A 72,089-nucleotide genomic window follows, 5' to 3' on the forward strand; every position below is an offset into this window, starting at 1 on the left:
AGACTGGAGATAATGTAGGCTGGTCTGATAAATCCTTCATTCTGCTGAGGTACACAGATGGTGAGAATGTGGCATCAACAGAATAAATTCATTGACCTCGAAAGTCCAGGCTGGGAGTTGTGGTATAATGGTGCGTGCAACGTTTTCTTTGCCAGACTTTGGATCCTTTTATACAAATCAATCATGGTTTGAATACCACAGCTTGTCTGAGCATGTTTCATTGACCATGTGAAGAACTCTATTGCCCCAATCTACCATCGTCTAATGGCTGTTTCCTGCATGATAATGCAAATGTTTCCAGAATCTTGTAGAATCAATGTCGTGAAGAACTGAGGCTGTTTTAATATTCGATTTCTAAGAAAGTACTCATAGAGTTTATGCCATAGGTTTGATTTAGATGTAATTGCCTGTGTCCCCTGACTAATTGAACAATTCATTACATTCATTGGTTACGTTGTCTTAACTTATATTTAGCAGCATGTCGCTGTAATTATCTGCCTGTTTTGTTTGTAGTGAGAGAGAAGAAGATTGGGAAAAGAGACGGAAAGAGAAAGGGATTGTGATGGACTATAACTTTATGGCCTGTGTTTATACAACACTTTGTAGTGGGTGTGAAGCAGCTTAATTATATGGACTGCCAGTCAGAGTCAAGTGGAATGAATAGTAATGAAAACAGCAAAAAGGTTTTGTCAAACCATTCAAAACAAATAGAACATTTTTTAATAACAATAACAAAAACACAACTCAAATCTCTTTATTCAAAGTTAATTCACCCAACATTAACAATAAACAAGGTGTGTGTGTGTGTGTGGTTTTGTGTGTGTGTGTGTGTGTGTGTGGTTTAGTCTGGATTCTCCACTAAACACAAATTAGAAACTTCGAAGGCAACAACAGCGTTTGTGTCGCAGTTCGGACACAAGTTTTCACTTCTTTAAGATTAAGGGACTCTTGTCACCAGGGTCACGATGATAATCTCCCAGTTAAGGTTGTGGAAAGGTCACATTTGGTGAGTTGAAGACCCAGACAGAATGTAATAAGGTTCAGGAAATGAGGTTAGGGTCAAGTTGAATGGTCAGGGGGGGGGCTATCTGAGGGGACGGGCGGAGATCAGCAAAGTCAGGAAAGAAGATGAGTTTAATATGCATGGAAAAGCCTTGGCTCCTGTAGCTGGAGGCAGAGGACGACTCAGAGGAGAGCAGAATGACAGCAGTCACAGCACAGTCCATATTGAACAATCCTGTACCTTACAATTTATGTCTGGGGATGTAAGCAGTAGAGACTATATAGTGAGACAGAGGGGGAGGGGGTGAGGCAGTTCGGGTGGCGGATTGGAATTGGGTGAGGCTGTATATTGGAGAACTTCTGGAGGACTTGAAACTACTTTCCAAACAGCTATTCACATGACAAATCTGTCTCCCACGTTGCACTATATAGGGAAGCGAGCCATTGTTGCATGATAAGAAAAGTAAATTGGGAAATTCTTCCAGAGCCCTGGGCAAGTTGTTTGTCAGTCTGACTGGTGTAGTGTCACATCCTGTAGGTGGGACCAGCGTCTGTCTGTCCAGAGACCTGAGGAAACGAGTGCCTACACAACAACACATCATCCAAACAGCAAACAAATCTCATGTTTCCTGAAACTTAGAAGACAAGTGTATAGACAAAGTGAGTAATTTCCATTTTCTGTCTCAAGGAAGATCAGCTTTTTTATTTGGCCCACTTTCCATTCCTTCATGGTAAGTGGTTTAGAATGGAACATCTGTTTGTTTGAACAGGAGGGCACTGGCATCAATTATAAAGTTTTTTTTTATTCATCCTCTTTTCCAGTTTTTTCTTTACCCAGTGCCCCTCGGTGCAAGCACTGGTCTCGATGCTTTTAATGTCTATTTGACATGCCCTCCACCAGCGCCTCACTGAATCCACTCCTTATGGGCCCCCTGTTGTCATTCGCTGCGAGTCATTTTTCTTTCATACCCGATCACGTCCATCTTTGACATAAATGAATATATTTCCATTTTTTAATCCTGACTTTTCTTATTGCTCCAGCGCTTTTGAATATCAGATGGGAGTGCTGCTGTTTCTGTGTGAGGTCCTGGACAGTACAAAGAGTCACCATCACTGAAGAACATGATCAGTGTGGAGTGCAGGCTCCAGTCAACTTTGCTCAACTCGCTGTGGTGTCAAGTTAGAAAAATCACTGCTTAAAAGCGGAAAAAAACACCCTTTCCTTTCATTGAAATGATTATTTAATCTGTTAAATGACACTATAGACCTGAAGAAGATCAGTGAAGCTGAAGTTTACTTCAACACGTTTTTGAACTGCATTGATCAAACACCTCTACCTGTCTGCAGCCGGGAGCATGCTGATGGCAAGTCTGACGTCTGATGTCTGCTGATGCATGTTTCATGTTGTAATTGCAGGAGCGGTGCAGAATACACAAGGAGCATTATGTATAACACAAAATGCACACTAGCATAATCTCAAACAGAAGGAATAACAAAAGTAAACTTCACAGATCGGGCATCTGGAGTCCATGCAGCTCAAATTATCTATTTCATTTTCTTTCTACAGGTTTTGGCTTGTTTCAATCCCTGTTGCAAATATATAACGAGCAGATGTTACACTTCATGCCCGAGTATTCTCCCGTCTAGCGCCTCGGAGAATTGGAACATTTTAAAGTCTTGTCTTTTATTTTATCGGTGTCTGTATTATCAGTTTTGTTAAAAGGCACAGAAGCGGCTCAAGGACGTGGGAGGCAGCTCGGTCCGTGTCACGCTCCGGCTGATCCACATCGCAGCACTCAATCTTTGGCAACAACTGGAGACACACAAACAGGCTTATTTATTTATTATTATTTATCCATTCATCAGGGAGTTCTAATCCACTGGCTTTATCTGTGTAATGCTGTACTTCCATCAGCGCTCAATCATCCACTTGTGCTCTATATTCATGTCATGACCCTTTGACGGTCAACGATCTGCTGCTGCTGGCTGAGCACAGACAAGGGCAGAATGTGTTTGTACGGAAGCCAAACACGTCCGCGCTAAATGGGCTTGTTGGACGATGTTGAACAGAGTGAAAAGAGCCATTTCCCTCGATGATGAGTTCATTATTAAGTGTTGTTCTGTAATGTTTCTTGGCCGTCGAATAATGCAATCGGCTTCTCAATAAACTGAGACTTGTTTTCCGCTCGCCGTATGGAAATCTGTGGCTGTGGGAGGGTTTTTCCATCTTGCTAATCACACTGACTCAGTTTTTCTAGCTCCTGCAGAGAAGAGATAGGTCAAGAAATTGTGCAAGTTGAGAATAAATTCGACGAGTCCAGTCTCTTGAATGGCTTCCCATGGGGCATCGAGATTGGTTGACCCGCTCCGAGAGGAGAAGGGACAAGCTGCTTAAGTTGTTGGCCAGAGAAGAAAAAAAACCCCTGTCTGACTGGTTAACTAATTCAGAAACCAGGTCAGGCCAGCTGTCTGATTAGACCCTTGTGTGAGGCCATCCAGGGGCAGTGATGCACTGTCTGGGCCTCAGACAGCTGTGAACTGCAGCCAGTAACTAAAGCAGCCACATAACAATTGGCTCAGATTAGGAAACAAAATACTCTGCGGTCCAATGTCCAAAAGGATCAAAAATACAAACGCAGAACATCCAGGTTCTCTTCCCTCTGCTTCTCAGTTTTCTCTCCTGAAGGTGTTTACAGAAAGTTCACATGTTCAAAAGAGTCACCGACGTTTCCCCTTAATTGGTGCACAAGAAATCTGTGTCCTCATATAACACATCCTGTCTGGAGGCAGTGTTTTCCCCTTATATGGAAATGTTTACTCCCCAGTCTGTGGTTTATTCTCTGAGGCGCTCCTGAATACACTAATCTTTTTACACTAGCTTCACTTTGTAAAAGCATATTGTATCGTATGAGTCAACGAGGGTGGATCACAAGTTTGCAACAGAAGCAGGAACAGGAAGATTTGTGGATGGAGACAAAAGAGTTCTATTGTGTCTTTTTGCATCCGCCATTGTGGTGATGTCATTAAGCCTTATGTCAGGATAGTGGGTTATGTGGTTGGGACAAAGGGACAGATGAATATCAATCCAAAAAAACAGGACATATTTAGAGGACTTATGTAAGGATGTGTAAAATGTTGTTCAGATCCAAATGAAAATCTGGATGTTGTGAATTTAAATGTGGTTTCATGAGAGATATGTAATGTCAACAACAATGAAACTGTGAAACTGTTTATTTATGTAATGATTCGAACCATAATCTGTTTATAAACATGGACACCATCACAGCTCCTCTAAAGTGAAGCCAAATCATCTTGTCTGGCTACAGTCTTTGTCATTAGTCCTGCCTCCTTTATGTTAGTGAAGGGGAAATGGTCCATATAAAGAGGTTAAAGTATGCATAAAGTCACTTTAGGTAGTTCTTACCACCCTGATGTTTGTGTTCATTGGAGGCTTCAGAAATGAGGTGAAACGTCATGATTGACATCTGAGACTCAATATTGGTCGAGCATGTGTATCGGCAGGACCCCGATACAGCTGCTCCCCCACAGTCACTACTGAGCAGACCTGGGCTTCAGATAATATCAAAAGTACAAGATGGTATCTTAAAGGCAGGAAATTGAGACGCACCGTCCCAATTCATATACACACTATGAATCGTGTAAGATTCCGGTGATTTGATCCAACTCAAAGATTGTCAGACGCTCCCCCTCTCTCTGTTCAAGTGGTATCACTGACATTTCCTTGTTATCAGTGCAGCTGTAATGGCCAGATCCCAGATTAGTGTTTGGAAACATCCTTAATCCTTTCAGTCAGGCAACTGAGACGCCTTCTGGACGGCCTCTGCAGAGCAGATTTGGATCAGGAGAGCTGGGATGCTCAGCATGTGCTCACAGACTCACATGTATTCAGGGAATAGCCTGTTAACCCGGCCCAACCCAGTTTTGCTGCTCTGAGGCTGTGTGCCATCGCAGAGCGGCCTCACTAGAATGTGAACATTGAGGGAACTGGAGTCAAGTTCGAAATTGAAATGCGTCAAGAGTTCCTGGGTTCATCTGGGACACAGACAGAGTGAAGAGAAATCCATCTTCCATTTCACAGTTATTTTCTAATGCCGGCTATGTAGAAGTCGACATCGTCCCGTAGGTTCACGCCCCCCCACTGGCCGTCGACTGCCGGCTCGGTGAACAGGAAAATAATGATTGAATTGGTTTTTGTTTACCGATTTCCAACTTGCTGAATAACTGGCACAAACAAACTGAGTAGCAACAGCAATTATGTAGGTAAATATTAGCATTTAGCCTGTAAATAGGATTTTAAAATGCCAAGAAATGACACAGCTTTCAAAATAAGGGTCATAAATAAACATGAAAACGCGTGCAGTATATTTAAGTTGTATTTATAGTTATGTAATGGTTACATCGAGTAAAGTGAGTATGAACTGTTTAAATCTGTACCAGTTAATACATAAACTATAATTCAAAAGTTTAACCTCTCATTAAATATCGATTAATAACCTATAAATACCATTTAGATAGATTTAATGAGAGATCCAATGAGCCATAACACAAGCAATGTATCACCATTTTAACGCTATCATCATTAAATGCGATAAAAAGCCTTTACATTAGCATTGCCTTAGCTCCGACTCGGTCAGTAGCATTAAGATTATTTTGTGAACCTCTCACACTTCACTCAGGGGTTTTCTGAAGGAGCAAATCGGATCTGAAATCAACCGATTATCCTCCAGTGTGCAGCAGCACCAGGAAACGAAAGACTGATAACATGACGTCATGTGACCTTTTACTGACATTTTGACACAATAATGCATTTTTAAATTAAAGATTGTGATCTGCATAAAGTGCTGCAAAGAGCTCAGCCGGGTGCATCTGATTTGAGGAGCCTTGCAGAAATACTAAACACTCCTCAGAGTCACTGCTGTAAAAAACCTTATCTTGGTTTTTCAGTGGGAAAAGGGCAAAGAAGACAAAAGAGCCGAGGGAAACATTAAAGCCTCTTTCACCAGTTATGTGCTCGCTGCCTCATGGTCAAGATCAAGCTCATCGAATGTGTTTAACATCCACACACTCTCCTTTAGTTCACTGTAAAAGAATTATGGCGCTTTTCTGTTGAGTGTTTGACATCTTGTGACTTAAAGTGATAACATCTATGCGGCAGTGTGTGATTGATTGACAGCTTCCAGTGAAAGTGTGAAGAGATAGTAAACCTCAGTATCTGGAGACGACATTGAGCAACAGTTTGACTGATAGGAACATTTTGTGTGCCGATACAGAATCTTATCCAAGGACTGAGAGTGTGGTCTTTCAGTTTGAGAGTCGAACTTGTTGATTTCACTTTAAGATCTTGTCATGTTTTCACTTAAAACTCAAACAGCCCTCAGCTGATTCTTGGATTCTAACTTGTCCCGGCCTTGTTGTGGGTGGGTTAGCCTTTCCTCTGTGAGAGTCCCCTACGGGCAGCTACTCTGAGCGGGTTCATGCACTTCGCCCTCCATGGCTTTATTATAGCATCGGCTTTTCCACCGTGTGCTGGAGCTCGACCACAGGAAATCTCTCAAAGCAACAAAGTAGAGAGCAAGCTCACAGTTTGAGCACAAGCAGAGCAGAGGCTGTTTGAGTGCATGCATGTGGAAATCCTGCTCTCAAACTGAAAGAACCTGTTATTCAATAAAGAGCTTGATGACAATCAATGCACCAAAAAATCCCTGTGACCTTAGAATGATTCACTGGGGGCACAGAAATGTTAGCAATCAAACCATAAGTGATGCGTGGCTTATTTGACTTCACAGCTACTTAAACTTAGTGTGCAGCACATTATGGAAATCTGTCGTGTGGGATCTATGAGTCATATTTATGGTTTTGATTCAGCCGATCATTTCTTGTTTAAAGTAAAACGTGGACAACACACGAAGACACTGCTTTGTTTTGTTTTTTGTATCCAACACCCTTTTCTCCAACACTTTCTGAACCACTTGTCCTTTTCACTGTTTTTGGGCCACATGAGACCGGGGACCTTTGAGAAGTGGACGAAGGGAGTGTTGTGAAAACCTCTCGACCACCGTGCCAGTCTGTCGCCGACAAACGTGTTCGCACTTATAACCACACCTGCAATTCAGAGTCCCCATTTCGCCTGACCTGTGTGTCACTGGACTGTGAGATGGAAATGTTTCACCAGGTGGAAATCCTCCAGACACGCACACACACACACACACACACACACACACACACACACACACACACACACACACACACACACACAGACACACACACACACACACACACACACACACACACACACACACACACACACACACACACACACACACACACACCATACGTAGGTTGCTACCACATAAGCACCTGAGAGGAGTGACAGTGTTAATTGATGGATTTAGGGAACTTTATTCTTACTTAGAGTTGATGGATTTAATATATTATTATTATTTTCAATAGTAGTTGTAGCATTTGTAGATGAAGTGGTGGAAGTATTACCCTATTACTTATTGTTAGCATTATTATTATTATCCATCTATCTCTCTATCATTATTTACAATGCTTAAATACAAATATTGCACAACTCTTATTAAAATATCAGGATAAGAACGATGTCATCTTGTGTCTGTGTGCTGGTAACTTTTGGTTTGGTACATGTCCCATCTAATAACACGGAGGAGGCGGGGTTTATGACCCATACTGCAGCCAGCCACCTGGTGGTGTTACTATGTGAAGGGCTTGGAGATAATGTATGTTGGGGTTTGGAGAAAATCACAAACTTTATACCAGTGAGGACAACATGTAACTTTATTAGCAGATGGGAAATGTGTGATCAGTGTAGTATCAGAGGAAAAGAGCAAAACAGTCTGAAAAATGAAATTAAAAAATTTGAATACCTAATTTCTCCACCGCCCAACGTGCAGACAGACGTTCAGCTGCTTCAGCATCTGTGGATTTGAATTTCAGATGAGCATCGGCAGCATGTGTAGTCATTGCGCCCACAGAGCAACCAACAGAGGTCTCAGCAACTTCCTGCTGCAGTCTCCACGTTCGGTCCTCGACAAAGTGCAGAAACTGGGCTGCTGCTGCAAGTCGGACAGTAATTGGTTGTGTGTGTGTGAAGCGATGTGTCTGTGATTGCTTCTCTTGAACACGAGAGCAGCTTTTCAGCAGCAAGGACAAAAGCCGTCGTTCCGATGGAAACATGTGAACTGAGCTTTGCACCAAGAAAAAAACGTGTATTTCCGGCCGTTAAAATCTTAAAAACACCAAGATCCAAGCCATTTTTCAAATTAAGGGCGTCCACTAATTTTAATTAAGGCTCTAATTTACGGGTGTGAAGTAAAAGCTCATAATTCTTGAACAATTTGAACTTTTCATAGGTAGAGCAACAAGCTGTGACTCACTCACTCGTTCCAGACTCATGCTCTGCAGCTCAGCAATGTTCAAACCTGCATCCGTGACGTCAGATTTTTGCAGAAAAATATGATAAAAAAACGAATTAGTGGAATTTGCATAAATATGTACAGATTAATTCGATGTAAGTACTTTCTCAGCCATTTACTACATATCGAGTTTAAGCCAATTTTAAACCTAACGATATGAATTATTGATGTTTTTTTCAACTCGTTATCATGATTAAGGCCATGCCATACATGCATAATTTGTTTTCACGCATGCAGTATGAGTTCATTCATGTATTATTACAGTATGAATAAATTGCATGTCTTTTTCTAAAGGAGTCCATGAGTGAAAATGGAAAAACAAGATTACAGCTCATGTTTTCCAAATCTCTCCTTCTCTCCGTCTTATTGTCCACAAAACTAGAGACTGATAGAAAACAGTAAAGTTCACAAGTCAAACCTTATATAAAATAAAATACCTCTACATTATTGACCACGTTATATGTCATAGATTAAGTGAACCCATTAAAAATTCATGAAAAAGCAACCTCTAACATCTGCTTTAATGTGAGTCGTGGATTACTTTAATTTATCCATGAATTAGATGCAATTCGAATCCCCCATTACATCTTAAATGGTAATCAGAGTTATTAAGGGGTCGAACACATCCGCTCAGTTAAGCCTTGATATGAAAAGCAGCAACAGAAAGAGCAGATTGTGTTGAAGTTCAAGTCATTTGAATGAGAAGGGAACAGGTCTGTTATGGGAGGCTGTAAAAGTTAAAGTAGAATATACACTCACACAAAACCCAATTTTTTATTAGATTTTTATCGCGCAAAATTCCAGAAATGACCTTTCAAAAGTTCTATCTAAATCATGTTTTATGTGGAGATCGTACTTCTCGATCGTCTTTTCCCTCAACATCCCATCACAGCATCGATGTGTGCATTGAGTCTGATTATGGAGATAAGTCAAGAGCAGCATCTGGAGATCATCCTCCACAATTATTCATCATGAACAAGCAGTAATTTATCTTAACCACATCCCCAGCACTTAATCAAAGTCCTTGCCTCTAGTGGCGCTTCACATCCATCCACTTGTCCACGTCCTGCTGTCTGTGGGAATTTAATCTGCATTTATACATCTCCCGGATGTCGTCTTCTGTCCGGCGTGTATTTCATCTCACACACACACGCTGTTGATTGATGAAAGGAAGTGGTAGAATGTTTATTTATGACTATAAATTGATTTAAAGCACAGGGAGCACACATCTAAAAACACTTACTATTGATATTCATTTTTTTTTTTTAATTTTAAGTGCTGAGACCTTGATTAAAAAATAAATGTCATTTAAAGTTTCATGGATAAACAAGAGCAGGAGAAGAAAAAAAAAATTCTAATAAATGATTTATCTCTCCACCAGGACCTGGTGACATCGGCGCTCAGCACTTGGAAAAGCTCTCTGGCTCCAGCTCAACGTCTTTCTGAGTCTTAAGAGGAAACTTTCAGACAAAACACACTTAAAAATGTCCAGCGTCCTTGTCCCTGAAGAGGAATGTGTTGATGAAGGTGAATTGGGGCTTTAACAAAATATGTTAACCACAAAGTGAGGTGTTGTTTATGAAACACAGGGATGAGAAAGTGAGGAACAAAGTTGGAAAAGTTATTTTAATATTTGTAAATAAAGTTTGACAACGTGACAGCTCCCCAAAAAAGTTAAACCAAAGCGTCTTGATCCGCCCCTAGTGGTTGACTACAGTATAGGTCATGATCCTGCTTTCTCCATGTTTTAGGTTGGGACATGGGCCAAACTAAAGGTCAAAGAACTCGTCAAATGCGATGTTTTTGTCATTGTAGGTAGTTCTTATCATACTGATGTATGCTCAAGTTCCAATGTTTTATAATTAGTTTGGTTTTATTTGGTTATTTCATGCTCTAAAAATGGGGGGAAACATCAGACAGCTGAGACGGACTCGTGATGTATTTGACCTGATCAGCTCGTGTCTGTCCCCTTATCCCCAGACTCCGCCTCCAGATGTGCAAGATTGGTTGGTATCCTGAATACTTTAGCTTAGTTTTTGTGGGAGAAAGTGATGAGTGAGTCCATATCTATCTCCGCCCACACAAACCTTGTTTTACAAAATATCCTTCTTCTGCAAAAACGCTTAAACAAGCAAAGGCAAGTAGGTGGCAACAAATTCTACATCTCAGATCTGTCATTCTCAGAGTTTATTCTCCCGTCAATCAGTCTATAGCGACTATGTATGGGAGAGGCGGTGGACTAGTGGCAGAAACTTGGACTTGAGCAGGAAAGGTCTCTGGTTCGTCTCTGGTTCGACTCCACGGAGAAACAACAAAAAAACGAACCTGGATTGATCTGTCCAAAAATCCAAGAGGATTCTCCCTACCCTGTCTAGTGCCCCTGAGCAAGGTACCTTACTCCCCCAACATCTGCTCCCCGGGCACCTTACATGGCTGCTCACTGTGTGTCCTGCACCAGATGGGTTAAAAGCAGAGGTTGAATTTCCCTCCTTGCATGAGTGTGCTTGTGCATGTCTGTGCATGTGTTTGGGACAAATTAATGTATCTTAATCTATATTGTTGTTGATTTTGGAGCACGCTAAGTAAGCTGTGACGTCATATTAACCCAAACAAATCCGTTTACAGTACATACAGACACACAGAAACCAGTTATTTTGTGACTTAAAATTTGCGCGTTGAGAGGAAAATACTTGTTTGGCTAAACGTCCTGACTTTAACATCCAGTCTCAGATTTTTTAGACTGACACAAATGAGCAAAAAGCAGAAAGTGTGATTCCTCAGTTTTATTGTCCCGCACATCATGTTTCAGGAGAACTGTACACATAATGCATATCTTTTTTTTTTTTTTTTTTTTTTTACATTTGTTTTACATAGTTCATGTTGATGAGACTCTGCGTCACAGCCGAGCCTTTTAAAATGTTCAACTCCATTACATTCCACAGATTTCCCTTTGGTTCATTGTCCTCGGGTTCGTCCCCTGGGCATCGCGTCCTGCCCCCGTTTGTGAATTCTTGTCAATGAACATCGGTCATAAATAACATCAGACAAGCATGCACATTTTTTGCGCAGCCTGTGGAACAGAAGACAATTATCAAGACACATGTAGTCAACCGGCTAAAAGCCTGAGATGCAAGTTCAGTCGTCAAATTTCCAGCTTTGCTCACGTTCTATAAAAACATTTCCATTTTTTTATCTGGTGCCTCTTTACACCCCCCCCCCCAAAAATACATTACAATTTTTCTTCTTTTTTTTTACACAATAGCTGCTAAAGACATTAAGATACACACTCAGTTGCCACATTAAATGAAAAAATGCTGTTTGTGAACCGCACAACGTTGGTATGCGTGATGTGAAACAGCATCAAGTCAGCACGAACAGGAAAGATCTGCTGTGATATTTCCACCGCATTAATTCATTGCTCAAAGATTTGAGGCTGGCCGGGGGGGGGAACCGAGATCCCACCTGCGTCCAGTGAGCTGCGGCCAAATAAGAGGCGACAACGTGTAAATATTTATCAGGTGAAAAAGAGGATTTGTGCTTTTGCAAAACATTTAAGACGTTGTTTCGTTAATGATTTTAACCGTCAGAGTCTCAAATGTGCAGATTGGTTTCTTGTTTGTAAACAGTGTAGGCAGTGCACACGTAACTATGAAGTGTTTTGTGTGTGTGTGTGTGTGTGTGTGTGTGTGTGTGTGTGTGTGTGTGTGGCTTGTCATCGTATTTCCTATGACAGCGTACTTTACTGTAAGTGCATTCAGTTATGTTCCCAAGGCTTCTCCTCCTTATTTTCCTTTTAGAAACGATACCTGTACTTTGAATTGTGCCGGGCATGTAGCTCACAGTCACTTGGTGCTGCAGAGGATATTTATTTGACTTTTTATTCTGCCTTTGTTTTGACAGTTCTGAGACACAAGCAGTACAGCGTAACCGTGACTGCCATCCTTTAGAACAGCTCTGGTTCCTGAAGTAAATTTCCCATTCACCTTCTCCATTGACGTTTCAGTAAAATTCCTATGAAAAGAGACATTAAATCATTGACACACGCTGGTGAGCTATGAGATTAATAATGACCATAAAAATGTTAATTCAGAGCAAAAGAAATACATCAACTTGAAATACTGGATAAAATTGATTGGGGTTACTCTGTGGTAAAAATAATGTATCGCTCAACGATATGATCGCAGCTGACATAATTTTTTCGGCGAGCTCCACCAATCAGAGACGTGGTTATTGAGGATTGTGGATTATTGTATTACATCTTCTTGACATTGCCTTCCTCTTTAAACAAAGTTGATATCACATAGACTTGTAGTTTCCACAGGAGCATATGAAATTCTTTCACATCTCATAGCTTGAGGTAGATCTACCTTGGATGGTTAAACCATTACGGCTGATCTCTGAAAGCTCTATTGAGGAAAATGTATTGGATTTTCTGACTTCAGGAACAAAGCTGTTGAGCTCAAGGTTGAGGGAAAGAAAGACAAGTGTAACATCCAAATCAAACCAGTGATGCTACTTGTGTGTATGCACTTCAAACCATAAACTCATCTCCATGCTTTACCTGCTCAAGAGTTTTCAAAGTGTTTGCATATCAGACTGAAAACACTGATTAAATAAACAGGCTGTGTTGTATTTCAAATCAAACTTTACAAAGTTTACAGCCTTGATTAACATATTATGTTCTGTTATATTAACTTTTTATAATTTGAATGTCTCAGTGATCTAATCTGCATTCTCATGAGACAGAGCACCAGTGGGCACGGGACAAGAGAAGCTGTGATGTAATCTGCCTTTTGGACTGCGCTTCTGAATATTTCTGTTTTGATGACTCAAATCGCTGTTTGTGTTTTGGACGACAGGCTCAAAGGCAGAGGGAAAAATGGGTTATGCAAAATATCCCCCATTAGTGTGGACAGGCCGTCAATGGTTTGAGAATATCTGGTCATCTGGGGCCTGTAATTGCAAACTGCATCCATCAAAATAAGTTACTTGTGTTTGTTGAAGCTCCAGAATAGAAACTTTTTCAAATGTAAATAAAACTAAGGAGCTGCTGTAGTGTTACTACACAGATCAGGGAGAATATTTATTTAGAAATTAAACAGTTTTTCCTTATTCAGTGCAGCATTTTAAATAAGTAGAAGCACTTAGAAACTCTGGCTCTCATCCTCCAAAGAGAAAACAGTAACGACCTTCACTCATTACTGCCTCAGTCGTTCATTTTGAAGGCAGGCTTGTATTTACACTAGTAAAACAAATGTTGCTTTTGCGTCTCAGCCGGTGTAAACACATTCCAGCTCAGCAATCAAGCCACAGGGATGAATGTTGTGATTGTTTTGGAAAGTATGAAGCTCACTGCATTACCAGATCTGCACGGTAATAAGAACGTCTCAAACTATGCTTTGATTTATATTTTTTGCCAACATAAAGCTTACTTATAAGGTTTCTTTCATTTCAGTAAAATAAAAGGATTGCATTATCTGAGCAATTTGTAAGATGCTCAGTAATTGTAAGATTTGTGTGGCTAGATGATGTTATTGGACTGTGAGAAATTGCAAGTTTCAAAACCTGTGCGTAGCCAGGAGGTACATAATGGGAAATAGCACATGAATTAACTTCAGGAAAAATAATCTTTTTATCTGACGAGCAAGGTTTCGTATATTCGGTTGCACCGAGGAAAAGGTCGAGAGTTAAGGTTGTGCACAGAGAGCGAAGGGAACATAAATGAAAGTAGTTACACAATTTCGCTGTAGGGTCGCCCAGAAAGAAAAACACACAAAAAGAAGGAGAAGGTAATATTTGTTCTTCTGCTTCATCAATTGAGTCTCTTGCCTGAGGTTTGCATGTGAACTTGTGTCTGTTGCTGCAGAGACAAGTTTCAATAAACGATCGTCCACATGAATACATGAGAAACAAAAAGCAGTATGAATGCAAACCAGCTCTGCAGAATAAGATTCGTTTGTAATATATGTAAAAAATATGGCACTTGCCGTAATATTGAAAATTTGACACTGTTGTATGAACTATAAGGCAGTACTCCTGAATGAAAGAAAAATACCTTAAAGGACCCAAGGTGTCCCCCCCCTCCCGCTGCCCGCAGATAGCTTGTCAAAGTGAACGGACCCCCTGACCCCCCCTGACCCCCCTTAGGCTGTGCCCATTTCTTTGGTTTTGAATTGAAGTCTTTTCCTCCCGTCATGTGCATCTAAAACATTCTCCAGACATCTGAGCTTAACTTCTTTCTCCGTAACATAACAAAATCATTTTATTTCTCCTTCCCAGCAGTGACCTTGGCTTCCACCACTGGTCAAAGGACCTTCCCACACCTCTTCAAACCCCATCTCTTCAAATAAAAACCAAATTCCTCCCCCCCCTGCTCTCACACGCGTCCTGTTCCATCAATATTCATAGCACGAGTCGTTGCTTAACATTCTTCATCTGTGGCTTTGCACATTTTTCACCCTGTGCAAGAAATTTGCCACTTAAGTCAATTTAAAGAAGAGGAAAAAAAAACCCCGAAACCATTCAATTAACTATGAGGACCATGTTTGTGATTCTTTGATATTTAATTTCTGCTATTAATACACTCAACACTGAGAAGCAAAGTAAGTAAAGTATTTTTTAACGACGCGATGTACATGCCAATTTAGCGAGAGGTTTGTTTGAGATGCACTTTGCAGCGAGTGGGTTAAGCGTTGTCCTTTAATAAACTGTTAATCGTGTGGGGTTATTGAGCTGCAGATATATTTAAAAACTTAAGCACATTTTTTTTTAATACATTTCCAACAACAAGATACCACAGTTAAAAACCACACTGACACAAATTTACAAAATACCCCCCCTCCCGCCTCAGTCCTGCTCGCTACTGGAATACAACGTTATGAGTTGATCAATATTTCAGAAGTTAGCGGGAGAGAGCGAGTGGGAGTTTCCCTCGTGTTCTTCTTTTTTAAGTCACACCTCCCTCTGATGCACCGTGATACAGATGTGCACTTTGTTAATTTTTATTTTTTTTTACAAAATATCCCTTTGAAATGTCTTCAGTCTCCTCTTTAAATGGCAGCTGACAAACTGCAAATGCTTTAGACGAGTGTGAAACACGACAACATGTTTGGTAGGCACCCTGAGATGGGAATAAAGATATGAATCTTAAAAAAAACAAAACACACAGTTCAAATCAGAGGCAATAAATATCACTCTCCCATCAGCGTAAGTGTGATGAAGTGAAGGTACGACGGAGAACACCGGAGAAGTGTCCTCCCACAGTGAAAGCATCATAATGGGTCCCTGGTGGATTATTATTCTTTCATGATGGAAAAAAAACATTAATTATTAGCTATGAAATGTAAAGCTGACATTTTGCATAAGTGCTTCAGAGTGAAGAATAAGAATTTGCCGCTGCATGAGACGACGACTGCTGCTGCTGCTGCATATGATGTCGGAAGAGAGGGAGCAACCTGTTTCCAGTCTATATTGCATGCTGCACATTCGGGGGGGTGGGAGTTCTCAAAGCTTTTGTGTGTTTTTGCTGTTGTGTGGTCTGGAGAGCTGCATTATTTAAAGTTAATCATAAGATGTGTGACACTCGTTAAAATATGGATGTACTAAGGTGAATGGAACATCTATGCTTTGCATCAAGCAATTTGGCAAAACTGAACATTTGCATTTAATTTAAAGTAAATATATTATACTGTAAAGGGTGTTCGAGCACAGTGGGATCCAACACTGTACAGAAAGAGAGATTGTAAGTTATCAACAGAAGTCGGATCTCCCGTATAAGTTGTTTGCAATAACTTTAAAAGCTTTATTAGCTCGGTTGTCATCTGTGTTTGTCATTTATTTACTGTTGGATATACTCCACCAATTTGCAGGAAACCTTATGGAGGCTTGGGGGAGGACACAAGTACGATTTAAACCTAATCTTACTTAATCATAACTTAATTAAATTTAGGTATGTGTCTGAATTGGGGTGGATCCAGGACTGATATCTACGACTCTCTGCAATTTAGTGCAGATCCAAATAAAAATTCAGATCTAGTGAATTTTCTTGTAAACAGAAAAGCCTTAAGTTAGCTCTTGACTTGTTTTCTTTAAATTTTACTTTTACTTTAAATAGTTTTTAGTGAAGTAATACTGTTTTTCACTTTGTGCAATTGACCTCTTACCTTTGCATTGTGTTGTCACTGGTTTTGAACTGATGCAAGTTAATTAAAGCTTCTAAAGCAGAAACCTCAAACACATTATAAATGATATTGAGTCTAATAATTTGCTAAAGTAAAGTTAATGAATAATTGGGACATTTGAAGAGTTATGTCCCACGATATGTTTATTTATAGTAAAAAAAAATAACAAAGGCAGCTTCCAGTGGTAAATATGTATAAGTGTAAGTATTTCTTTTAAATAAAGCAAAGCAGTAAAGCTGATATGCAGACTGACACAGCAGCGACAGTGGATGTTTCAGGTGTTGTCCACCTGATACATCACAAGCACTATTTCTGTTTTGAGACTTTCAGAAACTGAAAACAACCCGTATTGATTGGCAGCTCTGACATGGTGACACGGTGCTGGTTCCATCTTGCTTGGTTTGTCGTAAGCGACTTCATTTCCTGAATTGGTTGATTATGTTTATTACTAAGATTTTGTTACTTCTGTTGTTCTTTCCTGGGCAAGAGGATCCGACCGGGCAGCACAGATCTGTGCACTGTGCATGAGACACAGACCCTTTTACTAATCTGGCTTTTAAGGTGAGCCAAGTTGCACCGTTTGAGGCTTGTGAAGTTACTAAAGAGAGAGGTGTCCGTTTACCAGTGGTCACCCAGTCAGTGTGGAATATGTCTTAGAGTCTACAGCAGCAGACATTTAAGGACATTACATTTTAATGTAATATTAATGTAGCATTCAGATTGTTTTTAGAGTAAGAACAAGGTGAAACTGCAACGCACGGCTCCATTCTCACAGGAGACGACATCTAATAAATGTTTTCTCTGCTCCATCAATCACAGGGAAATACGTGCAGATTCTTCTACTGATGTAATAAAGTTCAGTTCTTTCTCCAAACTGCGAAATAACACGTCCACAGATAAACACGGGTTCAAGTGCCAATAGAAAACCAAGCCTTGTTTTCCAGTTTCACCTGTTACTCGACTCTTTAGCTGCACAACCGTCTGGATTTCACATAAATACAGGATTTACTAATGTACTATTAAACAGGCTGGAGGATCTGGGTTTCATTCCTTGTTGGCGTGTTCTCTTACTGACTCGTTGTTGTTGTGCGGCGTCGCCGGCGGCGGTGGCGAGTGCTTGCTCCTCATGCTCCTGCCCTCCGTGGCGGCTCGGGAAGTCTCTGTCACGAAGAGCCGGGTCACCCACACAGAGGTGACGATGCGTTTGTACTCATTCCTGAAATTCCTGTTGAGCAAGCCATAGATGATGGCGTTCAGACAGCTGTTGAAGTAGGCCATGAAGTAGCTGACCACAAAGAGCCACTCGGGGATCCGGGGCACCACACGGGACGGATCTATGGCCACGGCCAGGCCGATCAGGTTGAGCGGAGCCCAGCAGATGGCGAACAGCACGAAGACCACGAACATGGTGATGAAGTTCCGCAGGTCACTTGGTCTGAGGCGAGGTCCCTCCTCGGTCTTCACCTTACGTCGCACCTGGAGATAATGGAAACATACAAGAAGGGAATTAGGTTGTAAATGATGCCAGAAGACTGCTTTCACACACACACAAACACACACACACACACACACACACACAGACACACACTTACACACACATACAGGCTGCAGAACCACTCCAGGGAGCTGGTCCATCTACGTGCTTGTCACACATGATCACTCAGCTGGAATCACAGATGACGATTTTATCCAATTCTTTTTGTTAGAGCAAATATTTTATATAGAAAAGAATATAAAATGTTTTTTTATCTCATAGTGAGTGTTTTGGCATTAAAACGAAAAGTGCTGGGTCCATTTGAAACAGTTTGGAATGGGCTGTTTGTTTGGCAGGTGGAAAGGCTGGCTGCAGCTTTGGACTCTGATCCACAGAAGCCTGAAGCTGCACCAGGAGCTGTTTAAGGCCATTTCCAAATCGCCCCATTATAATTCACATGCCACGTATGAAGCCAATAAGATGAGTGGTTCTGAAGATCTGTGTTCCACATACAAATCCGGAATTATTATTAAGGTAGATGCACTGAAAAGTCACAACTTCAAAACTTCAATGACTTCATTTGACATATTTCAAGTCCATTATAGATGAACTAGAAGTAGAAGAACTCTGTAAGGTTGAAACGATCTTGTTATTTTCTGGCCTGAGGGGTTTTCTGCTTGATTCGCAGCTGAAGGCTTGTTTCCTGCTTGCTGGATGTATTTTTATTCACAAAGTCCCACCATTTAAAACCGTCTGTGCCTGTAAAGACATAACCAACCATGTAGAGAGGCAGGAGGACTGACCTGAATCACAAGTACCCATATGCGGAGATAGCAGAATGTAACCACCGCTATGGGGACCAGGAAGTGCACCACCACCACCGCCACCGTGTAGGAGGTGCTGACATTCTGGGCGAAGGTGCAGGAGTAGACCCGCGGGTCGTAGCGCAGCGAGCCCACGAAGAAGTTAGGGACGAGCGCCAGCACCGTGAGCAGCCAGATCAAGGCCACAAACAGCAGGGTGTTGCGGTAGCTGTACAGGCGGCTGTAGGAGAAGGAGTGGCAGATGTAGCAGTATCTGTTCACCGCGATCCCAGTGATGTTGAAGATGGAGCCGATGACACTCAGCCCCATCAGGAAACCACTGACCTGAACGGAGAGAGAGAGACAGAGAGTATTGCAGTGTGTTGTTGTCAGGATGCTGTGTCAGTGGGGGTGCAGTGGAACTGATGGGGTCTCACCATGCATTGTGTGTTTCCCAGTGCCCACCCGTCATGGAAGAGGGCGTAGAGGACCAGGGGGTACGGGTAGAAGGCGACCACCAGGTCAGCAAACGCCAGACTCACAACGAACACATTACCTGCAGAGGAAGACATGTTTCAAAGTTTTACTTCTTTATTATAAACCCGGGGCTGGGCATTAAAACTGTATCAATTAATATTGCAATGAAAGTGTCATTTTTTATTAAAAGTAAGAGACTAAACGTCAAATTTATATCGATGTTATGTAAAGTGAAGAGGTGAAACACGTACTGTAATCAATATTATGCAAAACATTATATCTTCATCACATCTTTGGATTCTTTGGATTTTTCAGGCTCCATCAACTGTGTCTCACAATCCAATATTATTTATTATCCATCAAGCAATGTAATAGATGACGGTCAAAGTTGTTTCCATGTGTATGTTGATGGTGATGATGATGATGATGATGATGATGATGATGATGATGATGATGATGATGATGATGAAGATGTTGATGAGGATGCTGATGCTGATGATGCTTTTACTGCGTGTTTCTCTGGGCTGTATTTTGAGGAGTTTAAAATGATAAAGACACAACTTTGAGTTGTTCGACCCACAAATAATCTCCACATTTCCACCCTTTTCCCTTCTTTTAATCACGTGTTACAACCAGTTGAAGCTCTGCTGTTGCCCCTGATTCAAACCACAATAAAAAAGTGAATAAATCACGAATTACAAGCTGGAGGTTCTTGTGTGTACAATGAAATATGCTGATCTAACTCTGAACAGTAAATTCATTCATAAAAATATAAGGTGACATTCATAGTAAAATCCCTATCTTAATATATTTACTGTCCACATCACCAAGCTCTAATTATACCTGAATGAAACGGCTCTTTTCACACTGGATTCACCCTTGAATGTGACAGTAAAGGTTTCACCTCTCACCTTCTCCTCTCAGCATAATGAATTAGTCTGCGTGAGCTCAGCCAGCAGAGATAAGCTCATTCGATCCCAGTGGAACGTTGCCACAGACGGCTGGAGACACGTTCATAGTCACTTCCATAACGCAATTTAAACAGCAATGCATTACCTTAATGAAATTAGTCTTTCTCCGACAATGACCCTAACGTGAGGTAAGTCATCATAAAATGCTGTTTACATTGCGTCGCTGTTTTCTGGGCATTTTCCCAACCGGGTAAACACTACACTGTTGCATGGTATGCAATTTCCAGCGCGCTGTAACAGGCTATCTCAGCATTACCAGCTTGGTGTGATTGTTGGCTGAGTGGGCTGAGATTACATACCAGAGGTTTCGAGCCTCTGCCTCACAGCTGATTGCCACAAAGTTTTATCAGGCACGCCAGTCGCTGTGTTTTGACAGAGTGGAAGGACAAGCGTGTGGACACAGCCCTTGAGCTTCTGTGGCACTGGGGCACGCAGGTCCTTTTTCATCTTGCTGATGTGCAGCCACATCCAAAGCGTGCTCCGCGGTTCTCCAACTGCAGCCATAAATAATCTTTTGATCCACAAGACCTTGACTAAGCACTTGCTGCACAAAGAGGTGTAGAACTGTGCCGTGTTTCTGTCTTGTTTGTCAGAACCAACACAGAGGTCTGTTGTGAAGGTGGATCCAGAGGTGATAGGTCTGGATGCTCGTGCACCATCTCCCTCTCATGTCTGTGGCTCACCTTGTGTTTCGCCTACAGACGCCTGCGAAGGTCACTTGCAGAGGAGCGTTTAAAACTCACGATGCACAAACAGAAACTCCTGATCAATCCTGTGTTCATCAGCACAGAGCTGAAGGATTTTGCAGGGACCCCAGACCTTGGTGTTGAGGTCTGGAAAAGAGGGGGTCCTCACTCTTGCGTTTCCTCCTCCTCCTCTTCCTCCTCTCATCTCGTATCATCCATCTGCTGTGTCACCAGTGCATCGCGAGAACGGCACTGGAGATTTATTTTTAGCTTCAGCAAAGCATGAACCGTTTCTACACACTTATTTTTCTGTAGCTGCGGCGGGTGCACATGTGGCTTTGCTGTGTGGCTGTTAACCTAGAACTGTCACTGTGCCCCGCGATGCGCAAAGGGAAGCCAGCAACTCAACACATCCTGTACACAAGGACATTTGTCCCCTCTTTTTTTTGTGTGTGCAGAAAATCACTTTGGCCTCGTCCATCACTGTCAGAGTGTCACCGAGTGTCACTGAGGGCTGATAAAGATGAATTGAGGGGATTTTGCTGGTCATCACCGAGTCACTTCAACTGATAAATGAAAAAATCTTCCATTGCATGATTCAGAGATGATTGCAGATATCTGATGTTAACAATACAGGACATAGCAATCCGTCTGTCTCACACCTTCTGGACCCGACCCTCGCTCACTGGAGTTTGGACTAAAGTATTTGACTGGTATTCAAAGGCCTATAAAAGACCCATCCAACCAGAAGCTCTGTCGTCTTCCACTCCCTCTAACTATGCAACAATGGTAAAGTATCGTATCCAAACTATTGCATGTAAATTTCCAATGCCCAACACTCCTGTGGATTATCCTCAACTACATAGAAAATAACCCAGACTGTATTTAGAGTCCAATTTCCTTGAGGCTGCTTTAAAGTGGGTGTCGTTTTTCCACACTGCTATGAACTCACTGTTCCACTTAACATACATCTTTATTATTTTATATTCCCCTGCTTCGTTGGCTGCACATTCCTTTATTCCAAACAGCCTCCAGGTTATAGAATATGATTTTAATTAAATATGTAGCCTACAAGTTGGGTAAGGTCAGTGTGATAATCACTTAACACAGTTACAGCTTTATTATGCCCGTGTCGGCCTTTCTGTCTTACGCTGGCGTAAAAAAAGATAAGCTGCTAAATCACAGCATTCAGTATAAATCAGTCACAAGCAACAAATATATATATATATATGTGTTGATAAGAGAAATGTCTGTGGATGATTACTTATGCATGGGCTTACGGCAAATTCACCATGGCATCTTCATTATAGGCTGATAGGAGTTCATAATATAAAACGGTTCATTTTTACCAGGGTATTTGAATATAAATTGAATGTATGCAGCGGGGATAAAGAACCTACTATACACTGAAAAAGGAGGGGGTGACATTATTTACGTTTAAAAAAAATCAATCTTTATAAGACTCTTTTCATTATAGAGCTGCTCAAACGTTATAGAGGAGGAATGATCTCTTCGGTTGAGGTGGATTGATGCTCATTACTGGGCTGTTTTGTGCGTGTGTGGGCATGCGTGTCCCAATTTCAACACACACATCACGCAAACAAACAAAGAGACACACAAACGCACACACACACACAGAGGTATATCAGCAACGGAGGCAAAAGAAGCACAGGCTGTTTGTGCTCTAATCGTTGCTCGAGGGGTCTTTACTGAAGAGGTTTGAGAAGCAAACTTTAGCTTCTATAAGCACAACAAAACTTTATTCTACTAGTTCTTTCAAAATCCACCCAGAAGAAATGTCCATGTTCATTATTTCTATCTCTTTTTATATCTAATATGTGTCTTATATGTAATGACATAGTTATAAACACATAATATTTAAACATTATTATTTAGTGTTATTTACATGCTCTCCTTCCTCAAACTGTCATCACAGCAGCTCCTCTGTTTAGTCTCATTCTGGAACACTTGGAGTTTCAGCTCCAGTCTTAAAGCCAAGTCTGCTCTGATTGGCCAGCTGGCCCAACTCTATTATGATTGGTCAGCCGCTTCAAGCACATGTAGGAAATAATGGCGAGTACGTAACGCTGCCTTTATACACGAAAGGAGATTAAACTGTTTGAAGCAATAATCGTCACTGCCCACGCAACACGTTGGCGTTGGTTGTTAAGCAATTTGCGGCAAAAGCGACCGTTTGTCTCCGTGCCATCAGATGTTCCCTGTGCCATTGTATGTTCCCTGTGCCATCAGATGTTCCCTGTGCCATCAGATGTTCCCTGTGCCATCAGATGTTCCCTGTGCCATCGTATGTTCCCTGTGCCATCAGATGTTCCCTGTGCCATCAGATGTTCCCTGTGCCATCAGATGTTCCCTGTGCCATCGTATGTTCCCTGTGTCATCAGATGTTCCCTGTGCCATCAGATGTTCCCTGTGCCATCAGATGTTCCCTGTGCCATTAGATGTTCACTGTGCCATCGTATGTTCCCTGTGCCATCAGATGTCCCCTTATCGTATGTTCCCTGTGCCATCAGATGTTTCCTGTGCCATCAGATGTTCCCTGTGCCATCATATGTTCCCTGTGCCATCGTATGTTCCCTGTGCCATCAGATGTTCCCTGTGCTATCAGATGATCCCTGTTCCATCAGATGTTCCCTTATCGTATGTTCCCTGTGCCATTAGATGTTCCCTGTGCCATCGTATGTTCCCTGTGCCGTCGAATGTTCCCTGTGCCACTGTATGTTCCCTGTGACAACGTATGTTCCCTGTGCCATCGTATGTTCCCTGTGCCATCAGATGTTCCCTGTGCCATCGTATGTTCCCTGTGCCATCAGATGTTCCCTTTGCTAACTGTTAGAGTCTCTGCTTTGCTGCCATTGTTAAAATCTTCCTCCTCGTGGTCATTTCACTAAACTACTGGATACACAGTCCAACACGATTTGCGGAGGCACTGCAAATGTACCTCCATTAATTTCTGTATACGTATCTAATGTTGAGTATAAACAAGCCAGTAGGGGGCGTGCCAGAGGATCTCCCTTTTCCACAGAACTTTTACATTCACAAGAACATTTATAGCACATTAGAGAAACTGAAAAAGCGTATTATGTCTCCTTTAAAACTTTCTCTCATTTCATTTGAACAGCTCCCTCACTTACTGCCCACGTTTCGGATCATTATCTGATCATTACCTGTAGGAAATGATGGCGAGTACGTTAAGCTGCCTTTATACACAAAAGGAGATTAAACCGTTTGAAGCAATAATCGTCAGTGCCCACGCAACACGTTGGCGTTGGTTGTTAAGCAATTTGCAGCAAAAGCGTCTCGGTTCCATCAGATGTTCCCTGTGCCATCGTATGTTCCCTGTGCCATCGTATGCTCCCTGTGCCATCAGATGTTCCCTGTGCCATCAGATGTTCCCTGTGCCATCGTATGCTCCCTGTGCCATCAGATGTTCCCTGTGCCATCAGATGTTCCCTGTGCCATCAGATGTTCCCTGTGCCATCGTATGTTCCCTGTGCCATCGTATGTTCCCTGTGCCATCAGATGTTCCCTGTGCCATCAGATGTTCCCTGTGCCATCGTATGTTCCCTGTGCCATCAGATGTTCCCTGTGCCATCAGATGTTCCCTGTGCCATCAGATGTTCCCTGTGCCATTGTATGTTCCCTGTGCCATCATATGTTCTCTGAGCCATCGTATGTTCCCTGTGCCATCAGATGTTCCCTGTGCCATCAGATGTTCCCTGTGCCATCAGATGTTCCCTGTGCCATCAGATGTTCCCTGTGCCATCGTATGTTCCCTGTGCCATCAGATGTTCCCTGTGCCATCAGATGTTCCCTGTGCCATCAGATGTTCCCTGTGCCATCAGATGTTCCCTGTGCCATCAGATGTTCCCTGTGCCATCAGATGTTCCCTGTGCCATCAGATGTTCCCTGTGCCATCAGATGTTCCCTGTGCCATCAGATGTTCCCTGTGCCATCAGATGTTCCCTTATCGTATGTTCCCTGTGCCATCAGATGTTCCCTGTGCCATCAGATGTTCCCTGTGCCATCAGATGTTCCCTTATCGTATGTTCCCTGTGCTAACTGCTTTGTTGCCAAAATTAAAATCTTCCTCCTCGTGTCTTATGGTCATTTCACTCAACTACTGGATACACAGTCCTGCACAATTTGCAATAATTCATAATGAATGCAGTACTGACAGAAGGGTCCGTCCATTTCTTTATTCGTATCTAATGTTGAGTATAAACAAGCCAGTAGGGGGAGTGCCAGAGAAGCTGCCTTTACCACAGAACTTTAACATTCACAAGAATATTTTATAAAACATTAGAGAAACTGAAAAAGCGTCCCTAACCCTAACCCTTATGTCTCCTTTAAAATGTTCTCTCATTTCATTTGAACAGCTCCCTCACTTACTGCCCACGTTTCGGATCATCAACCATCATTTACTAACATTAACATTAACTATTAAAGTTTTTATATGGGCTTTTAAAAATGTACGCTCCTGTTAATCAAAGCTAACTTGGAATAAATGTGTGCGATGGGCAGCTCGCCATAAGGAGGAGATCTTGTTTATTGTGATGCTAATGGATTTTTTCCGACAGTAAAACTTCGACATAATTAGCCATCGTGCTTTCACAGTTATCGTAATGTAAAGAATAGCCGGACAACAAACACCTCTTGATGAATGTGTTCTGGAAAGTGCTGCTGCCAGAAGTTCTTCACTTAACTTCATGATGTGAAACCTTGAGACCCATTTTCCTGCAGAATCAGAAACAATTGGGAAGAAAGGTTTTCTGATAATTACAGATAATATCTTCCCTCAGCTTAAAACGTTGAACTCTGTCTCCTTCGACACTGAGTGCAGCTTATTCGGAACTGAGCTGCATGCACTTCACTGTTAAATTATTCAGACAATTATCACACAGCTGTCAGGGCCATGTTTGCTCTGAGGGCGAAACCCCAGAATGTCCTAATGCTGCCTGAACTATAACAAACGACCCAGTAGTTACACTGCACTTACATGGCGTCGCCTCTTATGAGAAATAACTGTGGGGAAGGAATAACTCAAACATTTTTACTTCAGTAAAAGTTCAAATGAACAGACAAAAAGTTACAACATTTACTTTTCTACCAGTAAAAGTAACAGCAGATTCCCTAACGTGGTCTACTACATACTTCACTCTGACTACTATGTGAACATGTAGTGGATAATACAGATATTTGTTGGCATATGTCTTGGAGTAAAAGTGGAAAGTACAAGATTGTAGATATACCAAAGTAAAGTACATATACATGCAAAAAGCAGTAATAAAGTAAATGTACTTTGTTACATCCCTCCACTGGAAATAACTGTCTTTGTGAAACTCTCACCACAAGTTCTACCTCAACTGTGCCCCAAACCCGACAAATTTTGAACTTGGTTTCATCGTTCACGTTGAAGCTTTGCTTACCGGATAATTACATGGAAGTGCAGGGATGTTTATTCATGACTGTGAGAGTGTTGTTTATTTCGTTTCGAGAGGTAATGAGTAGGAAAGTCGTTTTTGCGTACATTGTTGAGCGAATATTATCAGAAGTGGCGTCGTACAACTGGCGAGGCAGAGATAAAGGAACTGAGGTGTTGTGGGTTGTGTTGACGCTGACACACAACCAGCAGACGTGTGTCGGTGCTGCTGAGAGCAGCTGAACAGATGGTGCTGTAATTATAAACAAAAGCAAAAAAAGGGGGAAATCCTCTCTGTGATAAATACCGCAGATGTTTACGACTACTCTGAGTATACGATAATGCTAATGCACGAGGAGTGGATAAGCAGCCATTGCTAGGCTACTGCTTTGGCATGGACCCAGGGAATCTTTGAGTGTGTGTGTGTGTGTGTGTTTGTGTGTGTTTGTGTGTGAGTGGGAGAGTAGTTCTCATTGCCATCAGCCCCAGAGGCAGCAGCAGCACGCAGTTGACAGAGCAGCAAACAAGTATTTCACATGTGGGAAACGAACACACTGTGGACACACACCTGTGAGAAACCTCTGAACCATCTGTTCCCAAAGCCATGGACTCGTCTGATGATCACATCCCATCGTTGTTCACAGAAGCTTGAATGTGTTCATCTTGTTTATGCCACCATCAACTTGATTTACACAGAAGCCTTTGTATGAACCAGGGGGATAATAATTTGATTTGAATGATTTCCATTTTAAAATATGTGCACAAAGTTTCATTCGCTGTCGCATAGTTAACAGCAAGTGTTTGCACTGCTGCTTGTTTATTCCTCTACTTTAATGTCTTTAAATTGCAAATTTGTAAGTTTGGACAACCGTTCACAAGGTTGTTCACTTTTAATTGCATATGGTAATGTTGACAGATATTTATGACTGTGACCAACCGAATAAGTTAAAAAACAATATGTATTGTGCAGTTTCCCTCGTTTGGCAGTAAGAAATGCAGAAGGGGAAATAGATTGCAAGGATTTTCCTCTCGTTTGCTTATTTCGAACGTGTCTCCTGTGGGAGGACATGCTACGCAGATTTGCCTTGCTTGCATTTTAAATATGCTATGGGAATAATGAGAGGAATGGGGGTTGACTCCAGAAGGCAGCGATGTGGAGGACACACATGATAAAAGCTGTACTTTCATGTGGAAAGACGACGGCAAATCTCATTTAACGGGTGTAAATAAATAATACGGTTCCCCCGCCAGACATGATCAGGACAATTAACCGCAGTGTTGTTTTATAATGAAGCTGTCAGCTCCGGTCGTTTCTTCAATCGGTTAAATGGAAGAACATCTCGCAATGACAAAAAACAGAAGACAAGATGTGACTCGGTCTGCGGAGATGAATGAAGAAGGCTGTCAACTAAATTGGTAAAAAAATTAAAAAAGGGAGATTAAAGGTCAGCAGATGGGTTCTAAAGGGCTGTTGTAGGGAATAAGGAGCCGAGCTGAGGGGCTAAGCTTTCCATTTACTGGTTGATCTACGTCCTCACCCATGGTCACAGGCTCTGGTTAGTGACAGGAAGAGTAAGGTGGTTAATATAGGCAGCAGAAATGTATGTTCTCCTCTCAGAAGATAGAGAGGGGAGTCAGGACTTCAACAGAGATCTCCATGTAGAACCGCTGCTGCTACAGGTCGAATGGGGACAGTCCAGGTTGGTTTGGCCTGGGAACGAGGTGAAGAGGGATGTGAGGAAGAACCTACTTCACATACCAAGCCCGGAAAAGCGGAAGAAGATGGCTGGATGAATGGATGAATGGATAAAAGAAACATGTCATCGTCACTACACATCAAGGCCCTTTCCTCAGCACACAGAGAAGCATGTCTGTTCATGTCGGAGCTTCTTCCCTCTGCTGATCTGCTCACTGCCTGGTCATATATATCAGTTTGATCCGGAGGAAAAACCTTCCTGCATCTTCCACCGGTATCTGCTCTCGTTTTTTGGCTCTTCTCTCAGCTGCTGTTCACATTTCTCAACCTGCAACTGTGAGTTTTGAATGCTCTGACCCAATAACCTTCCTTCCTTGCTGCCTAATGATCCCGCTTTCACTGCAGAGGCTGTTTTTTTCTTATTCTCTCGCCTTGTTTTCAGAGGTTGGATGTATTTTCCCTGAGAAGAAATGAGACAGAGCGCGCACTGAGACAGCAAGGTGGATGGTCAGGCCGTGCAGAAGGTCTGAGATGGATTGGAAGCTTGTCGGGCTGAACCACCACGGGAGGAAAATGACCTTTTTATGGGCAATTTATCAACCTCCCCCCCATCCATATTGAAAACGAGTTAACAGAAGAGAAGTAATGGCAAAGTTTGACCCCGCTCTCATACAGGGCAGACAATTACAATGTTTACGGACATAAATATTCCGAATACGATATTCCATCTAAGCTGTTTACTTGGCTAATGAAAATGAATATTCCACTAATATTCTTGCGGCATACTAACTTAAAATGCCTCCAAGAAGTTGTTATTACTTTTAAAATCTAATAAAAGAAGTTGTGTGCGTATACAAAACCTGTTTATATCCAACATATATAAGCCTATATAGTGTTTATATGTGTGTATAATTTGAATTGGCTGAATGCTTGTTCAAAGAAAAAACAGAAAAATATTTACATATCAAATAACATGTTTTATTTGTATCATTTCTGGATAGTGGGAGGAAGTGGAGCTGTATTATCACCTGAACCTTAAAGTTTTCACCTCAGGCAATGACTGTGTAGTGATTTAAAATCTACATCCTAAGCTTTCCTGAATTGACGATGATTACAAGTAACAGCTTCAAATTACTGGAAAAAGTCAATTAAAAAAAACAATTAATTCAGAAACATAAAACTGGTACAAACAGAGGCTGAGTGTTTTTTAAGAGTTCAGAGCATAGAAACTATCAGCAGATCTTCCCGAGCTGAGCGCAGACACATGGGACGAGAGGAGACATTAGAGCAAGTGAGATATTCTCCAGAACACCAGACGAACATAGATGTGATATATGACAGCAGCTCTCCAAAGAACGCCCTGAGGATGAGCAGTTACAGATGTCTATCACTTCTGTAGGACAGAGAACAACACTGAAACTCTCATTACAGGATGCAACGAGTGCTGTATGGATCACCCCTGTTTCACCTGAGGGCAGAACGATAAACAGCAGGAGGCTTCCCTATACATCACACCCTCATAACTAAGAACAGAAGGAAAAACTGCAAATAACCTTTTCCTACATAGCAAAGAAGTGTTGGTTTTACTTCTATCTATATGGTAATTGAATATGAGTTTATCTTTCCAAACACCGAGATATTTATATTCTGGAACCCTCTTAATAATGGATTCCTGTTCAATGGAAACATGAAAGTTATTGCAACCAGCACCTCGAGCTGTACGTCTGCTTCTGCTTTGAAACCAGCTTTGCAAAGAGGCTCTTCCTCTCGATGCCTCCCCCGGGTCCCTCCCCTTTGCCTCCATCAACTCTCTTTACTTTAGAGGCATCGGCACAGATTGTTAACTAAGGGTAAACAGTGTGCAGCTCCCAATATGAGGCTTCATTCATGAATCACATTCATCTTAAGTAAACACTGGCGGTAATCCCTAATGTCAGTATGTCAGTAATGAATTCTAAGATGTTGAATAAAAACATGATGAAACCCACATTAGAAGTTTATTCAATCAACTCACATATACAGCAACTACTAAAAACTAGAATTGCCACTCTGTGCTTCTGTTGACCTTTGACCTCTGAGATGTAATCAGTTAATCTTTCCAGTCCAAATGACAACTGGTCAAAATTTGAATAAATTCCCTTAAGATCGACAGGAGATGAGAAATCAGGGTCAAGAGGCCAAAAACGTGTGTCTTGAGGCCGTCTTGTCTTTTGACCTTTGTCCACCCAAATCTAATCAGAGTCTAAGTGAACATTTGTCCAACATTTAAGTGGAATCTCTTGAGGCATATTAAGATAATATGCTCATGAGCCACAAGAGGGTTTTGAGAGGTCACGTTTGACCTGCACATTCTTATTAAGTCCAAGTGAATGTTGTAATGACATTCCCTGAGTGATATATCACGTTCAAAAGACCAAGAACATATGTCCGCCATGGCATTTACCTTTCTATCTTGACCACCATATTTTAATCAGGTCATCATTGAAGTCAAGTGAATATTTGTACCAGATTTGAAGAACTTCCGTCCAAGTGTTGCCGAGAAACTGCATTCACAAGGCAACAATTAAGTTCTGTGACGCCGCAGCAACCTTGACCTTTGACCTCAGAAATCGAATCAGTTCATCTTTCAGTCCGAGTGAATGTTCGTAGCAAATTCCAAAGGCTTCAGAAAACCTGAACACAAAATGCCTTCAGCTCTGGAATCCGCTGCCCCTGTGGCAAAAAAAAGAAATCGCAAATCTTCAGCATTCTCTGCTCAAACTAATGGAGCTTTTTTAAATGTGTATTTTTATCCTATTCCTTATTTAGTTTGGACAAAGTTTTTCCATTTGATCTCCTGTCACATCACTTTACTTTTATACCTCCAGGGGTTTGAAGTTAACACAACACAGCTGACCACAAACACAAACACAATCCTCACGCTTTTCTCTTTGCTCTCTGCACTAATTAAATGAGAACCAATTAACGGAGCTGCTGAGCATTTTAACCTCAACATGCAAACCCACCGGAGCTGCAGAGTAAATCAACTCCACTCTGATCAGGATCAGTCAGGCAGAGAAAAAAGGAAAGAACAAAGGTGTAAAATGATAAAGTGCCGTTTCGCGACTGAAACACAAATCCTGACATAAAGGGTGAAGATATTTGTCACATTTCTTTTAATTACAGCATCAACAACAGCATTAATGTAATGTCGATCAATTCATTCCTATTATATAAACTTTGAAAACAAACTGGTGAAACTTCAGTCCACTTCTCATATTGACTCATGTGTGTTGTGATTATAAATGTTCAATATTTGCCCACAGTTTTGCACGTTGTTTATTATGCAAATGAGCAATGTGCTGTGCCCCTTCACACGGACCATTTGCATATTAAACTTCAGTCGTGTTCATTTGTTGTGACAAAGGGTCACTTCACTGCCCTTCATGCCGTCATGCTCAAAGGGCAAAACTGAAACTAACTTCACCATCATCAGTGTGGGCTGCTTGTGTTTATAATTGTTACTCCAACTGAACACTTTGTGCCAGTGTAATGTTTGTGTGAACTTGTACAGCTCGGATACTTTGCTGTGACATGTGCAAACTCACCCACAATAAAAAGCTTCTGTACAAACGATAGATAATATTCAGCATGCTAGCTGCTGGCATTAGCAATTAACTTGTCACACAACAAAAATAAGCCTGTTTTACGTTAAGTTGAAACATAAATGAGCATTTTTACTTTTGCATTTCTTATTCTGTAACACAAATTTTCATATCGACTGATATATAGGTTCAGGTCTAATAACAATATATATCAATATGTGTGTGAAGGGAATGGAAGATTTTATTTTGTGTATGCAGACATTTATTTTAGAGCACAAGCTTCTGGAATATTTTTCCATATAAATCAGAACTAATTAGATCTTCTTTTTCTTTTTTTTTACCATTCATCATCTCTCTGACAAATGGGAATGAGAACTTCTTTTTAAATGATACATATTGAGCCAAATTATTATGGCACATTGAAAAAAAAGAAGTTAATTGTATTTTTATATTGTTACGGACATCATTATTTATTGCTCTAGCCGTGGGCAATACTATTAGAGTTATATATGAGCAATATAAAAGTTATCATTCAGACCAAAAAGTCAGCAGGAGAATAATTCATTTGAATAGACCGAGTGAAGAAGACATAAACTAAACATCGACCATGAACCTGAGCAGATGTCAGTGAAGCTTCAGGTCTCTGTCTATGAACATGTAAAGAAGTAAATGATAAACTGGCAGACAAGAAATGAGCTTTAGAAAAGAACAGAAAGGGAAGTACACGGTGAGAGCTTTACACTGAGTGAGGCCTTGACTCGACAGATGGTTGTGGGTGTGATGACTGGAGAAATGTGACTCTATTACCATATACATGAGGGCACGCAGAGTTGGCGAGACATCAGAGAAAAAGGGACTGGGAGTAAAATCTCCCAGTTTTGAGGTCTGCAGCACCTTTATCAAATCAAAACGTCTCCTTTTGTCGCGGCAGACGTGGTAAACTGTTCCCTTGTCTGACAGCCACTTTGTCTTGCAGCATAATGACGGGAGACAATGCTTGTCTTCCAGAGAAAGTGTCTGGCCATTTCATAACTAGCACTGTCTGGATCTTTGGCAGGTTTGAGCTCGGGCATGTACTCAGGGGCCCTTCTTGGCTCGGCCAGTTCAGGCCTCGTGCTGCAAGAGGGAGTCCTCCAACACACGGAAACTCACAAGTCTGGGGGACTGTTCAGCTAAATGCTTTTCTGATTTTCTAAGCAACCATCCAACCTTCAGCTTATCCGAGCTCAGGTTATGGAGGCAGAAGGTCTTTCAAGCTCTTCCTGGGGGATACGGAGTCTGTTGTTAGGCCAGATGGGTAATGTAGTCCCTCCAGGGAGTTCTGGGTCTACTCCAGGGTTCTCTCCGATGGAAGGAGGCATGGGAGGCTTCCTGATTACATGCCTGAACCACCTTTTGTCACTTTTCAATGTGAAGGAGCCACTCACCCATCTCTAACCTTGAGCCTCGCCACCCGACAGAGAAAACTCATTTCGACCGCTTCTCTCTGCCGTCTTGTTTTTTCAGTTGGAACTCAGAGCTCTTCGCAAAAATGAAATGTATTTGTGCTCTACCCACTCTGTCCTATGGCAAAACTGTGTCTTTATACTTTGGAAAATACTTTTACAGTAACATAAATGAAAAGCTATAATCTATAAGGTCGGTGTTGGTCAAACAGTTTGAGACAATGCAGTGTAGGACTGACAGGCTAATAGCTGAATATAAAACCCTCCAGTCTGTAGCACTAGTTTTAAAAATAGATTCCAACTTCACTGACAATATAAAGTGATATAATATATACATATATATAATATATAAATGCATAATGCATGTAAGCCTCTATCTTAATGTAATTTGTGCTTGAAGATGGAAGCTTTAAAGACTTTGTGTTTGAACAAATTTCTAACAATTTTTTGCTCTGTAAGATTTTGGACTGGTTTGGTCTCGAATGACAGAAAATGAAACTCCCATGATGCAACAGTATCTTCAGTGCTGCTCCGTGTGCTACATAGTGCATGTGATGTCTTTTGTTCGGCTGTGTGCATGTGATATGAGCCAGAGTCCATGTGAAACGCTCTCAAGTTATTTCTCATGATTTTGCCAAAGACAACACGATTTGGGAGAAATTTGCTCAATAGGAGAAAATCGGCTTACAAAAGAGCACTGGAGCCAACACACACACACACACACACATACACACACAGACAGACAGACACACACACACACTCACACACACACACACACACACACACACACACACACACACACACACACACACAGACAGACAGACACACACAGAACCAGATTAAATCTTTAGTAGAACTTAAAGGCAAAATCAGAGGGAGATGAACACTGGGGGCTCAGTGGTATTAAGTAAAAGCAGAGATTTTAGAATAATAGAAACTATAATAAAAAAAAGAATAATATGACTTTCTGTGACACGAAATCCACGTAAAAAGAATAGGTCATAAAAAAGGATAAGATATATGGAAAGACACGAAGCCTTCAGTCCATACTCTGTGCTAATTTCGTCCATATTTCTGCAAGTCTTCTTAAAGTTTTCTGATACAGACGAAACAGAGCAGCACCATGTAGCCAACAGTTCATGTGAGATAACCTTGGGACACGGGGAAGAAACTCGAGTCATCTCGTGAAGAACAACCGCCTCCACCATCGCCACGTTTGTTATTATCAGAAACTCTCATCTCTGTGCTACCCCTCTAGCAGATGTGTTGCTTGACAACCACGTCAACTTATAGAAAAGGCCTCTAAACTTCACTTTACTGGAACCAGACATTTAAAGTCTTTGTGAAAACTGTTGACAGTGTCTTTTGTCCCTTTGGTGATTACATAAAAGAAAATGAATCAATTAAAACAAATCTGCATTTTTCAATAATTTGGGAGCACTGTCCCTGTCAGACTGAGACACTCTCATATCGACATTCAGCCCTGATGCCAGTGTGTTATCTTGAATCTTGAATGTTAAAGAGAAAGAGAGGGCGAGAGAGAGAGAGAGGGAGTCCTCAGGATCTCAAGATAATGAGAACACATCTGTGAAATCGAGCAGTTAAGAGGCTACAGTCGAGTTGAAGCGTGGTATCGATCAGGGCAACAACTGAAGAAGCATCGGAAGTTTCAAGGACTCTGTGTCGCAAAGTTCAAGTTCATCCGAGACTCGAGTCGGGTGCATTGACGTGCGCGGCCCCGACAGGAAGCTCCAGTTTATCTCCAGCTCTCCAGGCCCAGTGACGGAGGACGGATGTGGCAAAGTCCAAGAGACAGCTCTTTGGGGATCACCGGGCAGACGAGCAGGCGGTACAAAACAATGAGTCCATTGTGTTCAGTGTTAAATGAGAGAGTGAAACATATCCACATCTGCATTTGACTCAGTTTTTGTTCTTTGACTCGCACATGAAACACGTCCGTAGAGCAGCCTACTTCCACCTGCGTGACATCGTAAAAATGAAAAACATCCTCTTTAGGTTAAAAATACTCTCTCAACTAGACTGCTGTTATTATCAGGATGGGTTAATGACTCAGATACAATCCTCCAGTCGATTCCCACTGATGCTTATACTGCAGCAGATCACATCTCTTCCATATTATCTTCTCTGCATTGGCTCCCTGTAGAATCGTAGAACTCTAAATGTTTCCCCTTATGTACAGATCCCGTAATGAAGGAGCTACATCGTGTCCTTAAGAGCTCGTCGTGCCTTATTGTCTCGTTGCACTCTAAACGCATGCCTGTGGTTCATAGAGCCCCTGAAGGGCCTCAGGCTACCAGGCTCCTCTCCTGTGAATCCAGCTTTGGATCCGTGAGACAGATCGTTTTTCTACATCCAAAGTTAGCTTTAAAACTTTCCCTGTTTAAGCGTATAGTCACAGCTGTGCTGCTGTGGGCCTACACTGCTGGGAGAACTCCCATGGTACACAGAGAATTTCATTTCTCCCCATTAGTCGGTCCTGAACCACCCTTTAGTTCGGCTGCTGTATGTGGAGAACTCCCATGGTACCGCTTTAAATTAACTTTGACTTCTTTTGAGTATATTAAAGTACTTGGTCAGGGTGGGGTGAACATCTGGACATCTGTGGTTTAAAGAAGCTACTGGGAACTGTGAATGTGAAGAGCACAAAGTTATACAGCTCGTCAATCCAACTGTCCAATCCAATCTTATTTAGCAAATTAACGATAAGAAAATCTAGTTATTAGAAATCATAACAAGTCTACGGCACAGCAGTGCTACAAGCTGAATGCCTGTGTTAGCATGCTAACATGCTGATGTTTAGCAAGTCCAGTGTAATGTTTATTATGTTAATCATTAATGTTAGCTTTGCCCGTTGGCACAGCAGCAGATGCTCGCACCAAACAAATTTAGATGAATTTAGTAAAAGTGAGTTTATGCTCTGATCCTTATGGAGTTGAAAATGTATTCAGTCCAAACATATTCAGTTTTATCCAAATGCAAACGATGCAGCTGAAAATGACTTTGGTACGACGTATTTTCCTGGAAGTTCTTAGCTTTAACCCAGAAGACCAGATAAACCATCCTGAGGAGGGTGGACGTGTCCATGGCTGATCTGGTGTCAGCTCCTTATCGAGGAAACCTACTTACACTTGGCACTAGTTTATTCTTTCAGTTTATCTTTGAGTAAAAGTTTGTTGTCACACTGTTACTTTTCTCTTTATGCTCTTGTCAGCAACAACATCTACTGATAAATAACATGTCATAGTGATTCATTGTAGCTTGAGTTGGCAACTACAGAGCAAATCCTGCCATTCACCCCCGCCTGCCTTTCCCAGCAGTTCAGTCCTCATCAGCCCGGCTATAGGGGGGGATGCTTCTGCACCCCCATCACGGACCCACAGCTCACCAACTCAGCTTGTTACCGCCCGACGATTTGGTGCAGCACATTCAGTGGCATCCTTCTTCTTCTGCAGCTCTGTGCTGCATTGCCTTAGCAGAGGATTATGATATACAACAGACGGTTTTACACAGACAGCAATCATCTTAAATGCTCTTCAGTGAGAGGAGGACATACATCCTCAGTGGAGTCCACTCAAGTGTATTAGGGACCTGTATGGAAAGATCTACGTTACCTCTCCACTGCACTGAACATGTATTAGTGTGGTCATGAATAAATCAGCTGTATAAAGATTAAATGAAAGATGATCTTTGTCTTAAATGTTCAGGACAGTTATGCTCAAGAAAACCCAACATTTTGCTAAAGAAAACCCATTATCTACGTTGTGATTTGCAAAAAGTGCAAAGAAAAGTCAACTTCATTTAAAACCCCAAATGAGAACAAGAAAATGAACCAAGTAAATTCTTATTATATCTGTTTAAAGCACCACGGAGGTTGTTTTCTCCCCTTTTTCGATTGTTTCTTAACTAGATCACACAAAAACAAATAAAATGTTCACATTCAAAGTGTAAAATACAGAACAAATTACTCAATGACTTCAGGGACGAGGTCATTAACTCTTTAATTTTAACCGAATTATCATTGTTGCCCAAACCGAAGCACCAGCAGGACTGCTGATGTCTCTGGGCTGACAGGTTCGAGCGCTCGCCGTCCAACCCAATCACCTCCCGGCGACTCCACTGCTGTTAATGAATGTAGCGCTTCATTCATTCAAGAAATTGCCCCTGAACATAATCCAGCCAGTCATTCCATCCTCTACATAGAAAGTGTTTGCTGCTGCAGTTTTAATCTATAGAAAAGTAATTTCTGGGAAAATGTGTGTTGAATATTCTCTCCTACTACCAGCAGCGTATTATACATCCATGTAGAAATATTAATTATGGAAAAAACAGGGACTTTATATTGGTAATAAGAGCAGGAAAGAAAATAAGCAATAGTTATAATCATATTTGAAGGAGAATATGAGAAAATAGTTGACGAAACAACTTTTCTGCCCTCTGTTCTCAATGCTGTGTGTGGAGCCCTGGTTTCTGTGGCACCATAACTAAGTGCTGGGCTCAGGGATGCCTCAGGCATCCTATTACTGTTGACTTATAAAAGTAACAAACCTATAAACATGTCGGCGGTTTGACGAATACAAGGAAACAAGCTGGAAATGATTAAAGTTTTCATTCCCCCAATGAATCACAGTGTTAATATAACCGCTCTGGTTCTTTGCTCTCTCGGCCTTCCAGGTATGTTTTTTCCACAAGCGTAATTGAAAGTCTAATCAGTGATAAATTAATCTACTTATCATATCCACCCATTTCTCTTCCTTGCAGCTGTAGCGTCTTTAAGCATCACTTTTTTAATAGGCCCCTTATTCTTTCTTTAGTGCGATGCCACCATTAGAGATGCTTCTGCCCGGGCCTGACCTCAGGTGTGAGCTCACACAGCACTGACAGCCAAACGCTCAGGTGTTTGTCCAGTTTGTCAGGTTTCCAAGGGTCAAATTTGTTTTTCTACCAGGTCTAATTAAACTTCCTGTCTCCCCGACATGCCACATATAGTGCACGTGTGCCTGAGAGCAGCCGACTACTTCTTTCTTCTCGTGAGCTTCTTTGGCTGAGGTCGACCGGTTGAAATGATCAATGTGATTCTACAAAAGTGTCTTCAACACCTTACGAATAATTAGATTTGGAAAGAGCCAACTTCACACCTCCCTTTTTTGTCCAAACTTATCTCTATTAACTGATTTTGCATGTGAATGTGCAGAATCTGTAGGTGAAGGACATGTTTTTATGGCTATAAGCCTTTTGGTTGGGTTCATTCTACTTTGACCAATTAGGTTTGAGCAGGCTTTGGTAAAACAGTCCATGTGAAGAGGTGAAACACACTGATAGAAATGCATCAGCTATCTGTTTTTTCAATTAATCTACGTTCATAGAGATACCTGATAATATAAAACCTTCCCAAAGTATCACTGTGTTTTTTTGTGTAGAAACAATTGACTTGAGTGATACAACAATCTAATCAGACTGTAAACGGTCGATGGTTCACGGAAACTTGACCCTCGGTCTGGAGATCTGCTGCCTGCACCGGAAACCCACAGATATCGATCGTGGTCCCAGAGGTTGGATGATAAACATAGTGTTTTAAGAAACAGCAGGTGTGAAAGACGCCTCGGACCATGATCCCCTCCAATAGAAAGTAACAGCCTGTCTGGCATCATCTGAATAACTTGTATAACTTGTCCAGCCGGCCTCTAAGACTCTTTTATAATACAGGATAAATACTGTTGACATTATTCTTAAGATAATAAAACCCTCTACTAGTGTGCATTACAGAAATAATACAACATCACTGTTATGTTATATATCAACAGATGCGTGATAGCAACGAGTTCTGCCATTTGTTTCCCCCTGGTGAGTTTTATAGGACTAGACCATGTCTGTCTGTCTCTCTGTTGAGTAAGAGAGGCAAGTTATTGGTCAGATTCTCGAAGGCTTCAAGGGGAAACAGAGATATTGCTGCCGACTGTTTATCTTTTGGCGAGACGGTTAATCCAGCTCCAGCTGCTTCTCAAACCAGATGGAACCTTGCACAGAGCGTCTTGTACAGTGAACTACTTACAGTGTGAGGAAAGTGCCAGTGGGGCGTCACGAGGAGACGAACAACTTGGTGGTGTTGTCGTCTGCCAAGATGAACTCCATGAACAATTCACTTTGCCTCAGGCGAGCCGAGCCCTCCGTTACCCTCACTTCTCCCCAAACACTCCCCCCCACATTTAGAATGCTCGGCACCTCGTCTGCTTTCCCCCTTCATTCATTCACATTAACAATCCCATTCTGCTCAGTCTGACGGAGCCTGTGCTGCCAAGTCAACCGGGCTGTGAGGTTTAGCAGGAGATTCACCTCAATCTCCCTCTAAACTCGCAGGCTATATTGTAGTTTAACATCCAGATGGGAAGTCTAAATCTAAAACAGAGGGTCGTGCAAAGGAGATATGCTTTCTGACTAAGCAAATGCAAAGATGTCAAATATTAGCTATATAACAAACTCTCCAGCTCGGGCTGTGGTGAGGAGGTTACTAGATTCTGAGATATGTGTTACACTGTGTCTGCCATTCGTTTATTTTGATGAATTTCCACGCTGGACCCACATTATCCTGCGATTCTGTGGCTGACTGGCTCCTCCAGCGAGTGCAGCAGGCCGACATTAAGTCTGTTTAGTCCTGGGAGATTGACCTTTGAAGTGCACACTGAACTGTGAAGCAAAGCAGATGATTAAATCAGAAAGCTTGTCTTAGCTCGTCATTACAACCGTGAACATTGGGAAAGTAAAAAAAGTCGAGATTAAAGCAGCCCGGCACATATGAAGAAATGACTATCGACATTATTGATTATGAACCACCAAAACAATTTTTTTCCATGCGTCATTCTCCGTTATGCAACATCTTTCCACGTCATAACGAGCAGAAATGGACCCAGTTGACCGTCAGCAGTCTTTGAAGGGCTTCGGTTTCTCTGGGCATTCTGCGTTTGATCAGAACATTTGGCATTTACGATGCACAGCGTTTTGAGTCTGTCGGCTCTGCCAAGTTATTCCAGGGCTGGAAGCACAGGGCTCTGAGTGGGAGTCTGGGAAACACAGGAACAAATGAGGTAGAGTTTCATTTGAGTCTGCACGTGATGTGTCTGATGAGCTTTTCCAGATTAATTAAAATAACCCCCACCTGACTTGGACTCTTATCCTGCACCCACGTGTCAATTCTGTGTTACATTAACACACATAACATAACAGTATATTTTCATATTGCACATCCCCATTTCTCTCCTGCTTTGCATTTTACTTTTTATTTCACTTTTTATATCTTGGTTTTTGCATTTTACTCTTTATTTAACTTTTATGTCTTGTATATATATTTGGTTAATATACAGTTATTTATTTCTTATGGGAAGTACAGAAAGTAAAGAAAATTCCAGGTAGGTGTAAACCTAGTTGGCAATAAATCCTTTCTGATTCTGATTCTGATACAGTCAAACTAGACACGAAGAAGTTTCCACTAGTGAAAGTGAGGGAAAATGTATTCATGTAGGAAATAAGGTGATTTCCCTTTTGACTTGGAGAGCTTCAAGTTTGAAATACTGAAATACTAAAATCAATATGATCTGGTTAAGTATTAAATTCAGTGTATTTTAAATCAGTCAGATTATTTTTTCGCACATTGGTTTTCAATCAATGTTTTTTCTCCTGAAAGGACAAATTAAATCTCTTAAATAAAGATAAAACTAGCTGAATGGAAACCAAACACTTTTCTGTGAATTGAAACACTCAGACTCACAAATACTGACACAACACTTGAATGATTTGAGCAGAGCTCGACTACGATGCATCAAAGTGTATCTTTCAATATCCTACTGATATTAAGAAAGACGTTATAGATATTATTTGTGCATTTTGTTGTGATTTATTTGGCTTTGTGAGACGATTCCGGTCGTGCTGTGAGAGTTGTTACGTTTGAACTTGCAGGAAACAGTTTAAAAAAATCACCATCAAAGTTAATCTGCCATCTGAACACAAAATAGATTAAATTTGAAATAACTTCTCATATGCTTTTCATATTTTCGGATTATGCTTTTCACATTTGCCCTCTAAATCCGCAACACACATTTGCAGCCTTTGTCCAGGATGAAGCTTTCCTTCTGCCTCACTGTCTCTCTGCATCTGCCCGAATCAAACGTGCTGTTTGTGTGTTTGCGGTTCTGTTTGCATGACTTCACTCCAGCACATCCATGCAACACCTCCCTCCCTCCCTCCCTCCCTCCCTCCCTCCCTCCCTCCCTCCCTCCTCTCCTCTCCCTCATCCCATTCTCATTTTTCTCATCCTAGATTGGCCTTGATTTCCCCACATCTTCTACATTTCACCTCCCTCCTCCGTTTCATTCTCTTTCTCTTGCAGTAAATCCCTCGCTTCCTCCACCTCTTCACCCACTGCAGCCGGAGGGTTTTCAGAAACTGTTACATAATGCACTTCAAATTATCACAATGCATTCATTATGGATACGGGGAGGTGGTGGTGGTGGTGGTGGGGAGGGCATGTGAGGCAATACGGGATTTGATAAAGAATAAAGGGATGGAATTGCTGATCGCTTGCTTTGCAGATTAAATTCCGTTCAATCTATCGTGTTGATTGTTATTGAGATTAAAGAAAATTGTTCTGTCAGTTGCTGTGTGTGTGTGTGTGCGTGTGTGCACTCATATGTGCAAACTTGTGCTGCTGAATCATCCCCCCGTCTTGGCACTAGCGTACTGATAACAACTGGGTGATTCTGATGACACATGACAGTAGTTCTTACATTGTCCTGGCTGTGCCTCTTCCCTTTAAAAAGCAGCATCACTCTCCTCTTTCTCATCGTGTGGGATTTCTGTCCTTTCCCTCTATTATCTAAATGTTGGGCCGTCTTCCTCTATTCTATCGCCTGCATCCTGGACATTTTCCCCCTTTTTGAACTCCTTCCAACCCATTCCTTCTGCGTCTTTCTCTATATACCCTTGCTACTCTCCGCCTGTGCCGGTCGGAGCTCCTCCTGTTTTCTTTCTCCAGCTGTCTTCATTTGAAGGAATTACAGCAGTCATGCTTCAGCCAGATGATACGGGACAGCGTCTGGGCACAGTTCAGGCAGAAGTAGACTCTCTGAGCACTTAAACCTGCTGGAATCATCCCCAGCAGTCATGTCCGACCTTCACGTCTGCCTAAATACTCAGTGAGCAGGACAAAAAAAAGAAAAACAGTAAGACCAGATGATGAAAGAATTATATGGCAAACCCTCAGCATATACAGAAAATCCCCCAAAGCCTCACAGACGCTCTCCTCGCATGCATTATAGATCAGTGGAAACTCTGCTCCCCTATGGATTCTACACAAAACCTCATAATGAAACCGGAGTGGTCAGTTCGTTGCCACAATGGGATGTATAACGAGATGTCAAATTCAATTTTCAATGCGCAATTCCAAAGGATTCAATATCAAAATAAATCGATGAAGTCGAATCAAAGTGGCAACAGAGCCCCTGTGTCTAATCTCTTCCTCTTTTTTCTTTTTGATCTACAGCTTAACACTTTCCATTTCCATTCCTCTTGCACTGTGATCTCCTCACTTCTCCCCACTGCTGCCTTTTCTCCTTCTCCTCTGTTATGCACATAAAGAAGGTTCCAGAGCGGTGCGTGGTACCAGCCTGCCGTGCATCCAAAAGCTGAGAAAACTCCTCAGGATTCAAAATCCAAAAGGTCTGATCTGACAACCTGTTCAGTTGGCCCATGTCCTGTTTTGATTTTAATGAATTAAAATCAAACACCCCAGTGGCCCCCGTGGCAAAAGACCTTCGTCAAGAGCATAAATTAAGGGTGAGTCCAGGAAGAGTCAAGGATCTGAGGATGCCTACTGCGTCACGATGGAAATTAGGAGCATAACTATGTTTTAAAAGTAATGAGCAGAATATTAATATCCATTCTAAGCCCTAAGTGCTGATAAGATTCCAGATCAGGATCAGGGAATTTCTACCAAACTATGAATCTATCAAAGTGGTCAATGCATCCAAATGGATCCTGCATGAGTCCTGAGATCTGCTCAAACCCCTTTCTGAGGTGGTTTTGTATGTTCGTGGCCACATTCTTTCACTGTGTATTTTCAATATTGTCCTGGGCCATATGAAGGACCACCTGCTCGCCTAATGTCTCTGACCCACTACGATTTAAACCTATATTTACGCTTCTCAGTTTCCATGCATTGATTTCTTAAGTAGCCATTAGTAGTAGTACATTAGTAATATCTTTGTCAATAGTTGCACACATTCATTCACTCAGTGCCTCCTGACTCTGCTCGCTATCTTTCTCTCTATCTCTTCCACTCAACACTATTGATGTACGTGATAATTAACGTATAAAGGACAGAAGTGAGATCCGATCACAAGAGCTCACAGGAGGAGACACATTCAGTTTTTCGATTTTACCACTGTCCACTTGTCATGTGATCTCCCAGGACAAATGGGTTACGGTTAGTCAGAAGGTTATTCGATGTAAGTGATGCTGGAATAACAGGTGTAATCCACAGTGTTTTTAAACCACTGAAACCAGGGTTGACATGTTATTTATATCCAAAAGAGAAACAGAAACTTTTAAAATTACCTTCCTACTATTTGTATGCACCCTGCGTCTCAAACCAGTTTTTTTCCACCTTCTTTCCAGTATATTTGATGTGGTTTTGTTGCTTTTCAAATTTGTCTCTAATAGTTTGTAGCAAAACCTCAGCAGGATGAAAGTCTCATGATGCTCTTGGAAAGCGGAATGCCTTAAAATGTAAAGTTGTGAAAGATAAACCAAGGAACGGTGTGAATAATCTAAAAAGCCGATAATGCTAAACAGCAATTCAATTTCTCTCTCCCTCTCACCTTCTTCACTTCTCATCAGTCACGCATGCAAACTTATTTGCAGATTTTTGCTCCCAATAACACTATTTACCTACAGAAACTCTAAACCCATTTGTAACGCTGGCGCTGATGTTAGATGGAGAATAAATCTGCCTCCTCGGTTGTCAACAGCAGCTGTCACAAGCCGTATCCTCACCTGTAAGGGCCGGTGATGAACGGATTAATCACAGAATCAAACCCGATCGGACACGGACGTGGAGAAGCTCCTGGTCGATGGGACAGATTGAGATACTGCGGTTTTTGTGCTTTTAGAAATGAACTCATCATTATAGAGTCTTTGAGATCAGGTGATGCTATTTGAGCAGCTTATATCTCTGACTATGACTATCACACGGTTGTTGGTCACGCTTTGAAACCGATAGACTTTGTTCTAGCTTCGGTTTAACTCAGAGTTTCGATGGAATTCTTTCTAAATAGAAATAGGCCTCTCTTCGTTTTATGATTCATCCAGACTCTCTGTTCTATGCTTTCATTATTGTGATTATTCAGTCAGGCGTATGTTTGATTACTCCGACAGCTGTAAGTTTTATTATTCTGTCAGGTGTGTGTTTTATTATTCCGACAGGTGCTACATTGCTGTGAGGTTGTTTCACCATCATGTCCAGTCCATTACTGGTAGAGCGGCTGGACTCAAATGGAGAAACACAAGAACTGAGGCCAGAGATGTTATACAAAAATTAAAAGATGGGCTTAACAGAGATTTTAGTTGTCACTCTAACACAGTTGTACAGGTCCGAATCAGTTCCTTTAGTTCAGAAGCAGGTGAGGAATCCAGAGTCAGAGCGTGGCTGGCAAACAGAGAGGTGGATGATCAGGTCCTTAAACACTGCGGAAGCTTGTTTCGTGGGTGAAGGTGGAGCAACAGACTTTTGCTACAGGATGCGAGTATTTTAAAATTAAATACGATGACGTTTGACATTGTGTAATTTCCTGAATCTTATTCTGATGCGTTTTAACTCTGTTTCATTCAGTGTTTGATGCCGTGACTCAAGCTTCCGTACGTGGGGGGGCCCACGCAACCTGCTGAGCACGCGTGGGTCCCCCCTCGTTCAAACTTGACCTAGTAGCCTGCAACCTACTATCATTTTTTAAGGTTAGATAACAAATGCGAAGGCTGAGGCTTGATTTGAGTGTTTCAGCTCTTTGTGTCGGTGTCTGGAGAACTTTCCTTGTACAAAGAATTCTGAACTTTGCAGTTTTCAAGTTGAGGTCGAAACAGTGGAACAAGAACTGGATTATCAACCAGGTCAAGTGGGCACCGCTCCATATTATATAAACACAACTCAACTAGGAGAGACTACAAGAATTACTTACAGTTAATGGTCATGATTCAAACCATGAATCAGTTGCTGAAGACGTATGCAACCACACCCACATCAAATATCAAATATCAGGCAAGTTTACTGAAAAACTCAGTTTGCTGAAAACTCACGTATCACATCTCAAATATTTTGAAATCGACTCTCAAAACTGTTGCTATTTTCACATCTCGTGTACTGTGTGGTTTCGGGGTGTCTGGAGAACTGCCATTCACAGTGAGGGTCAACAGGGGGCCCATCAACATGTCCCCCCCCCCCCAGGGCCGTGAAGGAAGCCAATGCAACCGAGAACAGGAGAATACAGTTTGCTCAATATGCAGCTGCTGCGTTCATCGCTGACAACTCAGCTTAGCCGGGCTTCAGTGACAAGTGCTCATTTCAACACAACTGTACTGTTGTGTTGTTCTGTCACAAGATACCTCGACTCACAGCTTCACCAACAGACGCGCACTAGGTGGAAATAAAAGTTTGTCTTTTTGGGGGATTTCAGCTGGATTGACTCTGAAATACAGTAACTGTTATTGCTGCTCCGAAGTAAATCTACCCTGTCTGTTAGATTTACTTTCAGCATATACAGAGTTTATTCGTTTTTCTCTTGTGGAACATGGTGAGATATTTCTATATGTAAAAAATAGGAATAAATAGAGGCAGTGTTGTCGTAGATCACTGTCACAAACACATTGGCATTAAAATAAAGTTACCTTCCCAAAGGCAACAGCGTGATGAAACACGACATCCGGGGAAATAACCGAATGGCTTCTCAAGAGAAACCTGTTCTCAGCTCTGATGGAACTGGACGTGAGCCTGCTCGTCTCATCCGGTCTCATCCGGTCTCACCTGGACACACCGGAGCAAACTGGTCACTCTCTAAATGGTTTCACTTTCTCTCCTCAAAGGGAAAAATCGAAATTGATTCACTTTACTACCACAGTGCAGAGCAGGAATGTTCGACCACTCAGACTCAGAGATTGGAAAAGATCCTCTGCTGTCGCTGGGTTTGTGTGAGATTCATGCTGCGACGCGTCTTTACATGAGCGGCCCCTCAGCTTTTGAGTTGTTATTGATTAAATGGGCCGGTGCACGGATGATGGTTTGGTGTTGCGGCCGGTTCGAAATGTGCTGATGTGACAAATTGTGAAAAGCAGCCCTTGGGTTGATTGCTTCAGGACCTTGGAGAGAGTCATGTGAAGAGACTGGTTTCAGCACCAGGAACAGAGGCAGCACATTTGATTTGGTGAGGACGGTTTTTTTTATTTTATTCATTATATTTGTAGCAAGGCTTTAGAGAAAAATACCTGGAGAGGGAATGAGAGCTGGGAAGGGGAAGGGGGGGGGGGGGCTGATATCATGTATATAAAGTCTCTTTGAAGAGAGTCTCCGTAATGTGTGATCCTGTCTAACTCTCTTTGAAGGCTTGCAACACCTAAGCTCCTTCAAAGACAAATCTCAGGGGACGGAAACCTCCGCCCTGCACCCCTTGTACCGGCTGATTGTGACACAGCCATACACACAATTTTTGTTTTTGCACATGAAAGCACAATATCACAATTAGATATGTCTATATATGGCCCTGTACTTTGCTGCATGTGCTTTTTTGTGGTTTTTGCATGGCAGCCACGCACCTGTCAAAGCCTTTGTCTTGAGATTTCAATGGACTCACGGCTCATGTGCGTCGGGCTGCTCGGCGCTGTACAATAGCACATGATGAGGCAGCGAGATTGTTCAAATTAAGAGAGAGTTCTTTGAAAAGACAGCGAAAGGGGAGGAGGGCAGGAACATAATGTGAAATCCTAATTCAGCTCAGTTATGTGACCAGCACGCCGTTATATTTACGACGGTGAAGAGTTTGCATGAATCTCCATTGTGGGTAGGTGAGAATAAGCCGAGTTAGTCATCACCCATAAACCCAGCATCTGATGAAATATTTCGGCGGCAGCAGTTCACTTCCCTGGCTCCGCCGTAGCAGGGACTTATGCAAAGCTAGGACAGCAGTAGTGGGTAAATACGCCATCACCCTCCGCTCACACTGTCACTGTTCACACACTGCTGTCAAGTCAAGTGTTTGCTGTTTTTTCCCAAACTGTTGAGTGGGTTGTTTCAATCTACAGCAGCCGTCCTCTGAGTTCAAGGCTGTGGGTTCAGCGTGGCTCCTGAACCGCTGAGTGGGCAGTTTGAGTTGGGAGAGATCAGCCTCAAGGCAGAAACGCACAATAGGAATGGCAGTATATGTTTAAGGGCCACTCTTCTCCCTGATAGTGTCCACTAAAGGAAATCGATAGATATATAGATACAGGAAGGGATGATCCGTAACTTAACTGAGAATACCTCAAAGATTTGTAATTAAGCTGTCAAATTAATCTGGTCACTTATCTGGTCTATTAGTTCCTCTGTGGGGCAAACTGTAGACGTGATTAAATTAAAGATAACTCATGTCTCTGTGCAGACATGTATACTATTCTGGAAGGCGGAAATTTACTGTTAAGCACTTTGGTTCTTCTAACGGCTCTAATTCAGGAAAAAAGTAAATCAACATTATCACCCTTTTCTCCAATAGCCACGCCACAAGCGTTTCCTCTTCAAAGCACAAAAGCCACTTGAATCAGGCTCTGTGAACGCACAAGCGTGTTTTAACCAAAGCGGGAAACGTGATCACGGTACAGAGTATGATCTTATCCAACGTAATGACTTCAGTGGAAGAGTATCATTGCGTGCGGTGCAAGACAAAACCTGCCACAGTTGTTGGATTTCCCACAGAGGTCATGTAGCCGTGTGCTCTCACTCTAGTGTACGTGCTCCGAAGGCTTCACTCGTCTTTATGCAGGACTGGAAATGAAAAGCGTGCTCTCTGGTTAAAACAGCCAACTATGTTTCTTAATAACGCTTATTCTCTGTTATTTCCACTGGAGATGAAATAAATCCGGGCGCTGGCAGACAGATACTGATGAAAAGGAACTTTGTAGATTTTAGTGCACACTAAAGGAATCACACTTGACACATTGCTCCCAACTTAGAAACTCATTCTTTCCTTCTAAACTTCGTGAATTCCATTTCTTACCAGCTTCAATAAATAAATAAGCTTGGTTCAAGGTGGTTCAGAGCTGTGGAAAAACTGAACCTTACCTAAACCTTAGTTTAAAAATAAATAAAAGTAAGCCCACTCGACGTAGGGTGCAGAATGTGGGAGTGTTCCTGAAGCAGCGATCACGCTGCTCGTCCACGACTGGATTCCGTCTAAATAACAGGAGAAAAAACGTTTTCCCTGTGAGAACAAATAGAAGGGATGGTTCATAATGTCCTCAGATGAAAGATTGCAGTTGTTTTGGTTTGTCCTGAGGGAATTTTACACTGCTGCTAATAAGGGAGAGAGAATTCCGGATGCATCCTGATTTGACAGAAAATGCTAATAAATGCATGTTTCCTGGCCTAATTATTGTCTGAAAAAGCCTAAAAATAGCCAGTCAGCAAAGTTCAATGCAAAACACATCCATCCTGAGAAGTTACAATCTCAAGCACTTTCTTAAAAATCAGGGGGAGAATTAATTCAATAATTTGGCAGTATATATATAAAATCCATGAGGGCTGAATTGAAGCACTAAACCAATAACGTTTCCCTGAAAGGCTTTAATGTTTAATCAGGAGAGAGTTGATTTACAACCCCAGGAGTAGTTTCCTTTTTCCTTTTCACCTGAAGCGACGGTTCTGTGAAAGAGCACTTCCATGTTTTTTTGGATTCGACTTCATGCTTCACTGTCGCTGCAGGAAGCCTCCTGGGTAATTTCACACATCCGCTTCTGAATGGGTTCATCAACGGGACTCACCTGCACCAATGAACCAGCAGGTGTGAGTCAGTGGGAACGTTCACCAGAAACAAGAGAAGACCATGGTGTTCTAATGGGATCTATCAAGCTGTGACTGTGGTCGGATGAATCTGTGAAGACCAAGAGCAACGAGCCTCCAACACACTAAAGATACTATCATCTGTCAGCAGGTCCACCAGCAGCCATGTGTTCTTTCAAGATGTCCTTCACATGCCCACAGTGCAAGAAGAAGCTTGCATCTATGTAGGAGGACGGCTGACAGGAGCAAGTTGACACAATAATCCAACATTTAGTCGAAACCATATTCACTTGAAAGCTGCTCAAAATGCACAAAGTTGCTTGGCGATAGGTTTAGTTGCTGATGAGGTGACTCAGGGCAAAGTGTGAACAAAGGTCCGAATATGAAATGTGAAGAAGCAGCTTATAGGAAGAATATGGAAGTAGAACAAACGTGTCAAACATTATAATGAAAATTATAAGTAAAGCACATGTGGAAATTAAACAGAAAAATTCCCCTTTCCACAAAATACGAGTAATAATAGGTTGTGATCTCTAATCATCAATCTTCAAGCTACATCATTGCAAAGGCACAGCAGCTCCGAATATGAAATGTGAAGAAGCAGCTTATAGGAAGAATATGGAAGTAAAACAAACGTGAAAAAACATTATAATGAAAATTCCAAATGTGGAAATTAAACAGAAAAATTCCCCTTTCCACAAAATAGGAGTTATAGGTTGTGATCTCTAATCATCAATCTTCCAGCTACATCATTGCCAGGGCACAGCAGCTCCTACCCGCGTTCCTCAGCTTGCGGTTCCTGAACACCGAGATGATCACCAGCAGGTTCCCCAGCACGTCCACCACCGTGGTGAAGATCAGCACACTGGCCAGGATGGCGATGACCCAGGCGGGGCGGGCGCTGCCCTCCGGGGCCAGTGTGCGCTCCAGCGGCCCCAGCCGAGGCTCTGTCCGGTTCCTTATGAGAGTGAATGTGTCCGGCATCACTGGCCCGAGTCCCACTGGTCCACCACAGCCTCCACTGGCCCGGGTCCCAGCTGCTCGGGTCCCAGCTGCTCGAGTCCCAGCTGTCCCAGTTCACGTCCCGCAGGTCCAGCCGGCTCCGGTGCGTCCTGGACGGATCATGGAGATCACCTGGGAGCCTCCCCGAGCTCCAGCAGGCAGATCCGCAACTTGAAGCCAATTCGAGTCACTTGATATGTGACCTACATGAAGTTACATGGACTATTGGCTTTATTATCCTCCGCGTAAAAGTCATCCATCCATGTGATGTGACACGCAAGGATCGGACACGCGGCGGTGCCACTCCTCCTCCTCCTCTCCTCCTCTTCCTCCTCCTCCTCCCGGGTGAGGAAGATGTGGTTATTTGTCCCTTAGAGCATGTTCCATAGAAGAAGGTGCAGACCAGTATCACACATCAAGTCTCCATCCTCTCGACGCGTCCCTTGCATCTCCAGCTCCCATCAGTCCGCATGCGCCCACGTTGGAGAGGGATGGAGAGAAATAAAAAAACAAAAAAAGAAGCAGACGGCTATTCCCTTGTTTTTTTTTTTTTAAATGTCAAATCATCCCTCCGCTGCGGGAGCCCTTTCAGATTCCATTTGCTCTCCTCCGAACCAGGAGCTGCTTCTCCTCTGGAGCCGGTGGAGACGAGCTTCCTCTGCGTGGCGTCAGGCGCGCAGCGGGGGGTGGAGGAGAATCAGCCTCTCACCAACAACACTCACACACCTCTGACTTCTGCTTCTCCCTCCTCCCTCCCTCCCTCCCATCCTCCTCTCCTCCCCTCTCCTCTCACTGTTTCCGACTTTCTCATCTCCCACCAGCCAGCTCCAGCGTCGAGGTCTGCGTGAAAAACAACGACTTCCCCCGATGTCCCAGTGCCTTCTCCCAGCGTGACTCCACCACAATCTGTGTCTGATCTCAGCTCCACGCTCCGAGGGGCTTTAATTGTCCACACGGTGGTGGGTCCGGGACTTGTGTCTCCTCACACGCAGGGGGGGACATCTTGAGAATGAATGAAGCACAACAATAACACACACCGGTCGTCCTGAGATGTTGGATCCAATTCTGTTCCATTCAAACCCTCAAAAACAGTGATTTATGCTTCTATTCCACCTCGACTGGGTTATTGTAATGCTGCTGGGGTTTTACTGGTTCCCAATCTAGGGCTCGGGACCCCCTGGGTGGTCGTGAGACAACAGAGGGTTGAGCCTTGAGACGTTTTCCAGAAATTGAATAAATGGAATGAATTTGCAGGAGTCGAGTAAGTGCATGCAGAGTGTCAGCTTCAGTTGTGTGCATGTAATGCCAGAGAGAGAGAGAGAGAGAGAGAGATGTTGGTATTTTGGTTTGACCCAGTGGACCATTGGAGGAAATGATTGTGGAACCTGTGATCTATAACGACACCAGGAAAATGTGCAGTTTGACGAACGTCAACTGATAAATAAGTGAGAATTGATCAATAAACCAAAGTATAACTTTAATGGACATGATTTTAAAACCTTAAAGCGTTAAAACCTTCAAATACAGTGATGTATGCTTCTATTCCACCTTGACTGGGTAATTGTAATGCTGCTGGGGTTTCACTGGTTCCCAATCTAGGGCTTGGGACCCCCTGGGTGGTCGTGAGACAACAGAGGGTTGAGCCTTGAGACGTTTTTCAGAAATTGAATAAATGGAATGAAATCGGAGTAGTCGAGTAAGTGCATGCAGAGTGTCAGCTTCAATTGTGTGCAAGAGAGAGAGAGAGAGAGAGAGAGACTGAATGAACTCTGGGAAATACAGACAAAATACTGTAAACAAGCCAAAGTTAGCCGCGGCCTATGAGCTAATGTCCATTTGTTTTTACAACGAGGCCTGAAATACAATAACACCGGTCTTCCTGAGGTGTTGGATCCAATTCTGTTCCATTTTTTAATTTTAGGGGTTCGTTAAAACCTTAAAATACAGTGATTTATGCTTCTATTCCACCTGGACTGGGTTATTGTAATGCTGCTGGGTTTCACTGGTTCCCAATCTAGGGCTCGGGACCCCCCGGGTGGTCGGGAGACAACAGAGGGTTGAGCCTTGAGACGTTTTCCAGAAATTGAATAAATGGAATGATCGTAGTAGTCGAGTAAGTGCATGCAGAGTGTCAGCTTCAATTGTGTGCATGTAATGCCAGAGAGAGAGAGAGAGAGAGAGAGAGAGAGAGAGAGAGAGAGAGAGAGAGAGAGAGAGAGAGAGAGAGAGAGAGAGAGAGAGAGAGAGAGAGAGAGAGAGAGAGAGAGAGAGAGAGAGAGAGAGATGTTGGTATTTTGGTTTGACCCAGTGGACCATTGGAGGAAATGATTGTGGAACCTGTGATCTATAATGACACCAGGAAAATGTGCAGTTTGAGCATCGTCAACTGATAAATAAGTGAGAATTGATCAATAAACCAAAGTATAACTTTAATGGACATGATTTTAAAACCTTAAAGCGTTAAAACCTTCAAATACAGTGATTCATGCTTCCATTCCAACTCGACTGGGTAATTGTAATGCTGCTGGGGTTTCACTGGTTCCCAATCTAGGGCTTGGGACCCCCTGGGTGGTCGTGAGACAACAGAGGGTTGAGCCTGGAGACGTTTTCCAGAAATTGAATAAATGGAATGAATTCGCAGAGTCGAGTAAGTGCATGCAGAGTGTCAGCTTCAATTGTGTGCATGCGAGAGAGAGGGAGAGAGAGAGAGAGAGAGAGAGAGAGAGAGAGAGAGAGAGAGAGAGAGAGAGAGAGAGAGAGAGAGAGAGAGAGAGAGAGAGGGACGGACGGACGGACAGACAGACAGAGAGAGCGAGAGAGAGAGAGAGAGAGAGAGAGAGAGAGACACAGAATGAACTCTGGGAAATACAGACAAAATACTGTAAACAAGCTTAAGTTAGCCGCGGCCTTGGAGCTAATGTCCATTTGTTTTTACACGGAGCTCTGAAATACAATTAGAATGGAAGTGATTAAATCATCCCTCAAAACTTACATTTACCGAATGGCTTTTACTTGATTGTTTTTAGTTATTAATTATGTTACTTTTATCCCCTTTTGTTTGCTATTAGATTTAAATAATGTATAAATAAAAGTATTATTATTAAAGGACTCGTCTTCATGCATTAATCTTTAAAAACACACACATTCAAGATGATACCCTGGGAACATTTCATCTGTGAGCGTGATGCACTATTCATTGAGCCGCGTGCAGGCCTCCACCTCGGAGCAGGTTCTGGGCTCCGGACTATGATTCACTTTGTGCACTCAGAGCGAGTGGAGGTGGAAGTCTAAATCCCATTCATCTTGATGAGGGTAACTGGTGGCAATGATGCATTCGAACTCTCCATCAGATCCATAGGATTTCATATGTCATCGATAGCGTCAGTGCCGCTGGTGACACATTGAGGCCAGCGCCTCCTCACTGCTGCATGGTCGCCTGGCTGCAGCGGATCGCCCCGGAGCCCAGCAGCAGTGGGAACAGATTAGAGCGGCCCGGTGTCAGCCTCAGAGCAGGGTGATATGTTCCACAGGCCCTGATGTGATGACCAAAGAGACAGACAGTTGTGGCTGTAAGGTCACACACAGCCACACACTGACGCACACAGTGACAAACACACACACACACACACACACACACAGTTTGAAATAATCTCAGTAGCAGGGACAGACACTGAGCGAATTCTTAAAAACCTCACACTTTCAGAAAAACACTGCACTGATGGCACAAAGAAAACTAAACATAAATCTGCTAGTTGAAAAATGACAAAGCTTATGCTATGCTTCACAGACTCCCTGTGTGTGTCTGCTCCGAAAGAACCTTTGACAATCTTTAAGAACTCGAGCACGTTCCTGTGGAAATGAAAAGCCGACAGCGTCCTCCACCAGAACCCGGTGGCTCCACGTGCCTCTGCTGTGCTTCAGCCGTACCTCTAAAGGGGAAAAGATATTCTTTTTTAATCATAATTGATGGTGCAGTCTTTGTTGGCCAACCCTCTCAGAGCCGTCGTTCCGCTGAGAGTTTAGTTGAAATCACCAGATGGTACCAACAAACAACAAAATGTCTGGAGAATAAACTGCAAAAAGAAGATAAAGGAAAAAAAAGCTCTGCAATACTGTGGGGATAGTTCTCTTCCCTTTTTGGAGAGTGTCTTTGGAAATATAAAAATGAAAAAAAAACTTATTTGTATTGCAGTCATGGACACAGAGGCATCTAATCTTTCAGTGTCGCATCTTATTGAGATGAGGAACAGGTTTGGAGGAGAAAGATGATGCCGTGTTGAATGGGACTCAGCGAGGAAACAGCTTTTGAAAATATTGCAGTTTATTACAGCAAAAGTGAAATTCTGGTACTTTTCAATTCTGTGTGAGAATTGTTGGCAATAATTTACCGTGTTTTGTTTGGAGCATGTGTTTTCAGTAACAGTGTGAAAATATTGCATTCACCACCGCAGCTCCACAACTATCCAATAGATTGTCATGGTCCTCAGAGGATGAATCCTGACATGAAGGATTCCCTCATTTTTCCTCAATGGCCGTTTTTGACATTTAAAAATGATCACAACAACTTTTATTTTCCTTTATAGCACAATGATGAGAAAACTTTTATGTCTCAAGGGAAATTAGAATTTTCATAACATCACTTTTTGGACTATGCTATGCAGAAACAAATAACTGCAGTTGTATTTCAGAGTCGCTGGCGGTTCCCTACCTCCGCGCTAGCGCCACCAGCTGGTCAGTGTTTTCACTCATCCTGCAAAATGTCTCTCAGTGACAGATTGCAAGATCACAAGACAAAGACGTTTGTGTTCCTCAGAGGATGAATCTCTCGCTCCTCATGCCAGTGATCCACATGGCGCTGGGATGAAAGTGTTGCTGTGCCAGAGTCAATCCTCACAGAGCTGCCAGGATTACTGCAGACATTTACCACCATTGTGTTACACTTTGGTAAATAAACCACATTTACCACTTCTCAGTTATATTCAACTAATAACAATCCATTTTCAGATGATCCTTCTCCGTCATTGCACCTCCTCATTAGACGACTGCTCCAATGGACCGAGAAGGAGCTGCAGAGTGCCAGGACCAAACTGTGCTCCTTCCAACTACCAGTTCAATCAGCTGTTCTAAACTATATATGTGAATGATTTGACATTTATTTCTGCAAATCACTGACGAAGCTTTTTAAAGAAAAGTGTAAAAGAAAAACATTTAAATCACTAAACTGCAGAAAAGTTAGTTTGTGAAGATAAAAAAGTTCATAAACCTTTTGCATATGTTCCTGGATTTGGGAGGTACCCAAAGCTTTTTATGGGTGAGAGATTGTTTTTAATTATCATAAGAAATCACATTCACTGTATGACAATTGGTTTATCCATCAACCCATTTTATGAAAAGTCTGAAAAGGTTGTGAATGATGTATTTAATTGGGGGGAAATAGGATGAACCCAAAGAGAAGTTGGACGATAAATTATCTTTTTGGAACAGCCAGTCAAAGAGTTTTAGGACAAAGGTAATAGCTGCAGATCTCAGTGGTACATCTGCAGTAAAATGATTTTATTAAAGTGATTTAATGACATACTTCAGGTGTAATAGCAAAACTTTCATTTGGAGGTTTGTGGTCTCCACCTTCGTGATGTGAGTTGGCGACACACTCCACTATAAAGGTTACAACCACAAGTTACACAATTTAACAAGGACAATATAAAAGTCTCACAGTTGTCGCACCTTCAGCAAATGAAGATGCTTATTGTGCTGGCGAGCATAATGCCAAAAACAAACCCTGATGATTAAAGCCCAATATGCAGCAGAACTCCTTTCTCTTTTACCCAAAATCGGATCTCAGCAGTCTTGAGGGCGACGGCTCCCCGGTTCCTCGGAGCTGAGGCAGATAACGAGCTGAGCTCCGAGGCCCGAGATGAAGCCAGATTTCTCCTCCACTTTCTGATCCATCATTCTGTCTCTCACCTGCGTTAAAGGCGGAATTTTTATTGCAGAGATCAGAACAAAGCTGGGAGCGATGAAATAAAAGTCCGGCAGCAGTAACACTGACGGCCGCTGTCAAATCAGCCCATCGGGATTCAGGACAAGACTTTTTGAAGGTAAGATAAACACAGACAAGATAACAGGACTCCGATCTTTTTATCTCTCATACGTTTACATGGACACCAATCTTCTGATATTAACCCTTTGAAGACATTATCATGGCTTTTGCTGTTTACCTGACCTCAAATAAGGTCATACTCAGAATAAGCAGAATTCTGAGTGAGTCATGTGCAGAATTGTGATCTTGGTTGTGAAAACATGCTTAACACATTATTACATCCTGTTGGAGTTCTCACAGCATTGTGAGTCATTGTCATGTACGTTAATTACCATCTGCTTCTTGACACATACCCCGGGTGCTAACGAGATGGAAAACGAGCTTGAGCTTGTGCAAATATTAAGAAAACACCCAAATTGATATACCATAGTTGGTATTTTAAAACTGGCAGATAAATGTCAGACGTAGTGATTTAGTGGACGTGATGACTCATCATAGCGGGAATATAAATGCAATATTCTATTCGCAACTCCTGTAATTATCAAAAATAATGTCTTCTTCTTTGTAGAGTCAATCGGAATCTATCGTTATCAATGTAAATGTGCTGACTGTGTTTTATGCAGTCGGCAAAAAGTGTCCGTGGGAAAAAAAAAATCTTTCGAACCCTGAAAAAAAAATACAATAATGTCACGTTAATGCGACATAATCCATTGACATTTACGCACTTGTATTGTGCAAGAAAAACTCCAATAAAGCCGTGAGCGCGGGCGGCTGAGGGCTCCGTCTCCCACGTTGCAGTTTTGCAGGCATATGTCAGAGGATTGCTTTAGTAATAATCTGTGGACACTGCAGGGGGGTGGGTGATGGGTGGAGGGCTGGCGCACAGCTTCCTCCGCTCAGGGCAGCTTTCTGATGTGAATTCATAAACGTCATACATGGACGGCGTGACCCCTTCCCGCTCGATCTGCACCTCCCGCCCCTCCTCCATCACTCCGTACAGCCTCTTTCAGCAGTGTAGGCATTTGCTTCTGATTATGCCCCTAAAAGTATCACTGAATAATTCATGTGATCAAATTACTCGAGACACCGGCTGCATCGGTAACCGTTATGATCATGTTTACATGCACGTATATGTGTGTGTGTGTGTGTGTGTCTGTGTGTGTGTGTCATCCGAGGCAGATGTTAGACACATAGATTAGGCCTGGCTTGGTGTGTAATCCTGGTGTTACTGAGAACAGCGTGGATTCATAATCACCCACACAGCCACCCCTCAATACCAAGGAACCGAGGGAATGGTAATCTCTCTCTCTCTCTCTCTCTCTCTCTCTCTCTCTCTCTCTCTCTCTCTCTCTCTCTTTTTCTCACTCCCTCTCTCACTTTTCCTACTTCTCTTCTCATCTCTCATGCCTCCATTCCCTGCCTCCTATTATGTAACATCCCTTCATCCTTCTGTCCATCCCCTTTCCCATCAGCACCACGTCCACACAGCCAGATCTGGAGGAAAAAAAAAAAGGCATTGTGAAAAATGGAGCATGAACGAAAGAAGACGGAGGGCTGGTTGAAAAACAAACAACAGGGGTGAGGCGGCAGAGAGAGGTTTTAAGTGGCTTAGCTTACTCTATGGTGTAAATGCCAGATGGTCCAATGAAAAGCCAGCAGAGCTAAAGGGACTGGCAGGTCCTCATCAGGCTCCTCTGATGCATGATGAATAAACACAACGGTCACTTTGTCCCCCCCCCCCCTCTCTCTCTCTCTTTCTGTCTCCCTCTCCCTCGCACGCCCTCGTTTTGCCTTTGCTTTGACCCTGTGTCTGTCGCCGGGACAGCCAGCATGCTCAGGATTCTTTAAACGAGCCGGATGGCCAGAGAAACTGAAACTGTGCCAACTTATTAGAAGTTATTGGGACACGTTACATAATCCTTGTCAGAATAATTTAATAAGCTATGAATCTGGAGGAATAAATTGCTTTCCCCTCCTCCTCTGTCCAGACAGCGGGATGTTGTTTCTACCTGTGGTGAGCTCTTTGCATTTTCTTCCTCGGTGATATGGGAGTGCACCAAATGTATGGCTGCAGGCAGGAGTGATGTTATGTGAGGTTTCGTCAGTGAGGATGCATGTCCTGTGGGTAATGACTCCTCTTTTCCTCCCTCTGGGGAACTAAACCGAAGGCAGGATCACCACACACACACACAGACACACACACAGACACACACACAGACACACACACAGACACACACACAGACACACAGACACACATTAAATCCGCATAAATGAATGGGTAGACCGAGAGGAAGCTGACATGCCACCTGCTCCGTTTCCAGACCTCTGGCTGCCATCACTGGAGACGTCTTTCTCACATTATGCTAATTGATAGAACTCTTATTCTCCGTGTTGCCTTGTTGTGACAGGGCGACGCAACAGACCCGACATTCAAATCAGGAGTCGTGATCACTCCGCCGAGCAAAAACAAGCTGATTATTTTTAGACCGTGAAGTTTAGCAACAGAAGTTTGCAAATGTCTCCTTCCCGCAGTGACAAGTTTCGTCAATTTCTTAAGTGCATTTTTTATTTTTCCCTCGACTCCGGAAAACTAGGAGATTTGAGACGTGCCCCTGTGTACTGGTCTGAGTGGTTTATGGTTCACGGTTCCTGCTGGGAGAGAGAACAGAACTGGAACAAACCGGCCCGACATTTGACTGTGAGCTATTTCCATCTTTTGCACTGACACAAACTGGCATGCTCTAAAACATACATGAAGTGTTTCGCTCAAAAATGATATCTATAGTTCCAAAGATGTAACGCTTACTCTGACAAAGTGTCCTGGTAATTCAGCTGCTGCTGCGACTGGTGGGGTATCAGAAAACCCCACACTTTGCGAATAGTCATTTTAAATCTGACTTGAGACATTCTTGACATTTACAAATAAGCTGAAGGTAATTTTTCTTGCCTAAGACACTCGGGGGTACATGCCACCACTGAAACCCGACTTATCTCGGTCCATGCCTGCACCACACTCACATATTATAAGTTAAGGAGTGGGCGAGTGCTTGTGTCAACTCGTCTCTCTACAGCAGCGGAGACGTCTCGCACTCGGGAATAAAAAGAAAACAGAAAATGCAAAAAAGCCACACGACAGAAACGCACCCACAACAGAAGTGAGCGACAATGGATGTTGACGATGGAACAGACTGTCGTGGACGAATGAGTGAAGTGAGTCGTGGTTCGTGAAAACCTCGACAAGCCGGTCGCCACTTTAATACAGATGCTTGTCGATTTGAGTGACAGCTAGGGTTGCAAAGGGGCGGAAAGTTTCCAGTAAATTTTCGGAAACTTTCCACGGGAATATTAAGCTCGGGAATTTTGGGAATTTTGAAAAAAAAAAAACTATGCAAATTAAACGCTGAGCAATAAAAACATCATTCAAAACTCTATTTTAATGATGTATGGAATGAGCACAAACTGCACGTTGAGTTTCAACCCTCCACTGTGCATTCTTCCATCACATGCACAGATAACTCCCAGCATCCTTCACACTACAGCAGGGCTATTGAGGCCTGCTGTAGAGTGAAGGACGTCAGGTAAGTTTCCATGATATTACTGGGGAAAATATATTAGCATGCTGATTGAGGATTGTTCATCTGTTCATCTAGCCTATTTCCATACATTTATCCATCAATTGACATTTCACCCCATCCAATGTAGAAGGAAAGGCTGTGTACATTTGCAAATACTGTGCAAAGACCTATGTTAAGAATGACACAAAGATTCAGAAGCATATAGTCAAGTGCCCAAAGTTTCCTCAGGGCTCAAATCAGCCTATGACACAACAAAATGTTTATATGTATGTCTGTCAGACAAGTAAATACAGTTAGTATAAATTACCCACAACATTTCCCGTTAATTCGCATGGAAAGTTTCCAACTTTGAATATTCCCGGAACCCTAGTGACAGTGCACCTGTACCTCCACACCTCCAATACACAAACATTACATCTTAAGTGTAGACTGGCCTGACCAGATTTTCCCCTCAGGCTGTGAACAGAAAGTTTTCATCACGCTGAGAACAGTTAGCGACGGGAACATTGACGCCGCGCTGCAGAACATAACGCAGATGTAACCACAGGCTGCAAAATTGAGACTGATGGATTTCATTTTCAGTTTCTGCGGAAGGTGTTATAAAGTTTTCAAAAACTAGAATGACAACTTCATGACCTCCATGATTCCTGAAAATGTCAACAGCTCACGACTCGTCCCCACAAAGTCCGACGTCGTGAACACCACAAGGAGTTTGTCTTTTTGCATTTGTGTTTGTAATAAATAAACTTCTAACGCCACTGTAATATCCTGTATGTGGCATTTTGGCATCATACGGTACAAACACACATTCACATCCATGCCCCTTAATTGGCCAAAAATGTGTTGCATGTGTCGGAGAAATTGAAAAAAACAATAAGGGGATTGTCTGGTTGCCATGGGAATGCTTTCTGTTTTTAGATGTGGAGGGTTTGATGATAACAAGGAGAAAAGTTGGTGTCAACTCCATGGGAGTGTTGGGTGTGTGTGTGTGGGGGGGGGGGCAGAGGAAATAATCAAGACCCGCAAAGGTTCCCGGCTGCGTCTTCTCGTTAAGTGTGGAGCGCCGGCGTGGAGCACGCTGACCGAGCGCCGGCTGCCTTCAACCTTTTGTCACCAATCAAGAATTAATGAGCGGCCACCTTTTGAGGAGGCAGATGAAGCGATTATGAAATGTCACCTTCCGCGAAACGCTCGGTAATTAAAGCTTCATTAATTTGGGATTCTCTGCAGCGAACTTGTTATATCACTTAAGCACAAACCCAGGCTGGGGAAGGTTTTCTCTTTTTGAAACTTTGTACAGATGCACATTCAGCTTGATGCGATCCTACAGGGTCAAGACAAGAGATGAACTCATACAGGTAAAAAAGGAGGAAAACACAATAATCTGAAAACATCAATTCAGGTCAGAAATGAAATCTGTTCCTGGGGTAAACAAAAAGAAAAATACATTAAGAGAAGATTAGACTGAAAATCCACTCAGCTGTTGACAGCCTATAGAGCCGAGGGAATCGAAGCCACGATCACGACACCTCTTTCAAATAATCTGACATGATTTATATATAACCTCACCTCTTCCACTGAGAAGTTTATGCACTTAACATTCCACAAGACGTTTTTTTCATGAATTCTTTTTCTCTCTCTACGCCCTCGTGTCTTCACGGGACATCGGCGACTGTAAGCTCGGCTAAACGAATCTGCCAGATTCCAGTCGGTGGGGAAAGAAAAACACATAAGAGGCGTGAGGAGACTGACTTGATAGGATTAAATGTTTTATGGGGGATTATTTATCTGCTGTGGTCTCCGCTGAGCTGAAGCTCACCTGCAACAACACACCAGGGACATATTCACCGTTATAACAATATCTCTCCAAAGGTCGAACACGTTAATCTGTTGGATCACTCACACACCCACGCAGACACACACAGACACACACATCAATTAAGCAATTAAGTCATTTCGTATTTAAATTGAGATGCTGGGAGAGAAACAGTCGCCCACGTCCTAGGATTATCACAAACTAATACCAAGGGGTCCTTATTAAATCATTTAATTATCAAATACTTATTCATTTAATTACTACACCATGTTTGGTTGCATGTGTGTGTGTGTGTGTGTGTGTGTGTGTGTGTGTGTGTGTGTGTGTGTGATCCAGCAGAACAATGTGCGAAATGCACAGCAACACAATGTACACAACACTGTTTTCATCTACAACACAGACTCACTGGCTCCTTTCATATTTCACTGTTAATAAATGCCAAGCACCAGCGGTTCCATAAATAATAAATGTAATAGCATTGATTCTCAGCCAATTTCTACTTCATACTTCACAGGTGGAGGTGTTCTGAGAACGCACACACACCCCCCCCCCTTTTTTTCCTGCAGCTTATAAAAGAGCCGGGGGGGGGGATTGGTGGTGGATTAGCGTTTGCTTACAGCAGGGTAATAATGTGGGATAATAAAAGTATATATGGTAATATTCTCTTTTAATTATTTCTAGGTGGCAGATCAATGGTGCAGTCTTATAAATGTCAGCTTTAATAATCAGAACCGGGGGGTTGATGCCACTGGAATATAACAAGGAATATTAAATCTTTTTTTTTTGTTTTGAACAGTCCTAGTGTTCTCATTTGAATCCGTCCCAGCTGGCCGAGGGCTCCGACCCGGTGGACGCCCGGTTTGTCCGCGTGGCCCGCCGGGCTCGGAGCGACACCAGGTTCAGAAGTCTCTCCAGCTCGTCCCCGGACCCCGCCAGACCCCCGGAGTCCAGCCCGGCGCGGTTCTCCTCCTCCTGCGAGTCGCTCAGCTCCCCTGTCTGTAGATCCCAGGCCCTCAGGGGGGGCAGGAGCTGAGCCGGGTGCAGGTGGAGGCCGGGGGGGCTGGACGGGTATCCTTCGTAGGCCCGCCTGGTCGGGGGGAGAGTGTCGTACAGGCTCTCTGACTCCTCCCGCTGCTCCGGGTCGTGGCTGAACTCTCGGTACTCCTCGTAAACCGGCGAGGAGCCGCCTTCGCAGCTGTCCTCTCTGTGGTGGTCCGGCGGCCCCCCCCCCACGTCTCTGCTCCTGGTGCCCGTGTTCTGTCCGTCCCCCTCCTGCCTCCTCCTCTCATCTCGGTCCAGGATGCACTTCCTCTCCCACTCGCCCGACTGATTCCTCTCCCACTGGAAGCTCCTCCTCCCGCTCTCCTCCCCCGGCTCCCCCCGGCCCGTGTCCTCGCTGAAGCCCACCACTCTGGAGTCCAGCTGGAGGGAGCGCGTGCTGCCCCCCCGCCTGATGTTCTGCTGCTGGGGGTCACTGAGGTCGTAGATGGATCCCACCTCGGGAGGACGCAGGCGTGAGGGCGACAGCCAGCTGGAACTCTGGCCGGAGGACTCCCAGAGATACGCTGAAAGAGAAGAGAAAGCCGGGTTCCAGAGGATAAATCATTTGAACCAGTGTGAAGTCGTTTCAGTGACAAATTGTGTGTTTTTAATGGAAAAGTAAGAGAGGAATCGGAGTTTACATCTCGTGTAAGGAGCCCGAGGCTTTATTCCCTGGACAAATGAGGGCTGCCAAATCCGCGGATGTGTGTACAGTAGGCCTCGCTCCAACGTGGTAGTTATGTTACAGCCTCTGCGGACGGCATAGTGTGTGTGTGTGACAATGAGATTATCTCCCTAATAGGATCAGCCGGCAAAAGGTGCCACATCGATAAATCACCTGACTCCTGAGACAAGAGTATCGTCGCCATCTTGGCAGCGGGAGGGGAGCGAGCTGACACTCCAGTTACAGGAGGGACTGATGTGAAGATCCTCACCACTGCTCACATCACTCAACACTCAAGTTCCCTCCTAAAGCAACAACGCCTGAAACTATGGATGTGTAAACTACACACATGAGGTGCCACACTAATAAACACACTTTATAGTTGGTTGGCGTTCTAAGGCTACGTCCATTCTACTTGTTATTGTTAACAAGTACAACTAAACCATTTGTCAACACACATGTTTTGTCTCTGTATTAGTTTTAATCCCCGTCTATAATAACAAGCCGGAGCTCTGGCCATTCAGAACAGCTGTTACCGAAAAGCTTGTAATTGATTATCCAGTTTGCGATGCTGATGTCGGTTGTTGTTTCACGGGAGAGGTCGCGTGATTGAACCTTGACGAATCAGCAAAGGCTGCGTCGTGACTGAAAAGACCCGAAAAGCCTGCAAGCAGCTGTGATCATCATTTCCAAATATCTCAATGCAAAAACAATGCTCCGGAAAATAAAAGGAAAGCAGGATTTCCAAACTTCTCTGTTTTAGCTGCTCTAGAACTCCTGAGTAGTGTGGACACCGGGGTCTGTATAACGAAGCAGGTTTTAGTCTTATCAGGGTAACGTCAGGTTTAGTTCAGGGTTTCTGGTCCTAGGAAGCTTGCAGGTTGAGATGGAGCAAAGAGATCGACCTGTATAAAAGCTCCGCCCACTGACCAATCAATTCCTTTGAAACATGCCTAACCCTAACTAAACGGGAGCTGTATTATGAAGCAGGTTTTTATGCTTATCAGGGTAACGTCAGGTTTAGTTCGGGGTTTCTGGTCCTAGGAAGCTTGCTCACTTCGTATCAGGGTAACTTGTTACCTGCTCCAGAGCAGGTTGAGTTGGAGGCAAGAGATCGACCCGAATAAAAGCTCCGCCCACTGACCAATCAATTCCCCTTTGAAACATGCCTTCACCGTTCTTCCAGGATCCCGTGGAGCTGGTGTGGAGTGTTAGAGTCTCTGAGGAGCACAAGGTTTTCTTCAGAGAATCACACAATCCTTTTCGCCAACTTCAATAAGGCTCTTGATGAGAGATTTAAATCCTCATCAGAGGAAATGATAAACCTTTGTCAGCGGCCGGAGCCAAACACAACCAACCCGACTCGTAGAAGTTCTCAAAGGAACCTGACTGTCTACGTTCCTTCACTCCTGGGAGGAGCTGATATTAATGCAGTCGGAGTGTTAGCGGCGGGATAACCAGACATAGTTTTATACTTTTATCCTTCTCTTTAAGTTGGTTTATCTCATGAAAGTAAATATTTGTTTGGAATCGGGGAGAGATAGTTGACAGATTTACCTTATGACAGCCTCCATCCCTCCCTCCCCTCTCTCTCTCGGAGACCGCGGTGCGCACTTTCCTTAAAGGGAAGGATAAGGGAAGTTTAAAACAATGTCTGGTTGGTTAAGTCGATTCCCGCCGCTAACACTCCCGGTACATCTCAATCTCTCCCTAGTTTTTGTCGTGTATTTTAGCTAATAACTCTTTTTAACATTCTCAAATTCTCACACTCGTTAAACATTATGGAATGTATGCGTTAACCCTCTCCCCCAGAGAATACTCTTTGACCTTTACCATGAAGACGCCTCACACTACAAGATCTCTAGTTTTGGGGTCCAACCTCCCACCTATAAAACTTCTTGCCCTGCAGGGAGAAGACAGACTTTCACTATTGGCTTGTGATGCCTCCGGGTATACCATGGTATCCGTCCTGACCTGTGAAACTTCTGAGTAATAAATTCTGTTATACTGCAAGTTCTGGGTCTGCGTCTCCTCTCTTCAAACACCAACTTCAACAACACTGCTGCTTGAAAGACACGACAATTTTAACGAAAATATGTCTATATGAGTTTATTGACTAGTAATGTCAAACGTGTCCACCAGTGAGTTTCCTCAGAGCCGGTGCAGATGGAGTGTGTCCAACTAAAGCTCTTTATAGAGGCTTCATCATGTGATCAAGTGAAACGTTTCATCTCTCATCCAAGAGGATTCTCCGGTTCAGCTCCACAGACTGTTGGGAGGAAAGAACAGATTCACATCTCGTGGCCTCGAGTTATTTATCTCAATCCCACGCGCTATTATGTGGTGGCCACGTCATACTTTTTTTTTTTTCCAGAGCTGATTTACCAGTTGTTCTTCCAGCATTTAGCAGCTGTATCTGTTTCCTTTAGTCTGGATAAAGGGCTTGTTCTCCTCCTAATTTTCTAATATAACAATTTGATCCTTGTTTCTGTGTTGGCAGTAAACACAAACACTAAACATCGTTAGGTTAAGTGCACCCGGATATGGGAAAGCTATCCTGGGCATGTTGAACCAGCTTTGTTGTGCAGGCCCCAGGCGTTTCTGTAGCAGATTTATTGTGGACATAGCCTTACTGTTACTATGGGTCCCCCCCCCCCCCCGCCGCCCCCTCTGAACTAATCCACTACTTCCTACATAGTACAGCACGCCACTTGCATAATTCATGATCGGGATAAGGAGCCGTGTGAATATATATATATCATATTGATGAAGAGAGAGGAGCCAGAGGGGTCACCTTCTGTGTGGGATGGAGAGCAGCCTCCATTAGCAGCGCTGCCTCCTGGTGGATAATGCATGACACGTGAGTTGACAGGGGGATCTAATAGACTGGCAGCAAACCACACAACATGTGGGAGTTCTCCTTCCCTTTGCCAGGCTGCTGCTGAAAGAGACACATTCCTGGTTGAGATATTTCCTAATGAATGGTTGAGGCTGGAATGGTTGGGGAGGAGGAGGAGGAGGAGGAGGAAGAGGAGGAGGAGGAGGAGGAGGAGGAGGAGGAGGAGGAGGAGGAGGAGGAGGAGCAGGAGGAGGAGGAGTTGGAGGAGCGGAGGGAGGTATAATATATTATATCAGAGGTCTTCAACAGGGGGTCCTTTTAAAAATATAAAAAATTGGCTTATCAACAAAAAATTTCGCGACCCCCCCTGCAGTACCTCCGCAAATTTTTTTGTTGATAAGACATTTTTTTATATTTTTAAAAATTTAATTTTTGTTTCGAACAAATTTAAATGTTTTCAAATACACATTAACAATAATCCAACATATTGTAGCGAACGGATAAATGGAGGCAGAAGACGTTATCTTTCATTCCGCGACATACAATAATAAAAACATGAATATATGAACCTGTGTATTATTTGAATAGCTTTGTATCGAATGCACAATAACAGGGTAGTTATGTGTATACATGGCACTAGGCCCAGTTTAATATAAAACACAATTTTTTAAACTAAATTAATATGTATAGTACTGGGGTCCCTGCTCCATCTCTCCATCAGTTTGGGGTCCTTGGCCTGAAAAACGTTGAAGACCCCTGTATTATATATTTATTTTTTTACAATCCAAAATGTAATATTTGATGTGAGCTCTACACCAATCTCATCTCTGCTCTGCAGGTGGCGACTCGCTGTCAGTGAAGTGGAAAAACATAACACACCTCTCGTGGGACAGGAAACCCTTTGATGATGAAACGCTCTCCTCGTGGAAACAAGTGAACGCAAGAGGAGCCGCGGTGAATCACGACACGCAAGAGAACACACTCGATGATAGTGTAGTGTGTGTGTGTGGGGGGGAGTGGGGAGGCTGGCAGAGAGCCATTTAGCAGAGTCGCCTCTACATGTGAACGGACAGACGCACACGAGCAGAACTCGGGATAGGATGCACGGCACGTACGCATGCACACAAGCGCATAATGTGATCGCATGCAAGCAGCAATAATCACGACTGAATGTGATTAACCTTCTGAATCTATATTTTGTATTTCTCTCTTCTCGTGTGTCTGTAGCAGTGCTCGGGGTTTCTACGTCCGCCTCTCATTGTCCTTACACGTAATGTTTCTTCATGTGCTGCGCAAACACAAATACTCCAATGGGTTCTACTGAAACCCGACCGCGGAATGAAAAATCCATTCATCATTTATTTCTCCCCCCCACCCGTCCATGACATGCGGCTCCTCGTGCTCCAGTGGGCTGTCAGCGACACGGGCACAAACACAGCACTGCTCCGAGTCAGGAATGAAAAGCTCGGTAGACCTAGTCCATTACACTGCAGCTGACAACAAACAGACTGGGTAACTATGAGCCAATTAACATGGGGTTTTAAAACCCTGGCTGCAAAACTGACACCGTAAAGACATAGGGCTGGATTTTCCTGGGGTCGAATTAGATGGTGAATTTCTTTAAGCAGGAGCCCGGTGCGTTGGTTAAGCCTGTAAACGATGCCCCACTTACTGGGAGAAAGCGTTTGAAGCTGGCCGTCTCTCATGCTATTCTGTGTGCGGATGTCAGGCTCGGTTCAAAGTGGCCCCCCCAAAAAATCCACCGAGACCCTCTGAAAGGCCGGGGTGAAAGCTTTGCCGAGTTTGAAGTGAGGACCACTCCACCAAAGCTGGCCGGGCTATTCAAGTGTCAGCGTTATTCAGATGAGCCTCGTTAACGACTTCTCTGCAGTGGTTGTGTTGCTGGAGTTTCATTCCTATACCTGCGGTGAGAGAATTGCTTTCATACATTTAAAATGAATTTACTTATTAGGCAGTATTTCATTTCGTTCAGCTTTCATTAGTTGTGAGTTATTAAACACAGCGATCGATTGGAAAATATTCAAACGAGATCTTTATCGGCTTTATTGGCTGAAGAAGCAGAGAGACCACAGTTTTGAATGGAGGCCTAATTGTTAATTAACAGTTTTAATAATTAAACAGGAGATGAGCAGCACAGGATGAAGTGCTGACTTTAAATCAGACACATTAAGTGTTTGGAAAATGAAGCTTAAGCATCTGGATGGATCTCTGGCTGCTGGCAGCAGTTCAGGTACTCAACCCCTCCTCCTCCTCCTCCATGTTAGCAGACGGGACAGACACCAAACCAAAAAGTGTAGTGTAGCCGAGACATTAACTGAACGTCTCCACATATATTTAAGTAGGTAAGTTAGGTTTCAATTAGTTATTTGATGCTATAAAAACAAGGTGAACACTTTGTGAGTGTAGCTGATTTACTTTTATTCAAAAGATTCTCAAGCTACTGGCTCCAAAAGCTGAAGAAATGTATTAATAATATCGATTTAATATATTTATGAACATTACATGAGAGATTCTGAATATTAACACTGACTCTTTCAAGAGTTGTACATGTACAGAGACGACTGGACTTACTTTTGTCTCTTGAAGGCCAGTTGCTTATGTACATGTACAACTCCTTATAATACCATGACCTGGATGACAGAGACTCTTCACAGATAGAAACAATATCTCACAGTCTTTAAAACTAGACAAACACACTGATCACTCAGGATAATAAAGAGGTGTTTTATAAGAAAGCTGAATACAGACATACGCTCGTGGAGAAAAACATTAACCAGACAATCTGTCTCATTGTGGCCTTTGATTACATTTCATTAAACGACAGAGGAGCCTGACTGATATCGGTTCTTTTTAAATCAGTGCTCATATTGATATTTCACATCTGCCTAATTGTGCTTTGCAGCCAACAGACTATCTCTGAAAAGGATCTAATGATATTTGGTTATTGTTGAGTTGTCGCCAGGACTTTGCAAGACTGCTCTGGAATTAATGTTAATCAGCCACAGCTCATACATTCAATTATTTTCACTGATGAAAGGTGACAACGATGGCACCCTTGGAAGGTAAATGTTTATGTTCTGCTGGATTCAAAATGGATCCACTCCCGTCAGAAACCCGCCACAAGTGGAAGTCAGGAAATATAACGAGAGAACGAGACTACTATTTCCATTCAAAAAAAGAAAAAGAAGAAATTGTAATCTGTGCTGTATGGGGAAAGATAAAAGTATGCAGAGGAAATAATGTACAGAACGCAAAAGGTCGTTTTTTTTGGATTCACAGCTTGAGATATAAGCCAAAGGGAAGGCAAGTTAATAAGATGTTTTTCAGTTGCTTTGCATCTCACTCACCAGGGCTGTTCCGCTGCTGTTCTTTGTCCATGTTTGACACTACAAAGGGAGAGAGAGAGAGAGAGAGAGAGTGAAAGTCAGAGAGAGACTGAGACAAACAACACAGAAACCAAAGGGGGAAAAATGAAACACAGAGAGATCCAGTGTCAGGAGCTGACAAAAGGAAATATCAGGAATCTAAGCAGGATGCTTTATTCTAAGTAAGAAAAGAGACTGAATGGAACATGCTTGGCTGGATGCTGTACATTATGTGTTAGTGCTACACTGTGGCACACACACACACACATACACACACAGAGGAGATAACAGAAGATATTCTTTCATACCTTCACTTTCAATATCGTCCACAGCATCATTGACAAGACGTATGACTGTTACTATGGAGGCTGGGCAGACACAGGAGAGAAAAGAGGAGAAACAGAGTCAGAGCCTTTATGAATGGGGTAAGGTTTCATGTGCTGGGTGTAGCCGAGGGGAGAACGTGTGGGTGAACATGTGTGTGTTAGCAGAGTTGCCAACACGTTTGTTTGCACGTGTTTGTGTGTGTGTGTGTGTGTGTGTGTGTGTGTGTCCCATAAGGGTTAGGGAGAGGGAAGAGTGCACTCTTCTCTTTCCAGTTGCGCTAATTAGACAGGAAACAAAGAGTCTACATGTGTTCCCCTTGTCTCAGAGTAGTACACTCACCCACACATGAACACACACACATGAACACACACACATGATCATTAGGGAAAAATCTATCGTATCGAGTGATCTGGGAAAAAAGACCCCCGATAGATTCCATGAAAAGACTTGAGTGAGAAAGTGAGTTGTTCTTCCTCTGAACGTCTTGGGATTAACCTCTAATGGGTGAGATGCATGAGAGTCCACTATTCACACATTAGGGAATTTAATGCCTGTGGATCCCGGAGTTGTTTGCTCATGAGTCTTAAATACACCGAAATGTGGAAAAGTTAATTGAATTCATAGCATTAAATCACTTATTAAAATCTGTGTGGAAACCTGTTTTTATGTGTCCCATCTGACAACTTGGAGGAGGCGGGGTTTATGACCCATACTACAGCCCACCACCAGGGGCCGTCACTTTGGGGAAGCATTCATAGATTTATATAGAAAGGCTAGATGTCTCGTTTAACGGAGCCGGACGTCCGCACATGGCGGCCATCTTGCTAGGGGGCATCTCGCTCACCCATAACATTGTGTTGGTAGTGGTACATAACCATAACTTGCTCAATTTTCAACCGACTTTTAAACGATCTGGTTTGTTATAAACGTCAGGGATGTAGTTATGACACTGCATACATTATTCATTTTTTTTTAGAAATAACATAATTATTCATAAGTATGCAGTGTCATATCTAGGAGACATTTCACCCCATCCAATGTAGAAGGAAAGGCTGTGTTCATTTGCAAATACTGTGCAAAGACCTATGTTAAGAATGACACAAAGATGCAGAAGCATATAGTCAAGTGCCTAAAGTTTCCTCAGGGCTCAAATCAGCCTATGACAAAACAAAATGTTTATAATTATGTCTGTATATGACAAGGTAAATACAGTTAAAATTACCCACAACATTTCCAGTTTATTCCCGTTAATTCCCGTATATTCCCGTTTATTCCCGTTAATTCCCATGGAATGTTTCCAACTTTGAAAATTCCAGGAATTTTGCAACCCTAGTCCCATCTGATAACTTGGAGGAGGTGGGGTTTATGACCCATACTACAGCCCACCACCAGGGGCCGTCACTTTGGGGAAGCATTCATGTCATCCATCTTAATAGATGTAGTCTGTATCTATGTATAAAATCCATGAAGACCATTTATATTCACCCGCCCAGAGGAGATCATTTGCACCTAAACTGGTAATGTGGAGACATTTGTATCCCCTGAAAATCTCAATAAATAAAACTGCAAAAAAAGACAAATCCATTAAAGTCTGTTTAGAATTAATCATTTTTAAAAGTTTTCTGGCTGAACATGGAGGTAGACTCTAATTCTTTTCAAACTGATGTGCAGTTCAGTATTAATGATTCAACTTGCGACTATTAGTCAGTCCCACACTTCTCACCGGAGACTGTGCCCACCCACCGAAGTCAGAGTGGGAAGTGGGAAAGTTATCGTTGTCTTACCGTTGTCATCGAATGACTCGGAGGTGAAGGAGCTGAGTGAGCGATCATCAGAGGTGGAGTCGGAGAGACAGGCCATGTCGTCCACCAGCTCTGACACGTCTAACAAACACAGGTTCACACTCATATCAGCATCTTACACTCAAATTCAAAACCAAGAAGTCAAATTTGAATACAATACTCCCATACACCTTTATGTTACAGCCATTAGTCAGTGGTGTAATCATTGCTCCTGCTCCTCCCGGCTGTGCAGAGATCCTCTCCTGTCACGACTTTCAATTAATGAGGCTTCATCAGTGTGACTTTGACTAATCAGGAGAAT

General features: G+C 42.8%; 2 protein-coding genes across 2 annotated transcripts in view; both read right to left on the reverse strand.

Moving 5' to 3' along the window:
- Positions 1-17,683: 17,683 nt before the first annotated feature.
- Positions 17,684-50,280, reverse strand: mtnr1bb (melatonin receptor 1Bb). Its single transcript, XM_061086016.1, has 4 exons — positions 50,073-50,280; positions 19,354-19,472; positions 18,917-19,261; positions 17,684-18,115 (listed from the first exon to the last, which is right to left on the reverse strand). The coding sequence occupies exons 1-4, from the start codon at positions 50,278-50,280 to the stop codon at positions 17,684-17,686; spliced, it is 1,104 nt and encodes a 367-aa protein (XP_060941999.1).
- A 12,256-nt stretch (positions 50,281-62,536) lies between these two features.
- LOC133019464 (protocadherin Fat 3) overlaps positions 62,537-72,089 on the reverse strand; it is an 85,379-nt gene continuing 75,826 nt past the window's right edge. The window contains 6 exon segments of the mRNA XM_061085954.1: positions 62,537-63,294; positions 67,055-67,076; positions 67,079-67,122; positions 69,642-69,680; positions 69,968-70,027; positions 71,771-71,860. Of these exon segments, the coding sequence (XP_060941937.1) occupies positions 62,537-63,294; positions 67,055-67,076; positions 67,079-67,122; positions 69,642-69,680; positions 69,968-70,027; positions 71,771-71,860 (1,013 nt within the window).

The sequence above is a fragment of the Limanda limanda genome, chromosome 14, assembly GCF_963576545.1.
Source record: "Limanda limanda chromosome 14, fLimLim1.1, whole genome shotgun sequence".
Classification (NCBI taxonomy): Eukaryota; Metazoa; Chordata; class Actinopteri; order Pleuronectiformes; family Pleuronectidae; genus Limanda; species Limanda limanda.

What these genes read in the sequence shown, in the direction of transcription:
- mtnr1bb (XM_061086016.1), bottom strand. Translation starts at nt 50,280, where the DNA reads ATGCCGGACACATTCACTCTCATAAGGAACCGGACAGAGCCTCGGCTG. An exon ending in TGGGAAACACACAATGCATG is followed by an intron (nt 19,262 to 19,353) that starts GTGAGACCCCAT and finishes CTCTCCGTTCAG; the next exon opens with GTCAGTGGTTTCCTGATGGG. An exon ending in TATGGGTACTTGTGATTCAG is followed by an intron (nt 18,116 to 18,916) that starts GTCAGTCCTCCT and finishes CATTATCTCCAG; the next exon opens with GTGCGACGTAAGGTGAAGAC.